The 72,089-nt window shown below is 38.2% G+C and overlaps 3 protein-coding genes and 1 long non-coding RNA gene across 4 annotated transcripts in view; 1 reads left to right on the top strand and 3 right to left on the bottom strand.

The window, feature by feature from the left end:
* LOC138872527 (uncharacterized) overlaps positions 1-9,494 on the bottom strand; it is a 26,369-nt gene extending 16,875 nt beyond the window's left edge. The window contains exon 1 of the long non-coding RNA XR_011400895.1: positions 9,156-9,494. This is a non-coding gene — a long non-coding RNA (uncharacterized lncRNA). The remainder of the gene's footprint in view (positions 1-9,155) is intronic.
* Positions 9,495-16,751: 7,257 nt separating this feature from the next.
* LOC104242553 (probable polyamine oxidase 5) lies at positions 16,752-18,696 on the bottom strand. Its single transcript, XM_009797628.2, has one exon. The coding sequence runs from the start codon at positions 18,513-18,515 to the stop codon at positions 16,905-16,907; it is 1,611 nt and encodes a 536-aa protein (XP_009795930.1). The 5' UTR covers positions 18,516-18,696; the 3' UTR covers positions 16,752-16,904.
* A 17,921-nt stretch (positions 18,697-36,617) lies between these two features.
* On the top strand, positions 36,618-42,389 carry LOC104242554 (uncharacterized). Its single transcript, XM_009797630.2, has 6 exons — positions 36,618-36,841; positions 36,944-37,133; positions 37,327-37,513; positions 40,390-40,593; positions 40,875-41,150; positions 41,242-42,389. Exons 1-6 carry the CDS (start codon positions 36,638-36,640, stop codon positions 42,233-42,235), a joined length of 2,055 nt encoding a protein of 684 aa, XP_009795932.1. The 5' UTR covers positions 36,618-36,637; the 3' UTR covers positions 42,236-42,389.
* Positions 42,390-55,761: 13,372 nt separating this feature from the next.
* On the bottom strand, positions 55,762-56,502 carry LOC138872677 (uncharacterized). The gene has a single exon (XM_070151087.1). It carries the CDS (start codon positions 56,500-56,502, stop codon positions 55,762-55,764), a length of 741 nt encoding a protein of 246 aa, XP_070007188.1.
* Between the last annotated feature and the right edge of the window lie 15,587 nt (positions 56,503-72,089).

Genomic DNA, 72,089 nt, shown 5'->3' with positions numbered 1-72,089 from the left:
CCAACACATTTACCTATGATCGTATGGTTAAAAACAAGTTGTTGGCAGAAAATAGATTTAGTTTTGACTCTTTTGACTCTTGTGTTGACTTAAGCAGTCATCGAGTGGTTCAAATCGAGCAATTTGTGATTCTCAATCTGAGCTAGGGTTGTTGTAGGCCCTCGACTTTGTTCTCTTTAGCAATCCAAAAGCGTGAGAGGTGAGATGTTTAGTTACAAGTCCAAGTACTCGTGCTAACGGTCTAGAACTTGCCCTGAATATTTTTCAATGCGAAATTCTAAGTGTAGCTTGGCTTGAGAAATGATTGTAGGTTCTCCTTGATCCAATTTAAAATTTGAAATCTTACATATCCTACAGTGTGATATCCCTAGTCAACCCCTTTGAGCCGAAGCCCTTTTTCTTTCAATAACCACGTTACAAGCCTTCATCCGTTTTGTAATGATCCTCTCTTGGCACCCGATCTTTCCTTAGCATTCTTGAGAAATAATTGGCAAAAATGTACGTTTAGGGGAGAGACGAGCAGTTTGAAAGTGATAAAAGGTACAAAAAAGAGAAAGAAATGAAGAAAAGGGAAGGCAAAGAAAAGAAAGAAAGAACAAAAAGAAAAATGCCAAAAAGAAAGTGAATAAAGTGAAGAGCTGAAGGGAATTCAAAAGAAAATAAAGAGGAAAGGCTGAAGTAAATAGAAAAGGAGAAAAATGAATCTTATGATCAAGAAAGAGTGACATTACGTCTCTCTAGTTCCCCCGAGGAAGAAGAAAATGACTCAAAGAGTCGAGAAAGTATGAGCCGAAAAGAGAAAATGGAGTGCTTAAGGAAAGATAAAACCATTCTATTCCAACAAGTCCTACCTTGATCGAAAAGTCTTCATTACATCCCGCAAAATCCCTACATGATTTCAAGTTGAGTGAGCTTACATTAGTGGTGATTTACAAAAGGGGCAAGCTTATGGTACTCAAAGCCGGACTTGTGACATTCTTTTGAGAGAGATGAGCGAACTTTTCACAATCTTTGCTTCGAGTGTTACATTGTAAAGTGAGATTTGCTAATGGAGAGTAGAGGAGGAGGAGTTTTGGATCCACAATGACCTATATGAAAGAGAGAGCTTCCTTGATGAATAGAGTCAACTCTTGATGCTCCAGTGTCATACTAGAACTATTGTACACAAAAAGTCATATCATAGCGTTGTTGACAATTCATATGTGTTGTAGGTAATTACTGGTCCCAATTGATTTGTAATTGATTCACCTTAGGCTAGCTGAAATATCTTTTTTCTTAGCGGAGGTGGGAATTGCCTTATTTACTTGAGGACAAGCAAAAGCTTAAGTTTGGGGAAGTTGATAGGTAGGGATTTTGATTGCTTATTTGCTCTCTTTTACTTGTGTTTTAGCTCAAAAAAGCTTAAAGGTATTCCCGGAAACTAACGAAATGTACTTACTTGCAGGAATATTGGGAACGAGCCAAAAAAAGTCAAAATTAACTCATAAATGAGACAAAAGTGAACAAGAACCAAAACAGGACAAAAGGGGGCAGCAGTGCGAACCGCACAATTCTAGTGCGGCCGCAGAGGGGAGATTCAGATAGTAGTGTTTGGACCAGCTAAAGGCATGCGGACCGCACCAAAATTGTGTAGCCGCAGGAGGTCAAGTTCGGCCGCAGTCATTATTATGCGGTCCGCAAGATTGAAGAATCAGAGAGCTGTTTCAAGTCCAAAAGCAGAAAATGCGGACCGCAACACTTTTGTGCGACCGCATAATCAGAAGTGCGGCCGCACCCACTTTTATGCAGACAGCAGAAGCCCTGAAGTTCCAAGCCCAAATTCCCAAGAGTGCAGACCGAACGATAATAGTGCGGCCGAAGAAGACCATTGTGCTGACCGCACCATTATTATGTGGCTGCACAAATTTCACAGGGGCATTTTTTTCAGATATTTTTAGCTTAGTATAAAAAGAATTTTTTGTCATTTTTAGGTTAAGTTCAATTTTTAGAAGTGCACCTGAGCCGTTTTCTTTACTCTTTAGAGTAATTTTGTACTAGTTTAACTTCTAAACATTAGATTTTCCTTGTCTAGTCAATTATTAATCATTCTATCTTAATTTCTTCTGGTATTTCTTTGTTTTCCATGAGTATCTAAATTTTTAGTTATGGTTGTGGCTCAACCCTAGTGTGGGTACTTAATGGGTATTTAATTTAGGGCTTGTTTGTGATTGGATATTATCCTTGTTCATGCTTGAATTATAGAATCAATGGTTAAAACATTGATTCATGCCTATTTGACTTAGTCTCTACTTGAGAAAGAGAGACTAAGTCTAGGAAAACTTCGCTAACAAGGAAGCGGAGTGAAGTCAAGAAATTGATAGCCCCAATTAAAGGGTCAAATCTAGAGATAGTAAGACTCGACTTGAACATACATCACTTGATTTGTGAAATACCCATTTGGACTTGAGAAAGCCAAATCGGGCAAAATCACTCAAACTACCGAGAGGTATAGAGTGGGTAATTGCGTGTGATTGCTATATTACGATTTCGACTAATCAAACTTGCCCTAGAGTTTACAACCTATTAGGTAACCACCTAGGTGGAAGTGACGATCTTAGATCCTTTATCATTAGAAAAATAACCAATAAAAAACATTGTCTTCTAGTTTATTATTTGCAATCAATAGCCTTAAGTAGAAATAGAAACAGCCAACAAGAATGTGGAAGTGCAAATTGTGGCACATTATACACTTACACTAAGTGTATACCTAATCCCATTTCTAACTCCCTGAGGAATCAATACCCGACTCGCATTGGGTTTTATTATTACTTCGACCGCCTCACTACCTATAATTGTGGTGTGAGTTTATGCTAGATCACACCCTTTCCGGGTTTTCACCGGCGGACCTCTCTCATTTCTCTTTTTACCATCGCCTTATAATGCTCTTTGCGAGTTTTCACTAACAAGACTCTCTTATTTTATTTTCTCTACTTACCATCGTCTTGTGGTGCCCGAGGAGGTTTTCACCAATAAGACTCACTTATTTTATTTCTCTCATTTTGGTTGCATCAGATCCAAGTAATTGTATCTTCCAATTTTGAACATTCTTGTCGATTGATCGGAAGGACTTAGAAAGGATTTGGGTAAAACGAATTCGGATTGAATTACAACTTTGGGACCTTTCAGAAAAAAACCATCGCCGAACCATTATAACATCTGCCCTAGTTTCAACATTTGGGGGAATGTGGATTTTTGTTTTGGTGTGACTGAATCCCAGAGAGAGGCTACCTACGTATCCTTTCGGAATCAAGCCGAATGTAGTTCAATGGACTTTGTTTTTTGTTTTTTTTTTTGTTTTCCTTCATTTTTATTTTTTTCTTCTTCTTTTTATTTTATTTTATTTTTATTTTTATTTTTCTTCTTTTCTTTTTGTCTTCTTTTTTTTTAACACTTCATGTTCCAAAGAAGGAAATCAAAGAAAGATAACCAGCTTAAAGGGTTGACAAAAGGGTTAATGGTGTTTGGGTAGCGAGAATAAAAGCCTTTTTCATCCCAACCAGAGAACATTAATGTTATATAGAGGATCAAGCATAGTACCTTTTGACTATACATGCATTGACAGTTATTTTAGAGACATTTCCTTCGATGTTTCCCAGGTACAATGCTATCTTTTAGCAGTACTCTCGTTACAATGTATGGACCTTTCCAATCCGGAGCTAATTTTCCTTTAGCTGTTCCGATTCTTTGTTTTATTTTCTTAAACCTATCTTCATTACATTCTGATTTTTGATTCATTATTTTGAAGTCTGACCGTGTTTTAGGATCTAGGCATGAAGTCCGCAAGCATGTCATGTTATTGAAATCTGCATTTAACATAACTGAACAAAGAACAAGCGAAGTGACAAAGTAAAAAAAAAAAGATATGGACGATGAAATATTTATTTCATTTATTTGAATTATAAAGATACAAGAGTTTACATCGGAAAGTAAGACAATAAAAGTAAAATATCCGGATTACACCCTGAAATAATCTGGACGTAGAAAGGATAGCAAGACCGGCCACCGAGACTCCCGCCTAACAGGGAACTTTCAGGTTTGATGACTGTTTTTTTGCTTTTCTTCTATCTCGTCAATGACGGCAATGGCCTTTAGTTCCGGATCAAATTCCTCATCTTCACAGATCATTCCAACTACTGGTCCACTGGTATGAGTAGTTAGAGGATTGTTCGTCATTTTAGGGGCATCTTCATCCCGAAGCACTATTACCTTGACCTCTATGAGGTCTTCCACTACTCTTTTAAGAGTCCAACAGCCTTCTGTATCATGTCTCACTGCTCCAGAGTGGTATGCACATATAGTATTAGCCCGGTGTGAGGGGGACTCGGGGTTTGGCCGATTTGGAGCCATGGGCTGCAGCAGACCTAGCCTGACTAGCTTTTGAAACAAGCTCGAGTATGATTCACCAATAGGGGTGAATTGATTCTTTCTGAGAGACTCTCTTGGGCAAGGATTTTATTGGGGATCATTTGGTTGGGATTATATGAAGCTTGGTAGGAACGAGCATTTCTGGGAGGTGGAGCTCGATTTTGTATATAATGTTATGGTCGCATGTAAGGTTGCGCATTCTTCACCGCATAGGGAGGCGGTGCCACGACATAAGCAGCATTTTGATGGTGATAATAGTGTTGCGAGACCTTAGAAAACAAATATGATTGGTTGAATGACATACGGGCCCCCTCGAGTTCGAAACCATCATGGCTCTCTCTTCTCTCTTGTATCTGTTCATCAAGCCCCCCGAACCATTCTGAACATCCTGTGATGTGGCCTTAAAGGCATCATGACTCATGATTCAGCCCATTTTAAAACCATATTCTACCATCTCCCCAATTTTGATAACCTCGGCGAACGACATACCCATAGCGAACATCATGTTCTGGAAGTAGTCCGTCTCTTGGGCCTATAGGAAGACCGTAACCATTTATGCTCCGTCCATTTGAGGCTTTACCCTGGAGGCTTGCTCGCGCCATTTGACAGCATATTCACAGAAACTTTTCGTGGTTTTTTTTCTCCAAATTGGACAAAGAGTTTCTGCCGGGAGCGATGTCCATATTATACTGGAACTGGCGGACAAAATCTCTGGCCAAATTGTACCATACATGCCAATGGGTCATTTCTTGATCCATGTATCATTCGGAAGCACTTTCGGTGAGACTTTCTCCAAAATATGCCATTAACAGCTCCTTTTTTCCACAAGCGCCCCTCGGCTGGTTACAGTATTGTTTTAGATGAGCGATCGGGTCTCCGTGCCCATCATACCTTTCAAATTTTGGCATCTTGAAGCCAGCTGACAAGTAGACATGGGGAAACATGCACAAGTCAGCGTAAGAGACTCCTTTTTGGCGACTCAAGCCTTGCATGTTCTTTAAACTCTGCTCCAAGCTTTTTATCTTTCGAGCCATTTCCTCTTACTCGGGATTCTTGACAACTTTTTCTTGCTCAACTAAGAAGTCACATTGCGTAGGTTGAGTGAATGAGTATGGGGTCACATATATTATTTTTGGTTGAAGTTGTGGACCCTGAAAGGTGAACGTTGGAGGCTCAACATACAGTCGTGGCATAGTTGGTCGTGTTGTGGCGCAGGCTGGTGCTACAAAGAACATTGTTGGCGGTGCCCTTGAAATCGGTGCCTGGGGTTGAACCATAGAATGCATGCCAGGACTGTTAAACGTCATTAGAGGGTATCCGCACCGGATAAATGAGTCGGACACAGGGACGTTGGTAGCCTTACATGATCTCAGGATCAAATCAGGAAACCCAGGGATTGCACTCGGCGGTTCCCTCCCATTAGACCATTTGTCCTACATCTCTAGCATGCCAAGATGCAACATTCTATTCTCTTTAGCATTTGCTGATTCCGGTTGTGGAATAACCGATGCCGGGCTATTCTCAGGATCAATAATTGGTAGATGACTTTCGGAGGCCATAGGGACTTTGTCTTTAGATCTTGTGAAGTAGGGATGGAAAGCCAGATTACCAACAAAACCAACCACCTGAATAGAACCGGGCTAAATTGCACGCACAACAACCTTGTTAGTTTTGAGGCATTTAACCATTAGGAAATTGCACGTTGGGATGCAATGCACCTAAACAGTTAAACACTTCTACCATGCGTTTGAACGGTTGCGTGTTTCATCTCGGCTTTCAAATGTCTGCACTCTTTTCTTCCATTTCTGGCTCTTTGTTGATTTTACCATTCTCTTTATTTTTGATCTCATCACTCTTGATTTTTCCCTCTTGTTTTTGTCACTCTTTATTTTCTTTTCTTTTTTCTTTTTTTTTGTTTGTTTTTCACTCAATTTTTCTCCTTTTTTTTCTTTTTCGTTCTTTTTTGTTATTTTTCCTCGGTTTGTTATGGCTATGATCGCTTCCTATGGGAATTGTCTAAATATCATGACGTCCCATGAATCAGATCATTACGTAGTTCAGGGATACCAGAAACAAAGTAAATGAACTAACTCTTTTTTCTAATTTATTCACCATCTTTTGTCTCTTTTTTTTTTTTGAAAATGTACCACAAAAAGCTCTTTAACAAGAAAATATTTTGGATTTTGATTGATTTTTGTTTTGGAATTTCGAAAGAAAGACTTCTAAAGAAGAAAGAAAATATTTTGGATTTTGATTTGAAATTTGTTTTTCTTTTCTTTTTTCTTTATGAATGAAAGACTTCGGAAAAGAAGAAAAATATTTTTTGATTTTTTTGATTTTCTAAGTAAAGAAATCTAAAGAGGTAATTAAGAAAAAGGAAAATACTTTTTTGGATATTTTGAAAATTGGGGTCTCAAAGAAAGACTTTTCTAAAGAAGGAAGTAAAGGAAAATATTTTTGGATTTTTTTTAAAATTATGGGCCGAATTCGATGAGGATTGCCTACGTATCTCACATTCAGTGAGAATTAAATCGCGTAGTTCGGTCAGTTTTGACACAACAGGAAAAATATGACTTTTGAAAATATTGACTTACCTTGAGATGACGTTTCTTTTTCACCTTTTTTTTCAAAATTTTGGCAGAGTTTTAGGATTTTCCAAAACTTGGGGTTTTCAGAACCGGGTAAATTTTCTGTCTCCTACCTCACTCTTGGTTTTTCCTGATTTTCTTTCACCATTCTAGAAGTCGATCAACATGTAAGCCGAAACAAACAAATGCACAAATAGCACGTAGCATGCATCATGATAGTCTCTTATTTTGGGTACATCTGTCCTATCAGGATCCAACTCCTGTGTTGAGTCTCCAAAGTTAAATGCACGTGATGCAAATAAATGTTCTTACTAGGGATCCATCATGAGGCTATGTTATTCCAACTTTAAAATCCTAGAGGGGGGAGTGTTTTAGACCTGGCTTACCCAAGCGGACAGCTCGAGCCGAGGTGGGGGCAACAAACCGGAATTACGAAAGTCTACCCGGCCTAGTTACTGATCTAGCCTTGCTCTATTTGGTATGATCTCTAACAGAAAAGTAGGTCACACGCACGTGTGCACCAATAGTTCAGAAGACTTAGAAGGAAGACTTAAGAAGACATTTTATACAATATTAAAGGGGTAAATGAGCGACAATTAACACGTTAGGCCCACAAACACAGTAATATCAACAATCAAGAAAGCCAAGTATAGATCACATTACAAGCTCGAATTCTGAACCCTGAACCAGAGATTCTGGGTTCGATCTCCAGCAGAGTCGCCAGAGCTGTCACACCTCCTTTTTCTGAAGGGATAGGGAGTTTTGACGATTAAAGTGACATTAATCAAAATGAGATTATTTATTTAATTGGAGTCTCCACTTGAAATATTTATTATGGTGTCCCAAGTCACCGATTTGTTTTAAAATCTCAAACCGAGGAAATTGACTTTGTTTAATGGTCCGCGAACATAGAAGACCAGTTAAGGAATTTTGTTAATCCGAAAGAAGGTGTAAGGCACTCCCGGATTCTATGATTTTAGCATGGTTATTTTAATCATACCTGGCTTAATTAATTATTTAATTATGTATTTTAGAACCTATGTGTATACCTTTCACCGCTTTTTATTATGGCGTTATGGATTTATCTTTGAAATGAATTACATGTGTATAAATCCGTTTTATTTGGAGGCGTTAAAATCATATCATGTGTACGTGTACACAATTAATCACGCCTTATGAATTACTAAGATTGTTCAGCCAAAGTCACGTAAACGCATACCTTGATTTATTTTGGGAATCATAATTATGTCATGCAAACGTGTACATAATCACGATAATAGATTAAAAGCGCTCCTAAAGCATTCTAGCGTATTATGAGTTATTTCCCTAAAACTAATTTGATATTATAGTAGGGCGATAAGTTATGGACATGGAATTGTTGGAGATAGTGAAGCATTTTAACTTTTGGAATTATCAAACTATTAGTATAGGAGATATTGGGTCCGCGAGCCTTTGTTTTTGAATGGGCTAGACAGATAGTAAATCGCTCAGCCTCATTCTTGGTTGAAATCAGTTTAGTCCATACGGAGGAATAACTTTTCAAACCCAATAATATTCAACATGTTATGCATTTGTGGATTCAACCTTAATAAAATAACTAGATAAATTTAAAAACAAATCCTACAACCTTCTTCTCTATTTGGTTAACAAAGATGTAAAGAGTTAACTTAGCAAATTATATAAAACAATCCAATATTCATGAAATCAAATAAAAGAGCTTAAGATTCACTGTTACCCAAACTCTAAAACACAATTCAGTTCACAACGAAGCACTCAAGGAAAAATCCAACTAACGACCCTATATAATAAGCATTTAACAGAAGTCACACAATACATATGGATAGAAATTCATGAACAAACAAATATGAAAAGAAATGATTAAGAAATCTGAGTATGAAAAAGGTAGAATGAACCTTTCCATCGCAATAACTATTTTTGCATACTGCTTATCAAACACCTTTAATCAAATAAAACACATAACTCAGTACCAACATATGAGGATTCTAAGCCATTCTTTCACAAACAAGCTAAGCATATAAAGGCTAGATCAGGAATTTACTGCCCAATTCATAAAACTCGTATAGAAGCACATCAGAAGCCGGAAATGACATGAGCAAATTTTAATTATTTCGACAACAAAAGTATAGTTTTATAGATGCATACCTAAATCTAAAAGCAGAAACTCGATTGAACCCAAATAAAGATAGGATAAGCAATGAATGGGGCTCAGCCACAGTCCTAGCAACAAACAACCCCTTAAGAACTCTATTCGACTTTGAAAACCAACCGGATTCGTCCAGCAAATTGGCAGAGATTGATATTTTTTCAAAACTCATGGCTACTCGAGAGAGAAGAAGAAGAGGAGGAGGAGGGAGGCGGCTAGGACTTTTGTTTTCAGGGGGGTCTCGTTTGTTTTTCGGAGAAAATGGGAATTAGGGGGACGACGAGGGTTTCTAAAAGGGGGGGATCCGTTCTTCGAGAATAGGGGAATAAGGGGTTTGGTCTCTTAAGGGAATTGGAAAGGGGAAAACAATGTAGTATTTGGGTGATACTACGCCGTTTAATGGTCTTAGAGTTTAATAATTTTGGACCGGGTCAGGGATTGGGCCGCTAAAACTGGCCCAAGTTGGCAGACCCCTCTTTCCTTTCTTTATTTTATTTTCAAAATTGACCACTTATCTTAACAACAACTAATTTAAAACTAATTTGCAAAATTAATTAATTTAACTATTTTTTTAACAATTAACTAACAATGCATGTAAAGTGCCTAATATATTTTTGGTTTTTATGTTTACAAATGCAATTAATTATGCAATTAAAATCTAAAAATGTAAAGATTAAAATATTTTTGTTATTTTTTAGTGTTTAAAATGCTACTAAAAATGCACCAAACACAAATACGCACAAAACAAATCAAGTAAAATATTTATTTTTTAAAAAAAAATTATAAAATAATTAGAAGCTATTTTTTGAGATTTTTAAGAGTAATTTTATATATTGGGCAAAAATTACGTGCTCACACACATTTCTTTCATCATCCCGGGCTCTGTTTTCATCTTCCTTAGTGATCAAAGCTTCATTAGAGGCTCCTTGTATACTTACAACTACTCTTTTGCCTTTATTGTATCTAGAGTTTTGGCAATGGTTCTGGCAATTTAGGAAATGCCTGAGAGTGAAGTTTTGACCCGAATTCTGACTATTCTGTGGGTAACCATATAACTTGTAACATCTCTCCTTACTATGCCCTAGCCTGTTGCATAAATCGCATATGAGTCGAGCTCAAGGAATGCCATTGTAATTGTTATTTGTCGGGATGTCTTAAATGAACTCTGTCCTGACGCATTCACATTCAGTGAGGTTGACTCAATGGACAATTGGTTGGTTGGCCTAATCTCTCTTTATTTCTCATCCTGAACTAGGAGTGAAAAGGCATGTGCTAGGATTGCCAATGGGTTCATCATAAGTATGCTGCCTCGAACTACCGTGTAAACCTCATTCATCCCATAAGGAATTGTATCAGTCTCATATCTTGCTCAGCTTTGTACATACTCTCTTTTGCACCACAATTACAAGTACAACTACATTGAATCCTCTTGTTTAGAATAGTAAGTTTCTCCCAGAGTTTCTTCAACTTAGTATAGTAGGCAGTAATATCAAGAGTTCCTTGAGAAAGGTCGTTGATTTACTTCTGAATCTGATACAGCCTTGCTCCATTGGTTTGTTCATAACTATCCTCCAATTCCTTCCAAAGCTCAACAACATCATTCGCATATTATACACTATAGTTAATTTCCTTAGAAAGTGAATTTAGGATCCAAGACGCCACCATATTATCACATCGCTCCCATTGGCAAAACTGCGGTGACAAAGGATTTGGTTGTTTGCACTCACCACTTATGAAACCTAATTTGTTCTTCATAGAACCTCCTCAATACACTTCTCCTCCAAGACCTTTACTTTATTCCGTCAAAGGCAGTTGCAACGAGTATAGCTCTAGGATTGTCAGATGGATGAAGACACAGAGGATCACTTGGATTGATCCATGTGCTTGGCGCAGTTATAGTGGCAGTAGTTTCCACTCCAGTCGAATTCTCTTGGTCGACAACATCCATGATTGAGAATGAAGGAAACCAGAGGAATTTTAATTATCACAATTTCTGACGGCAATTTACTAGCATGAAAACGAAAACCCCAAAATTAGGGCAAATTTCGAAATCTAATAGAATCGAACAACGAGATGAATCAAAATGAAGATGCGCGGAAAGATAATGTGCGGGATTAACCTCAATCTGATACCATGTCAAGATCGACACTGAGAATCAGTAGGAACGGGCTCGACCATACCTGCAATGGTGGGAAGATGAAGCTTCTAGAACTCAGCGTGAGAGGAGGGAAGAAGAGAGAGTGAAATTGGTGACTCACGGTATATATACCCACGTTGCCAGCTGTTACTAAAACTATTACGCTAATTACTAATTAACCGACCTAACCAACTATAACATGCCTAACTAAATATTAAATAATATATCTCAATAAATATTAGTAGTTGGCAACAAGGCTTATGATCCAATTATATTGATGGTGAAACTCTTCGAAACAACATGATTAAATACATGTGTTTAACTCTTGCCCTCCCTTTCATCTTCGTGATCCAAAAAGATGGATTATAAATGAAAACAAAATAGAGCAAAGGAAAATACTTCAATATGGTAAAAGAATTTTGGTCGTCTTGTGCACCTGTTTAAGCAAGCTTTCCACTTTCGACAAAAACTGCCAAAAATAGACTGCTTGCATTTACCAAGTGCAATTACTCTGGTCTAGAATGCTTTACCCAAAGATAGTCATTCTCAGCAGTTGATTTTGACAGAAAAATGTAAACAAAAAGTTTGACATATTATGATAAAGATAGGCAATTTATCGGTTGGGTTAATTAGGTGTATGTTGTTGGACACAACAGCCTAATAATACTCTTTGCATGACGTGGTATTGTCTACTTTGGAATAAATCAGCATGATTTATCTCAAAAGACCTCACACTATTAAGAAATCCATACTTATATGTACGCTCCCAATATATTCAGCTATCAATGTAAGTTTTCATTCGCACACTCAATAATCTAACTTCTTTTTTGGTTGCTCGTTTCCAAGCTCGTAAGGATAAGCAAACCGAGCCCTGCACCATCGCTCCTGCCAATCTCGTCTCACCGAATTTGGGCTCTAATATCAATTGATGGGCGCAACCAGCCTAACGATACTCTTCACATAATATGATATTATCCGTTTTTGGCCAAACCCGCATAATTTTTTTCAAAAGGTCTCACACCATTAAAAAATATTTACACCTTATATTTAGGCTCCTTATATTGTCAGCTGCTAAGTGGGATTTCATTGGCATTGTTGAGTCGGACGAGTTTGCATGTTCAGATCATAATCGTGGAGAGTACATTATAAAGTAGTACTCCCTCCGTTTCAATTTATGTGAACTCATTTGATTGGGCACGGAGTTTAAGAAAAGAGAGAAGACTTTTAATCTTGTGGTGTAAAATGAGGCACATATATTTTGTATGACAATAAATCATTGTGTAAAGGTAAATTGTTTCTAAATAAGAAAAGTGGTCATTCTTTTTGGCACGAATTAAAAAGGAAATAGGTTCACATAAATTAAAACGGAGTGAGTAATAAAAGTTCACTTTATTTTTTATTCTCGAAAGTAAAAAGTGACAAACATATTGAGTCAGATGGGTTAAAATATAATATAATGTACATTTTTTGAAGGTGGGAAATTACTTTCAAAAAGCATATTCCCCTAGGAGTTGCTTGCTAGTCCTCTAGATTCCTATATATTATTCTTGCCTTCAAAAAAATGAAGTCATATTAAAAGGGGTGTCTTCCTTTTAATTTACTTTCTATCCATTTTAAAGCAAAATTTGAGATGCAAATTTGATAATATTAAGTATTCCATATTGGTTATACTTTTATATTCTCTTTAGATTCCCATAGCCATTGGTCAAATTGGGATGGAAAAGAAGTTCCCATTCAGTAACCTTTTTGTTAAAAGAAGAATTCAATGTTCCTCTTGTATATATGCTAATAATGCTAATCTAAGATTTTGTGAATCAAATGCATGGGCCATTTTAAAAAGAATTCATATTAATATAAAAATGGTTGGCAAAAGATGGAGCTGGAATTGTTTGATGATCTCATGATGTTTTTCTATACAAACAAAAAAAGGACAAAAATTGTGTTTGGTATGATCTAACTAAAGAAAACCAACAAATGTACTTGGTTCGTATACCAATTTCACATTAATTAAAGTTATGCACCACTTTTATATTTTCTATTTGGAATTTCTTGATTATCTATCTGCTGTTCCAACTGCAGCTTAACTGCTCATGAACAGCACCAGACATATATAAATTTATTCATTTTAGAATTAGTTGCTTGTGCATATGAGCAACCAATATAAGAAAAATAGCTTATTCTTATCTCAAAAAATAATTTAAGCTTTAGCTGTTGCTTTCTAGTTCCTACTTATCATCTCTAGCAAGGACAATGATCATTTTCCCGTAATATTTACGGTCACATTTAGTGGTGACAAAATAGTTAAAAGAAAATAATTATTCATTCATATTCATTAAAAAATGGGTTGGATAATGATTTGTTTTTTTAAAAACGGGTCAAATATAAATAAAAATCGTATTATCCCCTGAGAAAATAGATAACCAATAAATTTAACTTTTACATTTGTAAAGCCTCGAAATTGGAGTTCCTAAAGTTTGGTAGATTAGGAATTCTTCCAAAAGTGATCATATTCAAGAAGTCATGGATAATATTGATATTCATATTATCTGCTGATTAATCCGTTTATTATCCATATTAAATATGGGTCGGATCGAATAATTTATCCATTTTTACATTATTATTTTTTGACTCACTCATATCTTACCTGACCCACCTGTTTGCCACCATCAGTCACATCTGAAGCAAATCTAACTGCTGCATTCAAGAAAAGGAAAGTGTTTGAATATATGTGTGAATAAATTATTAAACCATTGTAGCTTTGCCTAATTGGGTGATTGCTTGCTCATGTTTTTTAATCTTAAAAAAGAGAAATATTAGTCATCATTGCTTACTGGTAAGAAATAGAACAAATGAGTAGTTGCAGCAATACAGGCCTAGCTGTCGTTAATACATTGGTTGATTTGAGCGTGAGGGACCAACATAGTAAAACTAACAAATAGTGAAAAGGGGTGATGCTATTAATTTTTTTGTTTAACTATATGGTATTTGAAACTTACTTGCGGACTAATTTCCAATTCGTGTTGGATATCACTAAGAAGTAGGACTCAAATCTGAGACCACCTATTTAAGTGTGGAGAAATTCCCAACCATCTCACCATAAGACCTGATAAAAATGATAATGTTATTAGTTAATTGAAACTATGGCCAAGTAACAATGATTATGTAATGGCCCCTTAGAATATTGATTTGTTACACCCTCAAGTGAGTAGGGACTGGAAAATTTACCCAAGAAGAGAAGGCATTATTAAAGAAGTAAATGATGATGATTCGAGGGGTCCTAATTGATTAGCCATAAGTGTGGGGGATTATATTTTCTTGTTTGTTCATTCATGGGGTGGAGGGGGGGTGGGGTGATAGTGGTCTACGATTTGCAAAATCATCAAAGGGGTGATTGAAAACCCCATATGAAAGGGGAAAAGAGACATCAAAACTGGGCCATTTAACTTATTACAATAATAGAGTCAGCTGCTCCCTTTGATTTGACCAATCAATACCAATCCATAATCTCAAGAACTGGAAAAATATCTGTAGATTTTGATAGCATACAATAACACTTGAAAGATATTATGTGTTTGGTTGTTTGATGTGTGGGAAATGGCATCAAAAACTGTTGCAGGTGATTTTGTAAAATGATAAACACAACATAACTATAATGCAAAGAAGTTGTCTCTATGCTGAATTTTTTTGCTTTTATTAATTGGTCTGCAGTTTCAAACCACATGGCATAGCTAGAGCTAGGTGATGACATGACGGGTGTAGAGGTTGAGAACTATGGTAGAAGGTTAGTAGGTAATCGAACGTTTCCCTATGTCTTCCTTAGTTCAATAGTATTAGTGTTAGTTTGGTTTCCCTTTTATTCTTAGTTTGTTATTACCACATATTTTGTATTGTTGTTACTTACCTTCTGAACGCCCTTAGTTTGTTATTATATTTTATCTTATATTGTTATTACTGACTATTAGTGCTTCTTTCATACTCTCTTTTGCTTTCTTGGGCTTTGTTTTCTAAATACCTTGTACTGATATTACTTGTATAAGTGCTTCTTCCATCCTTTTTTTAGCCGAGACTCTATCGGAAACAGTATCTCTGTCCTTCTAGGATAGGGGTAAGGCTGCGTACATTCTACCCTTCCCAACCCCCACTTGTGGGATTACACTGAGTTGTTGCTGTTGTTATTTTATGTGTAAAGATGTTGTCAATGCACCAAAAATGAGTTGGGATTAGTAGATTTATATTTCTTGACTCTTCACAAATGCCTATCTGATATGACTACAATTAATATTTTTGAAAAGTCTAACCAACTTATATGTCTTCATATGCATGGAATGGTACCTGTCATTCTGGGGTGGGTCTGAACCTAAGAGATCGAGACCCTTCTCCACTAACCATCAGAATCCCTACTTACTGTCTCTTTGTTAAGGACATCCATCAGTTCTATTAACATCAAAACAGAAAAAGAAATCTGATACTACTATACTCCCACTTGGGTTTCCAATCTAATTTTTGCAGGGGTATATGGTACAGATTAAAAGGTTCCTGAAATGGTTTCTGCGTTCTAAATTTCATTTAAAAGATCTCATAAACTCATCCAGCTCATGGTCTTAAAAGGAATTGTTTGATCAGATATTATCCGCTTTGGTCCAACCTTTGGGGACACTATTATCCCTTAGGTTTCAACTCAAAAGACACTTGAATCCTAAACTCGTCCTTTTATGGCTCCTGGCTTTATCATTCCATTTCGATGTAGAATTGGCCTGAGACAAGCTCCACAGTGAATACTCTTTCGAGTTCAACCATCCTAGGTTGTTAAAAAAATAAACTTCTTTTAAGAAAAATAAGAATGCTTTTTACAAGAAAGAAATTGGTGAAAATAGCACATGCTAGCCTTTTCGGACCGATAATTGAACAATAGCCAATGTTTGTAAAGTTATTGAAAAATAGTCACTATTTTGCTGCAACACGAAAAGTTCCAGTATAATATACTGGAGATTGATGGACATGTACATGAACTTCCAGCATATTATGTTGGAACTCCAACACATGGAAAGTTTCAGCATAATATATTGGAAATTGGAGCACTTGTGTATGAACTTTCAGTATACTATGTTGGACCAGTATATTATGCTGGAAGTTCACATATAAAAAATTCGAACTCCATTATATTATGTTGGAATATTTTCCGAATTTTGAATATCAAATTTATTTTTACATGAAAAGCGGTTAAATTTCAATTATTTTTAAAATTCAATTGTCATATGTAAATTTGGCTATTTTTCAATTTCACCGGAGAAATTGTCCTAGCAGGATATGGCCGGTTTTACCGGATCCTGTCAACTAACCATACTAAAGGAGACTCTACAAAGATGGACCATATATAATGAGATCCAAAGCTACCTCCTTTTTCTTTACCTTTATCTTTCAAATAATAATTTATAAGCACCCAAGCATGATCAGCTAGTTTGCTTTAATAGAGCAAGAATTGTTAAATTATAGGAAAGGAAAGGAAAAAGTAATTCATCACAAACACATAGAAAAATATGAAAATAAAGAAAGCAAGAAAAAACCTGCCTAGGCTCTATTGAGTGCAATGAAAAACAAACATATTATCATATCATATATCCATAAAATGATAGTGATTAAGAAGCCTATTGGCTTCTCTTAGGCCACTAAAATAAGCACCATGAGTTGTTGAATAGTGAGTTCTATGTGTTGCTTCTCCTGCAAACAGAATTTGAAGTGGAGGAGAAGAGCAACCATTTGAATTATGAATGCTAGTCCTTTTTGGCAAGGGCTCAGCCATAATATCCAAATCATCTCCACTTGATCCAACTGCTACATAACTATATGAACCCAAGAATAATGGATCACTTCCCCATTGGCTCTTTAACACCTTTTCCACTTTAAAGTTACTTTCTGCATGCCCATTGCAGCACAAGTCATTTGATTTCTTGAAATGTTTTGAGTTTAAAAGAAAGCTAGAGATAGTTTTTGAAAAACCATCAATGATCTCTTCATTATCAAGAGATTCCAACTCAAGAGCTTCTTTACCTGCAAACCAAGATAATAAAACACTTGACTTGCTATAGATTGGACATAAATTAGCTGTTCTCCTCATCCACCAAGGAATTTTTGGGTTTGGTTTTGTTTGATGGAAAACCATCTGCAGATAAGGAAATTTTATGCCATATTCTTGATTATGGGTTGGATTTAGTTTCAAGAATAGCTTGTTTACAACACCAAAACCAAGCCTTGAGATTGCTTGAGTCTTGAAATGAGGAAGTGGAGGATTAAACATACCAGAATCTTGATTAATCCCTTGTTTTAGAACTCCAAGTGAAACTGTAACTATGACATGATCAGCATACATAATTGAACCATCCACAAAATGTAACTTCACTGCCTTATTATTAGTACCATTTTCAAATTGTAATGAACCCTCAGGCTGCCACTCAATCTTTGCGACTTTTCGGCCTAATTGGATCAAACCAGGTGGCAGAACAGATGCCAAAGATTCAATCACGGACAAGTAGCCTTTAGCAATGGTAATTTCTTCTCCAGGGAACATTCGATACTCTTTTTCAGCACTGAAATCAAGCATTTGCAAATCACCAGCTGATGTATAAGTCCTTTGAATATTCTCAAACATTGCAAAAATCCCTTCTTCAAGTGATCTTTTGCTCCATTTATCAATCCCTTGTACCTCAATATCCTCGCGATCGCCTTTCACTGATTCCCAATAAGCATCAAGTCCTTTCCTAAGGAAAGAACCAAGACTTAATCCATTGTTGGATTTAGCAATTTCATTGGATACGCCATCTTCAGTGACTAATTTCCCTTGAGCAAAATCCATGAGTTTGTTGAAAAGGTCGGAGATGGACTCAACAAGGGAAGAATTGAGTTCATGTCTACCTTCAGCAATGGTCAACGGTTCAATATCTCCATCCATACACTCCCAAGGTTGCTGAGATTGCAGTGAGTTAATTTGTTGAGCAATCTTATAAACAGGACTGCCTATAATTCCATGAATCCAAGTAGCACCCATTTCAATCCTGTCACCACAGAATTCTGATGTGTTAATTCTTCCACCAATCCTATTACCACCCTCAACTACACACACCTCTAATAATTCCTTGGATCCTGCTGTTTTATAGAGCTTATTAGCTGCTGTAAGGCCAGCCATTCCTGCCCCAATTATCACTACTTTTGGCTTCTTGCTTCCCATTATTCTCTTATAGCCAAAAAAAGAAAGAAAGGGAAATGATATAGAGAATATAAGCTAAGGAGAAAAGAGTGAAAGAATTTTGTGAGGAGTTTGTATGAAATATTACTACTGAACAAGAATCAAATATATAAGGAGTTTACTAGCTATCTCGTATTTCCCCCCTTACTTTTTTTTTACATAGTTTATTCGATCTAATAAAGACATAGATCTACTTTTCTTGGCCATTAGTGTTAATGTAGTATTCCCCTTTACCCCCCCCCCCTCTCTCTTTCCCCCACCATAATTAGCTTTTCTCTACCCTACTGCCACATGCAAGTTGCAACCCGCACATATATATATATATGCATGTATATCTCTAAGCAGGTAGCCATGCTATAAAATCTTCACACTGTGCGCAAATCCAGAGTGCGGGTTCAAAATTTTAATTTTATGAGTTCGGCATTCGGATTTCAACTACTTGAACTCATCACCTTGTATGAGTTATTGTTGGGTTTTATGTATTTAAGTATATTAAATACTTAAAAAAGGGTGAATGAAAAATGAAGAAAAATGAATTTTTTGAGTGAAATTTTAAGTTTTCCCCCTTGGCAAGGGACATTGTCCCATATTGGAAGAGGAAGAGGGTTTTTATAGGTATATAAGCAATTGCTCTTCTTCTAGCTCTTAAAGAGTTGAGAAAAAGGCAAGTCTCGCGTCGTCGTCGTCACTCGGCTTCGGATTTGATTGATTGATTAATTTTTTGGACCAAATTTATTTGTTAATAATAAAATATTAACAAAAATGTTATTAAATATTTGTTTTAATAACAGAATATTAATATTAAATCCAATCCGTTTTTTCTGTTTTGGTAACAGAAAATTAACTACCCTCTTCAATTTTCCCTTTTTATTGTTGAGTAAATAGCCATTTATGTTATGGCATTTATGTTGTGGCCGTTTTGCATAAACAACCATTCTGAAGAGTTGCACCTCTTCAGATTTCAGCTCAACTTTGGCTATAAATACAAGACTATTCTGCTCAGAATTCCCATACGACTTTCTGAGTTTCTTCTTCTTCTTCTTCTTCTTCTACATAGTTTAAACATCAAACAAAGCAACAGTAAGTGTGATTTGCTACCGAACTTTGTGTTCGCTAAAGCACTGAGGTTTGAAATACCATTACACCAGTGTGTAATTCGTTCTATCCTGGGAGGAAATAATCCATAACCTTGGGTACTAAGAGGGGATTAAATTCCTTAAGGAAACACTGTGAATTCAGTGGGCTCGAATTGGTTTTTTGTTATTTCGTTGTTCATTTCTGTTTATGTTCATTTATATTTTCCAGAATTATTTTACAACTACAGTTTACTAACAGTTATGAGTTAATAATTTAATATTATCTTCGTTTTAAATTAGATGCGGTATTTTCCTTTTTAGTCTGTTCCAAAAAAAATTACACATTTTCAAATTTGAAAATAATTCAACTTTATCTAAGATCTGATTTTAATGATACAAATAATATATTTGTTCTATGTGCAAGAACTCATGTACAACATTCAAAGGTTGAAGGAATCAATCAGAGAAGATCAAGGAATCAATGGTTAGCTACGAGATGGAAACAATCAATCAGGAAATTAAGAAAAGCAATCTGGGATTAGCAAAGATCAACAAATCAATGGACAACTACGAGATGGAAGGAATCAAGGAAGGCAATTCGGGATTAGAGAAATCAATCAAAGCCAAGACGGAATCAATCAAGCCTAGACTTAAGGAATCAAATAATTTAAGCGTATCCAAATCTGGAAGGTGCAAGATCTTGGGAAGCATACATGGAAAATCATTCAAGCCTCTCGTAAACATAGTCGTTGTTATATAACCTTATTCTTGGAAAGAATCAATTTCTCTCCAAGGATCAAATCTCTTAGGTTGACAAATCTCTCCAGAAACGAAGCCTCTCTCAAGGTATTTAAATTTGTATCTGTATCCTAGAGCGTTATACTTTGATCGAACCAAATACCCTCTCTTTATTCTACTATAAACAAACATTGTAGCTCTATTAGAACTGATGTGTAACAAGTTAGAGAAGAAAGAGAGAACAACACTGGTGAGGCATTGTATCAAAAGAAACAAGTGAAATAGGAACTAAGCGATCGGTGTAGATCATACCATTTTCTGTACTCTCGAAGAAACTTATTCACTGAAAAAGAACTCCCTTGCAACCCAAGGGAACTGGACTAAGATTCACATTGAATCCGAATCAGTATAAAAACTCTGGTGTCTTTAACTCCTGCATTTAATTTCTGCATCTTAAATTCTGTCTTTACTAGTATCAAATTCTTATATCTAGTCGACTAATCGTAAAACTAGTCAACTGATAGCTATTAAGTTTAAAAATAAACAATTCAATCCCCTCTTGTATTTTCACTTTAAATTAGGCTCTTCATTTTTACTCTTAACGAGAAATTTTTATAACCACACAAATTTATGACCCCACAAAGCTTTTACCCTTTAAGTTTTTAAGACCACAAGTTTCAATTTTTATCCTTCTTAAATTTTGTGCCGAATCAAATTAACTCATCTGGATAGAGTATTTTTACCAATTTTAATGGTTTTACATAGATAAATCTAGGTCTAGACTAAAGTTCTGGTTTCAACCTTCTTCATAACACGTGTGGGAATATTCAAAAATAGGCTTGTTACTAAAAAAGAACATTAAAGCTTGTTTTAGCTCTGTATATATATTGATGTCAAGACTAATAATAGGTTGATGATTCCTCTCTCACCAACCTCTCACATGTGAATCAGATTTAAAAAAAAAGGCCCATATAGTACTGTAAACACCTTTGAATAGTGTTGATTAGTCAATGAAAGCCATGAATTATTTCAACAATGTAATCACAACTCTCATGAACTCACCCATTGACCTTACATATTTGAAGACATAGGGTGTGTTTGATATGAAAGGAAAATATTTTTCGTTTCTAATTTTTTCATGTTTGGTTGGCTTAAATATTTTGAAAAATATTTTTCTTATGAACTCATTTTCTTCAAATTCCTTATTAAAAGAAGGGAAAATATTTTCCAATACTCCTTCTCAACCTTCCCTACTCTCACCAACCCAACTCACCCCCTCTCCAAAAAACATTTTTTTTTTCAAATTTCAATTTTTCCGTTACCACCCACCCTACTACCCTGCCACCCCATCCACACCCCCCCCCCACACCCCCGCGAAGAAAAATATTTTTTAGATATATTTTTCAGTTTTAATTTTATGATTTATCGGTTTAAAGGCTCAAAATTTTACAAGTTCCAAAATTATGAGTTCGGAGGTATATGTGTTTGGAAATTTACGAGTTTAGAAATTATAAAGTTTACGGGTTTGAAATTCCGCGGTTTTGAAAGTTTAGCGGTTCGAAAGTTTATGAAATTTGTGGATCCGGAAGGTTGTTGGTTTGAAAGTTTATGACTTCATGTTTATTATATCTAAATTATTTATGAATACTCTTGAGAAATCATTTTCCTTAATTTGCGTACCAAATAACGAAAAATGAATAAGATTACTACTTGCTTTTCAAGAAAACATTTTCTTGGAAAACATTTTCACGGAAAACATTTTCCGTTATACCAAACACACCCATAGGTTTAGAATGATTATTTTCTTGAAGGCATTCAATAATAATAAGGATTTTGACTCCCTTCATCGATTTTCAATGCCAAAAGATATATAAATGGAATATACCTTGCAAGTACAGCTGGTCGAATTTGTGGTTTAACGTATCTAATAATAACAACAATAATAAAAAATTAAAGCGAGTGTAATACTATAAGTGAGGTCTGAAAAAAATATTATAGACGCAATCTTACCTTACGTTATGAGAGTAGATAAATTATTTCTGCAATGTAGTTTATGTTTAAGCCATGACAAAAAAAGCACAAGAATTAATTAGTTGAACCAACTAAGAAGGAGAAGTTCTTGAAGTAATCTTACACGATAAGATGTTACGTTTCATCTTCCAATATATATATATTGAATTAACGTTTATAAGAAAAAAGAAGTAATTATATATATTTTTGTGGCGTTAAAGATGAAATACGAGACATCTCGACATGTAGGACACTGTTTTAATTTGGATTTTTGGTCTATAATATGGTCTTTTTTTCTTTTCTTTTTCAAGGTCTATCATGGAATGAAGACACAATGGCCAACGTCATATGTAAAGTAAGAACAATTTTCTTTCCAACCTCATATCTGTAAATTAATAGCGTTATTTTTGTTCTTCTTCCAAATTGTTTTTTTTTTTTTTTTTGTGGTTATTGTTTATTGGGTAGTTTACGATACCCGAAGCATTAATCTTTATCTAAATCTTCATTAAAGGCCGTGCAGATATGTAAGCACAGTGACTTGATTCTAAAATGATATGGTATTAAAGTTATAAAAAGCTAGATATATTCTACAAGTATTAGATGTTTTAAAGGTGACTCTAAAAAGATTAATTATGATTATTTATATTTTTGGTCGGGTTTTGGTATTTTCTCCGCAACCCTGATTGCCATATTCATCTTTTTGCTTAAAAGTGGTCAATTTTACCTTTCTAGCTGTAGCAGTAATTAACTTTTTCAAATTAATGTTTATGTTAGTTTTTAAAACCTTTTTCATTAGTGAAGCCTTTAAGTGATGACTTATGATAAGCAACTGTACCAGATTGGCCAACCTTCTAAAATTAACTTTTATTTTTAGAAGTATTTTTTTCTTCTTAAAAGTGTTTTTTCAAAAGTACTTTTAATAAGAAATAATTTGTTTTTAGCTAATTAATTTGAAAAGTACTTCTAAGTAGCAATTAGTGTTTGTCCAAACTTTTAAAAAATGCTTCTAAGTGTATTTTTCTCAAAAATACTTTTCCAAAATGTGATTTTAAGAAAAAACTATTTTTTTTCTATTTCTACTTCTACTCAAAAATCATATTTTTTTTTTCTAAAAGCGTGGCCAAACGTTTAAACTATATAAAAAAATACTTTTTATGCAAGAATAAAATAAAATAATTACTTTTGGCCTTGAAGAAACTTGGTCAAACAGGCTATAAAATGACGCTACAAGGAGAGCATAATAGTAGGGGTGGGCATCGGTCGGTTCGGTTCGGTTATAAATATTATCGGTTTTGCCTATCGATTATCGGTTTACAGATATCATAACCCGATAACTAAACCGATAAGATATTGGTTATCGGTTAATCGGTTATCGATCATTATCGGTTCGGTTATCGGTTTACCCGATAAGATAAAACAACTAAAACAGTTTTGCCATGTATAAACAGTTTCGGTATAAAACTGTTTTAGCTATTTTGCTAAAACGGTTTTATAAGATTTTAAGAACTGTTTTGCTAAAACTCTTTTCAGAATTGTTCTATTTCACAAGAATTTAAATTTACTGCAACATCCAATAAAATAACACTAACCAACGTTTCTATCTTTCATTCTTCAACCCAAAAAATATAAACAAAAATCTCAATATTAGTCAGTGACGAAAAAATAGAATATCAGTCAGTGTTCTTAAGATCTTCTTTGTTCAAAGAGTGAACTATGAATTATGAAACCCTAGTATGTATATACTTAAGGGTAAACTAGTAAATTAGTTAATCCTTATTGGGTTATTGGTTTTACCCAATAACAGAATTGCCAAATCGAGCTCGAACCGATAACCCAATAAAAAAAATTAATCCATTACCGAACCGTTAACCCAATAACCCAATATCGATAACTCAATAAATAATTAACGATTCGGATTAACGATTTTACTCGATATATGCCCATCCCTACATAATAGTCGTTTAAATCCAATAAAGTATCATTTGGTCCAGTTAATTTTATGGGAGTGAGGTGATGCATCGTTATCCAATGCTTAACAGAGAATTAAGTGTTAGAGTTTTGCCCTGAATTTTAAATTTATTAGGGTTCTCTTTCTTGAAGGGAGGGAAAAAAAACTCCTAAAAGGATTAAATCTTTTTCATATGCTTTATCCTTTTTTTGGAAGAGAAGTTATGCTCTTCTTTAAATTGAGGCTTGTGTCTCACACAACAACAACAACAATATTCACAATATAGTTTTTTTAGAGAGTTTTGTTTAGGGGTGATTATTCTCTTAAAAAATTATTATATTTTTTATTAGTGATAAATCATATGTAAATCGATTGACTAATATTTACAAATTATTATGCCTAAAAGTTTATCTTGTTAGCTTCCGCATACACCGTGTTATTTCAATCCCAACATTTAGTCAAACTAATTCTTGAGCTCCAAATGTAACTCCACATCGTCTCTCGTAACCTAAGTTTCCCTCGAGTAGCAAACCATTCACCTCTACCCCACCCTCACCAAATTTCTCTGAATAATATTTGGCAACATATTATAACTAAGTTAAATTACATTTAAACAGCTCTCTAGCATGGATAAATTAACCAGTTAGAGCTACGTAAGCAAGGAAGAGCAAATATAATACGAATCAATAACAACAAGGATTTTTTTAAGTCTGCGGATGGTATAATTAAGCACAATCGAATAATTAAAGCAGATTTGGATCCTTTTACCATAAATAAAAGAGGAAAATACAGGAAGATAATCACACAATAGAAGGTTACTTGCGTGTTCAAATTAAACTCTATTTCTAAAAAAGATGTAGAGAAAATTTACTATAGGAAAGTAGGAAACTGATGTGGATAGTTCAGATTACGAGTTTAACCCGTAAGTTTCAATTTATCAATACGTTGATTTAGGTTGGGACCATATTCAATATTTTGTTTTCTCCAATATTGATGGCTATTGCTCATGAAAGATCTAGTTTACTTGCATTTCATAAACACACAAATCATGGGAGGATCCACCTCCCGACTTACGGGTTCACGTGAACTCAACAGATTTTGTCCAAACAGTATAAATGAGTTTGAAAAATTTATTAAATATCTATAAATACTTGAATATGAACTCAATTATTATTGAAAATTTAATCGTATTCGTTGTAGGAACTCATAAGCATTAAATATTGAATCTGCCCAGCATACAAGACATGTAAGATAAACCAATCCATAAAAAAGATGCTATAACGTCCTAAAAAGAACAATTTCAAAACTTTCTATTTTCACGTTGAATCTTTCTAATCATGACTTCTTAATCTTGAAGAACATAAGATATTCTGATCCATAATATATACAGTAAGATATAATAAGCCACCATAACATAAAGCTAGTTGAGAGATCCATTTTTCTAAAATAAAATACCAAAGGTTCGTTGTGATCGAAATAACTGACCCCTTATTATTTGTAATAATGGTACAACTTTATCTAATGGTCCATCTAATGATGCTTAGTTTCATTTTATCAAGTTATAGATATCTTAAAGAAGTGATGGTGGGGCTATCAACCTCACTACATGAACTACATATGTATAAACTATATATATAAACAAAAAGGTTTAGTCAGGAAAAAAGAAATTAAAGCATGTGTAAATTAATTTTGGTTTGATGTATGAGAAATTAATCATTGATCTACTATTGTCTTTATTCATTTTGTGGTCCTTTTTTTTATATATAAATATTTTTATATTGTCGCGGTGCTTTTACTTTTCCGTACTTTTTTTTTCTTTTTTTGTTGAGAAGAAAATCCAAAACAGTTTTATGACAAACAAACAAATTAAGCATCATATACATCAGCAACCCATTAATTGATGGTCTTTTAATTTTCTAGGGTAGGGAGGGGATTAAGACTCTCGAGCCACTAACTGTCCCCCCATATTTTTCTCTTTGATGGTGATTTGAAGTAATATACACTAACTATTTTTCAAAAAAGAAATTTTCGAGAAGGACGTGAGTCGTGAGACCAGGAATAGGAGGAATCGAGGAGAGAAGAAAAAGAGAGGGTAGGTTCGATATATTCTGATATTGGCACATACTAGCGGAGCCAAGATTTAAAGTTTATAGGTTCTAAAATTATCATCGAACTCATAACTAGTTTTAGTTATTGGGTTCATAATTAAATATTTATACATATTTTGTGAACTTTCTAATACAAATTCAAAAATCTAAGCAAAAGCTACTGAGTTCGTCCGAAACCGCATCTACTTCTCTAGCTCCGCCACCCGACTACAAAATACTTTAATTTTACAGTATCACAACAATAAATTAACTGGAGGTTATTACTCTATTTTCTTGTTGCTGTAAGCTAACTTATTCTGATAGCTAAAGGTTCTTTATATCGATAATGCATAAACTCCACAATTATCTTCACTCACTTGATCAACGGGAGGTAAAATCTAGGCTAGAGGCAGAACCAGAGCCAAGATTTGAGTTTATGAGTTTTGAAATTGCATGTCATCACATTCGTAGCTCGACACTAGATTCTACAATTAAATATTTATATGCATTTAATAAATTTTTAATACAAATATAAAGTTTTAGTAAAAGTTATTGGGTTCATCCGATCGTGTATATAATACTGTAGCTCTGCCCTTGGCCGGAGGAGGAGGAGGACAAGAAAGATGCAACTAACCACAGTTGCCAGACTGTTTGTAGTGCATAAAAACCTATGTATGAAGTATTATGTCGAGGAAGAGGCAAATCCGAAAATAAAGAAGATAAAGAACACCAAATTTTAACGTGGAAAACTCTTCAAATCGAAGGTAAAAACCAAGGGATCACAGAGATCCAAAAAGCTCCACTATAACAATAAGAAGGTTACAAAAGTTTTCCAAATTGACTACACAACAAAATCCAAACACGGAGCAACAATAGCAACAAGAGCAACAACTAATCAATTGAAGAAAGAGTATAATCCACAAAAACGAAGCTATTGTTCGAGGCTCGAAATCAGATGCTACGAGCCTCCAAATTCGATCTTCACCGTTCAAATTCAAGATCATGATGTTACAAAGACTTAGTCAAAATTTGAGACCGATCAAACGGTTAACGAATCGAAAAATATGATTTGAATGTTGGCTAGTCAGAATAAAAATCTGCAACAAAACAAATATTTTTCTTCTCTCTTCTCTCTTGACGAAAGCTCTCTCAAAAACCACTCTTATGTGCTTAAGTATTTCAAAGACTTGTATCAATGAGCATAAAATAATTCTCCAAGGTTGTCCTATTTATAGATCATGAGTGATGCTTTCTCTTAAAGCCAAAACTCACTCAAAATAGGAATAAACCGAATCCAATTCCAAATAGGAAGAAACCAAAAGAGAATAGAATTAGGTCATTGGGACTTTGGCTGGACAACATGGGCATGTGCCCAACAAACTCCCCCTCCAGCCAAGGGGCCAAATGTGTCTTCAAGTAGAGGAATTATTGACAGGCTTCATGCCTGCCAATTTTCTACAAAATTCATGTTTATCTGCAACCACCGCCTTTGTCAGCATATCCGAAGGATTTTCATCGGTGTGTATCTTCTCAACTTCAAATAATTTCTCTTCCACGACCATTCTAATCCAATTATATTTTCTATTTATATGTTTGGTCTTAGAATGAAAAGTGGAGTGCTTGGTGAGACAGATAGCACTCTGAATATCACAAAATAAGATGTAACTTGGCTGCTCAAAGCCAAGATCATTAATAAAATCCTTCATCCGTAATAGTTCTTTGGCACCTTCTGTGACAGCAATATATTCAGCTTCTGTGGTGGATAGAGCTATGCACTTCTGTAGTCTAGATTGCCAAGAAACAGCTCCCCCTACAAAAATGATCAAATAACTGGAAGTGGATCTTGAATTATCAAGATTGCCTCCTAAATCAGAGTCTGTGTAACAAACAAGTTCAGGCTTGCCATTGCCAAAGCACAGCTTCAAAGCTGCAGTATCTTTCAAATACCTTAATATCCATTTTACTACATCTCAATGTTTTTTTCCAGGATTAGAAAGGAATCTACTAACAGTACCGATGGCATGTGCAATATCTGGTCTAGTGCAAACCATAGCATACATCAAGCTACCAACATCAGAAAAGTAAGGAATAGAGACATCTCTTTTTTCTCTTCATCAGTAGATTAACTCTGACTAATACTCTATTTGAAGTGTTTAGCAAGAGGGTACTAACCGCTTTTGCATCTGTCATATTGAACCTATTGAGTACTTTCTCAATGTATTGCTTTTGGGACAGAAATAACTCCTTTCTATCTCTGTGTCGGTGGATTTGAATGCCCAAGATTTTCTTTGCTGGCCCCAAGTCCTTCATCGCAAACGATTTGCTCAACTGCTTCTTAAGGACTACAATTCTAGATTTATTCTTGCCAACAATAAGCATGTCATCCACATAAAGCAATAAAATAATAAAATCATCATCTGAGAACTTCTGGAAGAATACACAGTGGTCTGAAGAAGTTTTCTTGTACCTTGTTCTTCTATGACGGATTCAAACTTCAAATACCATTGCCTTGGAGCTTGTTTCAATCCATACAGGCTCTTTTTCAATTTGCAGACATAATTTTCTTTTTCCTTAGTTACAAAACCCTCAGGTTGCTCCATATAAATCTCCTCATCTAAATCACCATGAGGAAAAGCAGTCTTGACATCCATCTGCTCAACTTCTAAATCTAGACTTGCAGCTAAGCCTAGAACCACACGAATAGAAGGCATCTTCACAATTGGGGAGAAAATTTCATCAAAGTCAACTCCCTTCTTCTGGCCAAAACCTTTAACAACTAACCTCGCCTTGTATCTAGGTGCAGAGGTATGGTTATCTTGCTTTATTCTGAATATCCATTTGTTAGATAAAGCTCTCTTACCTTTCGGCAATTTCACTAAGTCATATATGCCATTCTCATGGAGTGACTTCATCTCATCTTCCATCACTTCGATCCACTGATCTTTGTGAGTATCTTGCATGGCTTCATCATAATTCCCAGGTTCTCCCATGTCAGTCAAAAGTACATACTCTTCAGGAGGATAGCGTATGGATTTTTGCTTCTCCCTTGTAGATCTTCTAAGAGAGGTTTCAGGAGCATTCGAAGTAGTTACCCGTGCAGGAATTGGTTGCTAATCAACCACAACTTTATCAACTGGAGCATCCATAACATCTACACCATGATGATCATTTTGATCTTGATCACCATCTCTATCATTTTCTTGGATTCCTTTATATGCAATAGGTGCCTTAGCAATTGAAACTAGATCAATATCAACTAAGCTCTCATTACTCTGAGAATATATTTTCTCAGCTTTGTCAATATCTTCAATAGTTTGGTCTTCAAAGAATATTGCATCATGACTTCTAATAATTTTATTGTCAACTGGATCATAAAAACGATACCCAAACTCATCTTGACCATAACCGATAAAGATGCACTGCTTAGTTTTGACATCCAGTTTTGATCTCTCATCTTTAGGAACATGCACACAAGCTTTACACCTAAAAACTCTCAGGTGATCATAAGAAACATCTTTGGCAAACCAAACTCTACCTGGGACATCACCATCCAAAGCAACTGCATGAGACAAATTGATAACATAGGCAACAATGTTAAGTGTTTCCGCCCAAAATGTATTTGGAAGTTTAGCCTCTGAAAGTAAGCATCTAACTCTCTCAACTAGAGTTCTATTCATCCTCTCTGCCAAACCATTCAGTTGAGGTGTCTTGGGCAGAGTTTTCTGATGACGAATTCCTTTTTTCTTGCAATAGCTATCAAAGGGACCACAATATTCACCACCATTGTAAGTGCGAATACATTTTAATTTTCTCCCCATCTGTCTCTCAGCTAAGGCCTGAAATTCCTTAAACACACTAAGTGCTTGATCTTTAGATTTCAAAGGATTCACCCAGAGCTTACGAGAATGATCATCAATGAAGGTCACAAAGTAAAGTGCACCGCCTTTTGACTTTACTTTAAAAGGACCACACAAATCAGAGTGTACTAGCTCCAATAAATCGGGCTTTCTTGAGGGAGGATGACTATGAAAGGAAACTCTTTTCTGTTTGCTAGCTAAACAATGGATACACCTTTTCAGCTTTGCTTGTTTCACTCCAGAAAGCAAACTTTTCTTAGCCAAACACGTAATCCCCCTCTCGCTCATATGACTCAGTCTTCAGTGTCACAATTCTGATAAAGTATCACTTTCCACCAGATTTATGGAGTCATTAAGAATAGATCTTTGTGTCACATATAATAATTGACCAGACTTGACTCCTCGAGCCACTACTAACGAGCCCTCAGTGAGCTTCTACTGGCCATTAAAGAGGGCATTATGGTAACCTTCATCGTCTAATCTTCCTGCAGAGATCAAATTGAAAGGAAAGTATGGAGCATGCTTGACATATTGAAGAACTAACGTTGAACCATTATTAGTTTTCAAACAAATTGTTCCAACACTAAACACCTTAACTTCAATAGCATTGTCCATCTTTAACACTCCAGAATCAACATGAGTATAAGATGAGAAAAAATCTTTTCTTGGTGTGACATGTGAGGTAGCTCCAGAATCTACTATCCATCTCATCTCATGGGATACCAAATTGATGACATTTTTATCATAAGCAAAAAGAAGGTTATCTTGAACAATAGCAGCAACATTGTTCTCGTTATTTTCAGCTTTCTTTCCTTCTCTAGTGTCTTGATTCAACTTGAAGCAAAACCTTTTGATGTGACCTTTGTTGCCACAGTGGTTGCATGTAATATTATAGTATTTGGACCTTGACTTACTTCTACTTTTACCTCTATTACTTGAGCCTTTTGTTCTATCTCTCCCCGGTCTTCTGTAACCAAGATATCTGCTTGTGAGGACGAACCTGATGTTTAGCTTAAAGTATATATATTTCTATGTATATCGCCTCATATTTTACTTTTGTTTCATGAATTTGGGATGTTAAATGCTAAGATTTATATTAATTTGAAGTGTTTTTATGTGTAGGAATGATTCGGGAGCAATTGGGGGCGAAACGCGTAAGATTTGAGCCAAAAGGAACAAAATCGGACGAATTGAGCATTTGGGCGCCACATGCAGCGCCTGGAGCCACCTGTGGTGCTGGAGGCAGAATGGAAATATTGGAGCACCATGGAGGGCGCCTGGCGCTAGCCAGGGCGCAGTGACGTCAATTTTCTCCAATTTCGTCCGGGATAAGGTTATTTCAGCCCTAGACCTACCCAATACGTATAAAAGCAAGACTAAACCTATTTTTGAAGGGAGAGACACCACTTTGGAGAGCAAACACACACGGGATCGTGAGGAAGCGGAAAATTCTCAGTTTTCTTCATCTTTTTTCTAGTATTTCCAATTGATTCAACACTTATGCAGTTATTTTATTACATCATTAGTGGCTAAACACCCAGTGTTCTGAGGTTGTGATTTAGCCATGAATATTGTTGTTTGATATTAGCTTGACCTTAATTATAATTCACCAATATATGGTTGTTTCTTCAATTCTGTGTTTAATTGCTTAATTGTCTGGCCAACAGTTAGGTTCTATTTACTATCTATGTTTGGGAAAGTCATGTTTAGATTAGAGAAGAATTGAAGAGAGCATGATCTTAAACCTTAGGGAGAGCGAATTTGTGGTTAGGATAGGAATATACCCAATCACCGTGCTTAATTAAATATTGTGATCTTAATGTGTTCTTAATAGATTGATTTCATAGGAATATATTCGTTAATCTATTGAGAATAGGTGAGTAGTACTTCGGGAGAAAGCTATGAGATAATTTATCGATTAATTAGCAACCATGAGTGAATTATGTGAAAGGGGAAGTTAATTAGAACACAATACAAATGGTGAATCGATCACAACCCTGGAATACTTGTCTCTACTGAATACACAACAATCAATTCGTTACTTGATAATTTTGTTATTATTTAGAATAGTAGTATAGTATAATCATATTATTGGACTTTGATTTAGCTGGATTAAATAACAATTTTAATGAGTTAGTGAGTAGTTTATACAAGTCTCTGTGGGTTCGACACTCAACTTATCATTATATTACTTGTCGACCACGTATACTTGCATTTGCGTTTGGGAGCAACAGAATCTTGAGATTTTCTCCTTACTTCATCGTTCAACACACCACTCTTAACATATTCCATGGTCACCTTACTTCCAGGAGCTGAATTTGTCAAAAAAACACGAAGAATTTCCCAAGAGTCTGGAAGAGTATTAAAAAGCCAAAGTCCTTGTATCTCATCATTAGAATTAACTCACATTCCAGATGGCTGATCAAAGACGCCCTGAAAATCATTTATGTGATCAAGGATAGGAATGCCTTCCTTGTATTTAAAGGTCATCAGTTGCTTTAGCAGAAACAATTTGTTGTTCCTGATTTTTGAAGCATAAAGAGTCTCTAGCTTTTCCCACAATGATCTCGCATGTATTTCGTTCACAATATGGTTGCGAACATTATCTTCAACCCATTATCGTATATATCCACATACTTGTTGGTGCTCGAAATCCCAATCTTCAACGGATATACTCTCGGGTTTATGAGTTGAAAAAATGGGTAGATGCATCTTCTTCACGAACAACAAGTCTTTCATTTTGCTTCTCCAAACATTATAATTTCTCCCATTTAAATATACCATCTTACGCATATTCGCCTCCATTCTGTAACAATCCGGATAAATAGCCAAGGCTCTGATACCACTGTTATGTCGAGGAAGAGGCAAACCTGAAAATAAAGAAGATAAAGAACACCAAATTTTAACGTGGAAAACCCTTCAAATCGAAGGTAAAAACCACGGGATCACAAAGATCCAAAAAGCTTCACTATAAAGGGTTACAAAAGTTCTCCAAATTGGCTACACAGCAAGTGCCAAACACGGAGCAACAATAGCAACAAGAGCAACAACTAATCAATTGAAGAAAGAGTATAATCTACAAAAATGAAGCTGTTGTTCGAGGCTCGACATCAGATGCTACGTGCCTCTAAATCTGATCTCTACCGTTCAAATTCAAGATCAAGATGTTACGAATAATCAATCAAAATTTTAGCCCGATCCAACGGTTAACGAATCAGAAAATGTGATTTGAATATTGGCTAGTCGGAATAAAAATTTACAGCAAAACAAATATTTTTCTTCTCTCCTCTCTTGACGAAAGCTCTCTCAAAAACCACTCTTATGTGCTTAAGTCTTTCAAATACTTGTATCAATGAGCATAAAATAATTCTCCAAGGTTATCCTATTTATAGATCGTGAATGATGCTTTCTCTTAAAGCCAAAACTCACTCAAAATAGGAATAAACCGAATCCAATTCCAAATAGGAATGGAAACCAAAAGAGAATAAGATTAGGCCATTGGGCCTTTGGCTGGACAACATGAGCATGTGCCCAACATGAAGGGCTTGCTATATTATGGTAAGAAAGTTCTGATGTCGTTGGATTTGTCACATCTCATTGACTCAAATTCTACCTTCCACAACTAATTGGATAGCCTGTGTTTTTCTTGCTTTTCATTTCTCATTCACAATAATTGAAGACACAACATACGTAGAAATGTTTCATGCTTTAAAGCATGGACTTCAATTACTATATGTTTAAACTTACCGTGATATTTGCTTCTAAAGTGTCGAGATATCATAAATCATAGTTAAGTGATTTTACTGTTACACAAGAAAGATGGTTATAGTAGGTAATTTCGGATAATTGAGTGACAATTTAAGTAATGGACTCTCCCATTACACCAAAATATAGATGGCAATTTAGTTGGTTAAATTTTTACACAAATAAACGGTCATATTTATTGTTTATATTTTCTAGCCATATGTGTAGATTATACACAATTATACATATATAATATATAAATTATACATATATTATATATTTATCGGCCATTTTTAATTTAAATGATAAGGCTATTTGGGTTAATACTTCAAAAAATACTACAGTAACAAATTAACGATTGTAATAAAGAAAGGGGAAGTGCTCAAATAATTTGTATTTTCCAACTCGGTCTGCCTATAGAGCTTTACAAACATTTGTATTCTGTGATAAAAAGCCCACCAGCAATATGGCCCGTCAAGATGGAGTTTGAAGTAAAAAAGTTAAGGGTGTGAGCAGTTTTCACCCTGCTATTTATATATTCCAATTTTTCAAAATATGCTTAGGATTTGGCAAGCCAAATTTTAGACTCATATTTCTGAAACTTTCAAAACTTTAAATTCGTAAGCTTGAAGTTAATACTAAAACGGCTAAACGTAAAAAAAAAATTATAAACTTCAATTACATCTTAAATAGGGTCTTAAAAACAACTATTTTGCACTTAGCTAAGTTTAAAACTAGTGATGGGCTATCCAAAGAATGGCCTGGCCAAGTTCTCCCTCTATTTTTTGTCAGAGAAATTTTCATAAAGCACTATCTTTTAGTAGTAATTAGCCATCTATAGATACCATTTACTATATTACGGATTATAGATACATTTTATGTGGTTATAAGAAGTATTTGATGTATTTAAGCTATTGTATTCATGAATACAGTAGCAAAAATAGGCGTGAATCAGTGAAGTTCAGCTAATCAGTTGTTGTATTCGAGTGTATTCGACTGTATTCATGGAGTTAAACATGAGATTACAGTTGAACAGATTATTGTATTCGACTGTATTCACGACGTGAAATAAGGGATTACACTGGTTTAAAATGGAAAGTGAATCAATTAACATAATAGACTCCTAATATAATCAACAAACTCAATTATAACACACAAATTTTGTATTTTCATATATAAAAAAGATTCTCAACCGAAAAATACCCCAAAAACATAGCAATCTTCAGAGAAATTATATAATACATTTGAATACATAAATTATATTAATTGAAAAACTTATGAATACATTCATGGCATATAGCGAGACAGTGAATACAATGAAATACATAGAATACAGCGGGATACATTCAAATACAATGAGAAAAAAAGACAGTGAATACAATGAAATACATGGAATACAGTGAGATACATTGAATTACAATGAAAAAAGACAATGAACATAATGAAATACATAAAAATACATTGAAATATATTAACAGAACATCAAGTTGCTCAGCCCCAAACTCTATCGTCTCTGTTCAAGAACATACCCTAATTTTCGGCGAATCCGCCGTTCACCGGAAGCCGGTAGTGAGAAACCAATCGGATTAAAAGAGCTAAGGATTTTGAAAGAATCAAAATAGGGCCATTAGGATTTTGAAAGAATCAATATGTCATGGTAATTCTGCTGCTAACACAAACACACCAACTTTATTTCCAGAATAAAGTGATTGGTTTGGTGATTTTAGTGACTTGTTCCCCGCGGAGAACGAGCATTGCTTTGGGTTAGATGAAGTTTGCTGCCTTTCCAAGAATGCGAATATCAATTCTACAATTGAACCCCACAACCTAGAAAATAAAACTGAAACTATTCCAAACACTTCACTTGTTGTAGAACACGAGGAGAAGAAGAACAAGAAGGCAAGAGGTTCAATGCAATTATCAAGAATTGAAGAAGGCAAGGCGTTTTCTTATCGTGGAAAGAGTACGGAAAGATATGAAATATTGACTGAGAAATTGAGTAAGGTGGATCAATGGAGATGGAGAAAGTGAACCTGCTCTGAAGTGGGCTTTGCACAAATTCGGTGGAGGGAAGAGGAGATCGGAAATTTTAATGAAAAGGGGGAAGAGAATGTGATGTATCAAAGTAGAGAGAGAAAGAAAAAAGTGTAACTGATTAGTGTATTTAGTTGCTTAGGGCTAGGAGGTAATCAAAATTAAATATTTTGCTATAAACCTTAAAAAATATCTATAGAATACAATTTTTTTAAATGGTATTTATTTAAAATAAATAAGGTGTTAACCTTTGCTATTAGAGGTAAAAATTCTTTTTTTGTTTAGTGCACGAAAAAGTATATTTGAGGCTATTATTTATATTTTGTCCTTGTTTAAGAGAGTTCGAAAAATTATTTTTTAGCACTACACAACCAAAAGGATAGAACTTGATACTATTGCATTGGTTACAAATTTGATTTTTTTTTTGAAAAAATAGCATTGTATAGCTGAAATAAAAATAATAGCCGAAAAAATGTATATAAATTTTTGGCTACCAGATGTAAATTTTGGGAGCCTTGCAAAAATTGAATTAAATACCATTTTCATTCTACTTATAAAAGAGGACACGGTCGATTTATTTGGCGGGAAGTTGCGCTCTTCTTCACTCTCAATGTCAAAGGCTTCAGAAATAAGGTCACTCTTCCTAGCACTAGCGTCGGAACTGCAGTCCACAAATCCGACGACCGGAAATGAAGCTCCAAATCTGGACCTCACTATCACAAATCTCAACCGTTCGCTTAACCTCTCCGAAACAACTCCACGAGTTAGGGTTATGGACACTGCCCTTTCTCTTATGTGCTTCACATCGTCCCAGGTTACATCTATTCACAAAACAGATAGAAAAAGGAAGATAATTGAACTTTTTTTCTATTTGAATACCTAATCTGAGATATTTTTTGCAATTTTGTGATTGTAGGTCTACGATTGTACGATTGAGTACTTGGTGAAGACAATTGCTACAGTGCTATCTACTTCAATTGAATGCAAGGTTCTCAGGACTGCTCAAGATGAGGTTTTGCAAGTTGGTGGATTGATTTCGGCTCAGGATTGTACCAGAGTAATTGAATCATGTGCTGATATTGTGCAGAAATTGGAAGGATTTCGACGTAATTGTCACTTTCATCTAAGTACTTTTTTTGGGTATCTGGTGATATTATATTATGTTAAAGCTGATAACTTTGTCTATGGATCTCAGAGTCTGTAGGATTTACATATCTGATTTGCAATTGATCATAGTCTTTGCTAATTTTAGTTGAAGTTAGATATTGAAGTGTTCTGGCGTGCTTTTTGTGATTACAGAAGATCTTTCTACAATGATTTTGTATGCTGTTGTGAGGGTGGCGGTACTAGCATCACGAGTTCACTATTCGCTGAAATTGCCTCCTGTTCTTGACCTGAGATCTATTGATGGAGGACAGTCTGCTGTGCTGAAACAGTTACATTCTCGAAAGGAGTTTAACATTGAGAGTGGAAAAATACCGCTAAGGTTGGTTAAAGTTGCTTTTCTATCATTCATGGATTTGCTATTGCTGGAACCTCTATTTCTGAACCTACTGGGTGGTAGGCCTATTTTTATTTCTAATATTGGAGTAACAACAACAAACCCAGTATGATCCCAACAGGTGAGGTCTGGGGAGGGTAGTCTGTACATACACCTTACCCCTATCTAATGCAGGTAGGCTGTTTCCAATAGAACCTCGACTCAAGAAGGGCAAGAATAAGAAGAGGAAAGCAAGAAAGGAGGAAAGAAGGAAGAGAAAAGAAAAAAGGAGAGATAAAAGATAAGTAATACCAAATAATAGCAACAGGTAATACAATACCTGAGGCGAACAAAATCACATAACGTAATAAAAATCTAAGAATATGAAGGGACATGCATGCTACTAAGACTATCGGTGAACAATTAAAAACTACCCACTAACCTTCTACCTTAATTCTCGACCACCACACCCTTCTATCAAGGGTCATGTCCTCAGTGAGCTGAAGCAACACCATGTCCTGTCTAATCACCTCTCCCCAGTACTTCTTAGGCCTACCTTGACCTCTTCTCAAACTCTCCATGGCCAACCTCTCACACCTCTTGACATGAGCATCAATGCTTTTCTCTTAACATGTCCGAACCATCTCAGCCTCGACTCCCGCATCTTGTCCTCCACGGAGGCTACTCCCACTCTGTCCCGGATAGCTTCATTCTTAATCCTATCTCTCTTGGTAGACCCACACATCCATCTCAATATCCTCATCTCTGCTACTTTCATCTTCTGCACGTGAGAGTTCTTGACTGGCCAACACTCAGCCCCATATAGCATAGCTGGTCGAACCACCACTCGATAAAACTTACCTTTAAGTCTTGGCGGCACATTCTTATCACATAAAACACCAGAAGCGAGCCTCCACTTCATCCATCCCGCTTCGATGCGATGTGCGACATCTTCGTCAATCTCTCCGTTACCCTGGATAATAGACCCGAGATACTTAAAACTCGCTCTCTTGGGGATAACTTGAGCATCAAGCTTTACCTCTACGTTTGCATCATGGGTCCCTTCTCTGAATTTGCACTCCAAGTATTCTGTCTTGGTTCTACTCAGTTTGAAACCTTTAGACTCTAAGGTCTATCTCCAAACCTCCAACCTCGCGTTAACTCCGCTTCGCGTTTCTTCAATCAACACTATATCATCGGCAAATAGCATGCACCAAGGCACCTTCGCTTGGATGTGTCGCGACAGTACATCCATCGCCAAGACAAATAAAAATGGGCTAAGAGCCGATCCCTGGTGCAACCCCATCACCACAGGGAAATGCTCCGAGTCACCACCCACAGTCCTCACCCGAGTCTTAGCATCATCATACATATCCTTAATCACCCTAATGTACGCTACCGGAACGCCGCTAACCTCCAAATACCTCCACAGTACCTCTTCGGGGTTTTATCATACGCTTTCTCAAGGTCCATAAATACCATATGCAAATCCTTCTTCCTCTCCCTGTACTGCTTCACTAATCTCCTTACCAGATGAATCGCTTTCGTAGTCGAATGCCCCGGCATAAATCCAAATTGATTCTCGGAAATAGACACGCACCTCCTCACCCTGGCCTCCACCATCCTCTCCCAAACCTTCGTAGTGTGACTCAACAACTTGATACCCCTATAATTGTTACGATTTTGGATATCACCCTTGTTCTTGTAAAGCGGAACCATTGTACTCCACCTCCATTCTTCGGGCATCTTCTTCGTCTTAAAAATAATATTAAACAGCCCAGTGAGCCACTCCAAACCTGCCCGCCCCGCTCTCTTCCAGAATTCCACCGGGATTTCATCTGGCCCCGTCGCTCTGCCCCTACACATCTTATGCATCGCCCCTTCCACCTCCTCTATCGTAATCCGCCTATAGTACCAAAATCCCCCCGACTCTAGGAGTGCTCCAACTCACCCAGCACAATGCATCTATCCCCCTCCTCGTTCAACAGTTTATGGAAGTATGTCTGCCATCTTCTCCTAATAAGTGCCTCGTCCATCAACACTTTGCCATCCTCGTCCTTGATGCACTTGACTTGGTCTAAGTCGCGGGCTTTCCTCTCCCTCACCTTGGCCAACCGGTACAACTTCTTGTCCCCGCCTCTGCCGTCGAGCTCCTCATATTCGATGTCATCTAATTACAATGATTTTTCTTGAAGTTTTGATTGAATTGCTCAATGTTGTATTAAGTTCTTAGAAATCATCGGAGACAAATTACCTAAGCGGTTTCTTCCCATCCGCCTAAGCCTTGGTGGGGAAAGTTATGCGTTACCTGTGCTAGTGGAAGGTATCAGGTACTTGGTGGAATAGTCAAGGTGCGCGTAAGTTGACCGAACACCATGTTATTAAGAAAAGAAGTCATCATGAGAGATCATATCAACTCAACCATGCGGCTTAGAATGAGTAATTTAGCTTGGACTAAAGTTAGAAAAAGAACAGTACTCCTGATGGTCTTTGTTTTGTTACCTGGATTGACATGCCTTGGTTGAGTTGGTAATTCATGCATATCTTTTTATTTATAAAAATGGAGAGAAAAGATTATGTTTGGCATTGAGGCAATGTAGTGTAATGTTACCAGAGAAATGATAGTGTTGATTTCCTGTTCTCAGTAAATAGGAAATGCTACTTTTAAGAGCTGGGTGTCCTTCAAGATAAATATACTACTATGATACGTTGCAGAAACTATGTTCATTACATGAATTTGAATCTTGTCAATATGTGCACCCAGTTCTCATCAATAACCTATAATAAGACTGTCCGGAAGGAAAATGAATTGCTTTTTTTGTTGTTGGTGTAACCCATATAATGATATTGCTTTTTCCATTATCATTTCGTTTGCTCCGCAGGTTGCTCTCATGGCAACTAGATCACATGCTTCTGAAGTACGATGTATCTCAAATTCTACAAGAGGTCATTAAGAGACCTTTCCTTTGTCTAGATATGGAATTTCATCAGAGGAAAGAATGGCATTCAATTGTTATATCTTTGGTACTTTCTCCTGTCATGTTTACTGAAACAAGGTCCCTGTTGCATAACTGGTTTCTACTGTCGTAAGTCCCACACCTGTTTTTTTTTTTCTTTCCTACCAACAGTAAGGTTACTGTAGTGATAGCTACAATAAATTCTAAAACATTTTAATTCGATATGTCTGCATGGATATTTTGAACTGCATTATCATTTTTTATCTTGTTCATTTTATTCACATCTCTAAAGGATAACCTACCGGTCTCCATGACGCTGATATGCTACTTGAAAACTCTAAGGAATTTGAAAGATTCCCATGTTCTAAGAACTTAAGGGTTCCTCATATTTTTTCACTACTACTTTGCAGGGGTTTGGCTTCTATCCTAGAGCTTCACGTTAAGCTGGTCTCCCTGGTGCTAGATATTATTTCCAGACCAATGTGGTGGGGCATCTCAATGGATCTTGGTTCAAAACTTCCATTTTCTCATGCATACTTTCCATGCAAGAACCAGATTTTGAAGATTTTGACTGGACCTTTGTCCTTCAAATCTTTGGAGTATCTAGTTCATGAAGTTTACAAGCCAGTTAATACATTTTCAAACAAAATTGTGAATATTGACAGAATAAATCACAGTTCTATTTGGTAAGTTTCAGTTTTGTGGCATTTCATACAACTAGTTTCAACTGGCTTAGTTTATGGCTAATAGCTTACTGTTTCTGCTGCTTACTGTCAGGGAAACAACAATAACCTTTCCTTCTTGGTTCATTTTTGCCTCTATTTTGCTCTTCTCTAAAAAGAGTTTGTGGGGCAAGTACAGCTCAACATGCATATATGGAGCAGGTAATATTAACCATTCAGAGGACGTTAAATCTCCTTTTCTTGCTACTGCTGCAAAGTTTATAGCATGGAGTTTGAACCCTGCTGGTGGATCCTACTTAGAACATTTAGTCGATTATCTGTCAAAATTTTCAAAATCATGGAATCTTAAGTTTGGCTTTGATGAAGGCAATGAGACAACTCTTTGTCACAAAAAGGAATTCAGAAGATCCCTGTCCTTTAAGAAGGAAATGGTGAATATCCCGGATTCCAATTCCCAAACACTTGCGTTCTGGCTTAAAGAATTTCAGGACATGTACATTGGGCACTCAGATAAAGTAAATGAAAATTTTGCTCCAGATGAAGAACGGACACCAGAAGTTAGCGCACAGAAGAACATGTTATTTAGGAGGATATCGATAGGCATCTTGTTCGGATGCTTGAATCATATAACTGATGCTGAATGTGAACTGCTTTTGCATTATAGTGCAGCTGGTACTCTTGGGCAATTCACCGGAGGACAACTTGGAAGGAAGAATAGGAAGTCTAACCATGAAAGGCGAAAAGACTCGATTGCATGGGTTGAGACGTACACGGTAAAAGAGGCTACAGCAGGAGCGCTCATTGTTTTTGACATAACTGATGTAATTGAAAGTATGACAGCTTCTATGTTTGAAACTGAGGAGTGTGGACTCGATTTTGTGTGCGACGTGAAACTAAAGATTGGGAGATATCTATTCAAGTGTGTGAAAAGGCTACTCCAACTCACTCTGGAAAAGAACAACATACAGCTGAATGTACATGATCTCCATGACAGAATGCTCCGGTGGAAGCATCAAGGGCGAGATGTTTTTCAAACAAGTAGGGATTTAGATGAAATATTTGATGCCTGTGCTTCAGCATCCTTTTGAAGACCCCGTACAACAATCTGAGATGCAAAACTGAAATGGCACGGGCCTTAAGAAATTTTGTCTTGGTGCGCATAGTGTAGCTTTATATAAAGTATTATCCTCATGTACGCATTGTTCTCACTTCAAATTTATGTTGATAATCTTACAGTATATAGATCTTTTGTGCTACTGTCCAATTTATTTATTTATTTTTATTTTTATTTTTATTGATATAGTGCAAGTCTGTGCACCCCTGCTACGACCATTGCTGTCTAAGACTATCCCCAGAATTTGGTGTCACAAGTAGATGGGCCACTTGTAATACTAAATACAAGTCTGCACCGGAAAGTACAATACTGTATGTTACAATAAACAGTAAATAATGATATGAAGGGGACTTTAGGGCCCGCGAACGCCAAGCAACACTACCTCAAGTCTCCTAGGAATGTGTCCGAGCAAATCATCTCTGAATTTTGCTGGGACCGACATCGGGATCTGCACAAGAACTGCAGAAGTGTAGTATGAGTACAACCGTTCCCATGTACTCAGTAAGTATCGAACCTAACCTCGACGAGGCAGTGATGAGGCTATGATAAGACATTCACCGAGTAATAAGTAGAAAAACAATAACAATTTAGAGAAACGCGTAACTACCCTGATGGGTCCATAAAATTTTAGGCGATTCGAAGCCCGTTACCCGAATTCATGAAGATGTGGACATTAGCACATGAAAAATTGAAAAGCATCGTGAATTCTTGTTTTATGCCTCTAAAACACTAAAAAACGAGGAACGGTCATAGCGAAGCGATGACTATTATTCATTAGATTGTTTTTGACGAGCCCACAAAATTTTAGACGATTCGGAACTTGTCGCCCGAATTCATAAAGATGGCGTGGACGTTAACACACGAAAAATTGGAAATTATTATAACTTCCTCTTTTATGACCCTAAAATGCCAAAAAAATGAGGAACAATCATGAAGAATTAATGACTATTGTTCATTAGATCGTTTCTGATGGGCCCGAAAATTTTTAGGTGATACAGAGCCCCACCCAAATTCATGATGGCATGGACATTAGCACACGAAAAATTGAAAGTCATTGAATTCCTGTTTTATGGCTCTAAAAAGCCAAAAAAAAGGAACGGTCATAGAGAAACGATGATTATTGTTTATTAGGTCACTTTGGATGGACCACAAAATTTTAGGCAATTCAGAGCATGTTGTTCAAATTCATGAAGATTGCATAGACATTAGCACACGAAAAATTATAAATCATCGTGAATTCCTGATTTGTGACTCTAAAATGCCAAAAACGAGGAACGGTCGTGGCGAAGCGATGACTATTGTTCATTAGGTCGTTTCGGATGATCCCATAAAATTTTAAGCGATTCGTAGTCCATCGCCCGAATTCATGAAAATGGCGTGGACATTAGCACACGAATTGGAAATCATTGTCAATTCCTATTTTATGGCCCTAAAATACCAAAAAACTAAGCAACGGTAATGGCGAAGCGATAGACAATTGTTCATTAGGCCATTTCTAATACACCCACGAAATTTTAGGCGATTCAGAGCCCGTTACCGGAATTTATGAAGATGGCGTGAACATTGGCACATGAAAAATAGGAAATCGTCATGAATTCCTATTTTATGGCCCTAAAAAGCCAAAAAATGAGGAACGATCATGGCGAAGTGATGACTATTGTTCATTAGATCGTTTCTAATGGGCCCATAAAATTTTAGGCAATTCGGAGCCCGTCGCTGGAATTCTTTAAGATGGCGTGGACATTAACGTACGAAAAATTAGAAATTGTCCTGAATTCCTATTTTATGGACCTAAAACTCCAAAAAATAAGGAACGGTAATAGCGAAGCGATAACCATTATTTTTTAGGTCGTTTCTAATGTGCCCACAAAATTTTAGGCTTCGTAGCTCGTCGCCCGAATTCATGAAGATAGCGTGGGCCGGAATTCATGTAATTGTAAATCGTTATCAATTCCTGTTTTATGGCTCTAAAATGCCAAAAAATGATGAAAAGTCATGGCGAATCGATGACTATTGTTCATTAGGTCATTTCTGATGGGCACACAAAATTTTAGGTGATTCGAAGCCCATTGCCCGAATTCATGAAGATCGTGTGGACATTAGTACACGAAAAGTTGGAAATCGTCATGAGTTCCTGTTTTAGGTCATTATTTATTAGGTCATTTATGATGGGCTCATAAAAGTTAGGCGATTCGGAGCCCGTCGCCCGAATTCATGAAGATGACGTAGACATTAGCACACGAAAAATAGGAAATCATTCTGTATTCCTATTTTATGGTCCTAAAACATGATTCGATCCTAGATAGCCCGGGAAAAGCGGAGAATATTGAAGATGACCCCGAATTATCTAGTGGACCTTTGACTCGCTCCAAGTCCAAGAACGCCCGAGGGATGCACGCGGAGGAGTTGCATGGTCTTCAACAATTGACTAGAAGGTGTTTGGAGAGTCACTTGGAGGATTCATGCAAAGGATACTATGTTTGGATTCTTGAGAATTGAAGAATCAAGACCCCAAGTCAAACAGTGTGACACGGTTTCACCAACCATGTGACACGGTTTCAAGAGGGGCCAGAAGAGTTGAAGAAAATAAGCTTATGAAATCCGTCACGGTTGGGGTTACGTTTGAGGCTATAGTTTGGCCTGACGAGTTTTTTTTAGGACATTAACTTTGAATCTTTTCCTATTTTACCCATTGGGTATTTATAACAGCCTAGGGTTATTTTATTAGGAACATAGCATATTTTGACATTAGAAAACTCTTGAGAGTAGGGGTAGGCATAAAATCCGAAAATCGAATTTCGAACCGAACCGAATTAATTTGGTATTTCAGTATCGATTTTTTTGGTATTTCGGTATACTTCGGTGCAGAAATTACGATATTTTGGTACGATATATGGTATTGAGTTTTTGATATTTTGGTATTTCGGTATACCGAAATATTTATGTCCAAGCTCAACTCTATTTCTATTTTCTAGCCTAATACGCCTAAGCCAACACCCCAAGCCCCCTAATTCCCCAATCCCTTAGCGCTCCTAGCGGCCTCTTTAGGATAAGAGACAGAAGACTTATGGGTAGTAGCTTCTTCTCCTTACCCTCTTTCCCTTTTCTATTTTCTAAAAGACTGCAACATTGCTTGGCTGCTACTGATTCACAACTACAATAGTAGAGGGCAATAGCGACTTCACGACCTCAATAGTAGGTGTATGCCATCTCTGTTTTTGTTGCATCTGATTATTGTTTAATTCTGATTTCTGCTGATGCTTGTTAGATGACAGATGTTGTTGATGTGTTGCATTCTGCTGCTCGTTTAAAGAAGTGCTTGAATGGACAATTGTGTTTATTGTTTAATGTACTTTCTGATGCTGGTTTCTATGTTTATTGTTTAATGTACTTTAATTCTGCTGATGCTTGTTGTTGTTAGCCTCGTTAGTTGGCTAGTTGCTTGGTATACTTGAATTCTGCTAAAGTTGCTTTGTAAACTTTAGCAGGGTGCTAGCTTATTCAAATGATGCTTCTTCACGTATTGTCTAGCAGCTAGCTTAGCACATCGTGTCCAGTCCACTGTCCACTCCATTTATATCATCTATTCCATTAATATATCAAACCGAAATCGTATCGAACCAAAATAAGGAATACCGAACCGTACCCAACTACTTTGGTACGGTATTTTATACAATTGATAAACCGAATAACGAAATACCGAACCGAAGTCCTTAAATACCGTACCGAAGTACCGAATGCCCACCCCTACTTGAGAGAGAATTGGAACCTCTTGGTTCGAGTTCGACTTTGGATTACCTATTTTCAAGATTTGGGTTCTTGAGGGTAATCTAATCTTCTTCTCTTTTCTTTATCTCTAGGGTTCTAATTTGTCGTTCATGGGAGGCGATCAGATAGTTTTTCGATTGTTGCTTGAGACGTTTACTTAGGGTTCTAGATTTTCTTCTAAATTTTATTATTCAGACTACTTTTGATTATCTTAATCACACCTATCATCAGTTTTGCTTCAATTATTGTTATTATTATTTTCATATTCCAATGTTTTATTATCTCGGATCGTATCAGTTGGTATCAGAGCGAAGACTCGGGTATTGTTATAACAAACCCATTCCAGTCTTGAAATCAAGATTCGAATGAGTAAAGAAAAGTATAGTTTTATTTCCAACTAAACCCTAGTCGAGTTTCTTACAAAAACAAAAACAAAAGCAAAAAAATAAAAATAAATTGTTCTTGAGTTTCAAAAAAAAATTTAATTTTTTTTATTGTTGAAGTGTTCTTGTTGATTGTTAGGGAAAGATTAATTTTGGGTAAGAAAGATTTATTGGGGATTCTTGTTAAGAACGAACTAGTTCTAGTTCATATTAAATCATTCTTAATATTTGAAATTAACTATTTCTTTTGTGCCAATTCGTTCGTGCTTTCTCGTTATTTTCGTAGAAATTTCTTAGTTCCCGTCCTTAGTATTAAAAGCCTGTTCTTGATTACATAAACTCCACTCTTAAATTACATTCAAGAAGACTCATTCTTAGATAAGTGATTTGTGAGTTGAGCTCGAACTTTGAGGATTTCCAAGGAGTGAGACAGAGGATATATACGAGTAAAACGTGAGAATTCATAATTGTGAGAGAATGTCTGGCATTGAGGATAGTACCACTGGCACTAAAGCACCAGCTCATGCTGAAGAAACTAATGAGACGTTGCAACTATGATGCAACAAATACAACATCTGACTTTGTAGGTAGAAAACTTGCAGAGGGCTAATCAGACACTACCAGTAGCTCCAACACCCCCAGTACATAAAGGTCCACCTCAAAATGAAGAATTTGAAGATAAAAATTTTGATGACCATATTAATTATAGTCATCAAGGCTTGAGATGGTGTAGGAGAGGAGCTAGGCATGGTAGAGGATTTGGGACGCGATAATGGAATCAACACAACCGAGATGAAAGAGTTGATAAAAACTTGGGTAGCATTAAGACGAAGATTCATTCCTTTGAAGGAACAACAGATGTGGATGCATACTTGGAGTGAGAAGCAAAGGTGCAAAGGATTTATAGAGTTCATAACTACTCTGAGGAGAAAAGAGTTCAAATGGCGGTAACTGAATTCGAGGGATATGCCTCTGCATGGATTGAAAGAACTGAGCTTGACAGTAGAAGGCTTGGTGACATACCAATTGAGACTTGGGAAGACTTAAAAGAGCAATGCGGGGTAGATTTGTACCTTCACATTACCATAGAGAGATCATTAAGAAGTTGCACAGCTTGGTACAAGGCTACAAAAGTGTTGAAGAGTATTACAATAACATGGAGGTGCTTAGAATAAATGCCAACCTAGATGAGGCTGAGAAAATCATTATGACTCGATTCCACACTAGGTTGAATAAGGACATTGCTAATTAGATTGATCTTTCTAGGGATTGTCATTCTGTAGTAGAGATGTTGCACTTGGCTACTAAGGTAGATAGGATACTTAAAGATCAAAATAAGTCGTCCTCTGCTAGTTGGAACAGAGATAAAACTAATTGGAGATCTTTTTCAAGAAAGAGTAAAGAGGTAGAAACTGAAGTCAAGCCATCTCAATCAGCTGAAAAGAGTACAAATAAGGTAGATTTTAAAGAGGGAGGGAACTCTACTCAACCTAAACCTTATAGAAATTCGAGTTCTATTATTTGTTATAAATGTCAGGGGAGAGGACATATACAATATGAATGTCCTAATCGATGAGCTATTTTGATTAAGGAGAATGGAGAATACGAATCTGATGATGGTGTGGAAGAATCTAATAGAGAGGGATCCATAGATGGTATCATTAGTGGTGAGGTAGAAGAGCCCATGAACACACAATTAGTTGTTAGGAAGTTAATGAGGGTTCAAGCGAAAGAGGGTGATTCTAATCAAAGGAAAAATTTATTCCATGCTAGATGTAACATTGGTGGAAGAATTTGTTCCGTGATTGTGGATAGTAGAAATTGCACTAATATAGCTAGTGTGTCTCTTGTCGAGCAGTTGGGTCTTAGGATCATGAGGCATCCTCGTCTCTACAAACTTCAATAGTTGAATGATAGTAAGGAATTAAAAGTGAAAGAGCAGGTTTTTCTTTGCTTCAAAATTGGGAAGTATATGGATGAAATTTTATGTGATGTTGTACCTATGCAGGCTTGTCATCTATTACTTGGGAGACCATGACAATATTATAGTAATTCTCTACATGAAGGGAGGAGTAATAACTATACTCTTGAGCTGAAGGGTAAAAAGTATCTCTTGAAGCTCTTGACTCCACTTCAAGTGTATGAAGAGTTAAACAATTGGGTGGGGAGAAGGTGAGAGAAGAAAAAAGAGAGAATGAGTATAGAGATAAAATTTCACTTGTTGAGATTAAGGAAAGTGAGGAAGCAAAAAAATCAGAGGGTAGCCGAAAGAGGAAGAGTGAAAAGAAACCGAGTGATGGTGAGAGGAAATAGGCAAAAGGAAGAGAACCTTTTTGTAAAAGCCAAAGATTGTGAAAAAACCCTTAGTGAAGGAATACCACTTTTACTATGTGTGTATAAAGGAGCTTATTTGAATACTAACGAACTCTCTAACACTTTGTCTAGTGATTTTATCTTTTATTGCAGGAATATAATAATGTCTTTCCGGGGGAGCTACCTAAAGGATTGCCACCACTTGGGGGGATTGAACACCAGATTGACTTTGTACCAGGATCTCAGATTCCTAATAAACCGGCTTATAAAATCAACCCAGAGGAGGCTAAGAAACTTCAAAGGAAAGTAGAGGAGTTGCTAAATAAGAGGTTCGCGAGGGAGAGCATGAGTCCTTGTGTTGTACTAGAAATTTTGGTACCAAAGAAGGATGTGTATTGGCGTATGTTTGTTGACTGTAGAGCTATCAACAAAATCACAGTAAAGTATCGCTATCCTATTCCTAGATTGGGAGATATGTTGGATGAGTTTCATGGTGCAAAGGTATTTTCAAAAATTGATTTGCGAAGTAGATATCATCAGTTTAGGATGAATCTTGGTGATGAATGGAAATTAACTTTTAAAACTAAAAATGGTTTGTATCAATGGTTAGTTATGTCTTTTGGATTAACTAATGCACCTAGTACATTTATGCACTTGATGGATCATGTTTTAAAGCTATTTGGAGGTAAATTTGTTGTTGTCTATTTTGATGATATACTTATTTAAAGTCATTCTTTGGATGATCATCTTTTACATGTTAAAAGTGTGCTTGATGTACTTAATAAAGAGAAACTCATTGCAAATCCTAAGAAGTGTGATTTTTGTCTTGATAGGGTAATTTTCTTGGGGATTGTTGTGAGTGAAAAGGGCATAGACGTTGATGAGACGAAAGTAAAAGTCATTAGAGAGTGGCCCGTTTCCGAAGAGTGTGTCAGAGGTTAGGAGTTTTCATGGTCTCGCTAGTTTTTATAGGAGATTTGTTAAGGGTTCTAGTACCATAGCTGCTCCTTTGACTGTAGTGATTATTGAAGAAGATTCTTAGTTCATCCCCTTTGCTACAACTACCCGATTTTAGTAAAACTTTTGAGGTTGAGTGTGATGCTTATGGGGTATGTATAGGTGCAGTTCTTATGCAAGACCAAAAACCTAATAGGTGCAGTTTTTATGCAAGACCAAAAACCTATAGCTTACTTTAATGAAACATTGAGTGGAGCAACCTTAAATTATTCTACCTATGATAAAGAGTTGAATGCCTTTATGAGAGCTTTATCTAATTGGCAGCATTATTTGTGGCCTAAGGAATTTGTGATTAGGATTAACCATGAGAGTCTTAGATTTCTAAAGAGTCAGTCTAATTTAAACAGAAGACTTGATAAGTGGGTAGAGTTTATAGAGACCTTTTCATATGTTATCTACTATGAGCAAAGCAATGATAATGTTGTGTCTGATGCACTTTCTACCCGATATGTTCTGATCAAGGTATTGACTGCTAATTTGATAGGGCTCGAGCATATTAAAAATTTATATGATAGTGACCCAGATTTTAGTAGTAAGTACAAGGAGTGTAAGTTGGGTGTGTTTGAGGGATTCCATATGGATGATGGTTATTTGTTTAGGAATTCAAAATTGTGTGTCACGACCCAATTCCATTATAGGCCGTGATGGCGCCCAACACCGTTGTTAGGCAAGCCAACACTGATCAAACTAGTGATTTCCCATTTTTAAATAAATTAGTAAGTAGTGATTTTTCCTTGTTTGTTAAAAGATCTAGAAGTTTGCAATTGTAACATAAATAAGTGGAAGCAACGAATACAAATCGAAGTCATGTAAGCAAAACCAAAGTCATAAGTCTACTAGTGTGTGTGCCAAGACCTGATGTCACAAGTATGTGGGAAATCTAGTAGAATATACAAAAGAATTCTAGCCTACTGTCTGAAAGGAAATAGATAGAAAATAAAGCATAAGAGCGGCTCCAGCTGCTGTAGAACGGCTCAAAAGTGCAACTCACCGGAAAGTCTTGAGCTGGGGAATCAAATCTACGCGCCGGGCTGGTGACAAGATGCACCTGCTTCAAATCCTGTACAATCAAGTATAGAAGTGTAGCGTGAGTACATAAAATATGTACCCAGTAAGTATCTAGTCTTACCTCGAAAAAGTAGTGAAGAGGGGTCGACTCCAACACTTACTAAGACCAACAATATAATAACATAAGATTCTAATTAAGCATGATAAGTAGAGTTAACAATAAAACTCAGAACAAGAAATAACTGAACAATTCTTTCATCATATTTAAAACCCAAAACACTTCCTTTAATTACAATAAATGATCTCTCAACGATGAATTTATACAAGTTATAAAAAGGACTGCCAGTTCTATTATCACACACAAATTCCACCGAGGACGTTCAGCCCGATCAAACATAAATGTAAATTGTACATTGCTAAGGGTCGAACAGCGCAAACCATAGATGCATCTATTCACCCTGCTTGCGAATCATACATTCGACGCGATCAAATATAAATTTAAGGAATTACCCTATTCGTGGATCATACGTGCGATGTGGTCATATATAATTTTATCATTTAAATCATAACCCTTTCTTGATTCTTTTAAAAATAAAGACAATTCAACTTGAAGTCTTTTAAATCCTTAGAAATCCTCAACTTAATTCCATTTGTTACAATTAGCACGTGTAATCAAATAACAATGTCTACAAAGCATGGTGTAAACCTAAAACTACCCAGACATAATAGGAATAGTAGCGACGTACGGACTCTCATCACTTCGTGCGTACGTAGCCCCCACAAATAATCACATATTAATTAAGTTCACCAATGGGGAAATTTTCCTCTTACAAGGTGAGAAAAGAGACTTACCTCGTCCCAAGGCCTACTTCCAAACTCAAGAATGTGCTCAAACCCTCAAATCGGAGCCGAATGATCCAAAACTATTCAAATAGTGTAAAAACTAATCAATATATGCTCAAGAGTTCATATTCTAACTATTAAAGTAATTTTCCAACTCTAAATGCAAGATTCGTAAAATTCACCCCGGGCCCACATGCCCGGATTCCGATTTTTTTTGAAGAAAGTTGTAACCCATAACCTTAGGAACATAATATATGATTTTCACTAAGTTTCATAATTATTTTCGTGGTAGAATCTCATTTTTATCAAAACTCTAGGTTTTTATCTAAACCCATAATTTCCACCAACTTACATGTTATAATCTACCCACAAACTATGTATTTAACTCACATTAGGTAGAAATTACTTACCTCCAAAAGCTAGGTGAAAATCTCTCTCAAGAAGCTCCAAAATAGCCCAAGGAGTGAGTGAAATGTGTAAAAATTGGTCTAAGTTTTGTATTAAATGAAACTCACTGCCTCCAGCTTTCCCGCACCTGCGGTCAAAGGGTCGCATCTGTGGACAGGAGTCCGCTTCTGAGGAAATTCCTGGGCCGGCTGGGGCCACTTCTGCGGAGGAGGGGCCGCACCTGCGGAATTTGGGCTGCCCTTCCTTGGCCGCATCTACGAGACTTAGCCCGCACCTGCGAGCTCGCACTTGCGGCTAACCAACCGCAGGTGCGGTTATGACAGGTCTGGTGCACTCAACTGTGGTTTCAAATTCTCAACTTGGTCCGAGCGTCGTCAGATTGGCACTCGTAGCCCCCGGGGCCCTGCCCGAACGTACCAACAATTTGGAATCATAAAACAGACTCGCTCGAACTCTCAAAACTCCCAAAGCAACATTGAAACTAAGAATCACACCCTAAAACCAATTGAATCAAACTTTAGAAACTCGAAGTTCTTCAATTTACTTCCAATGCACTGAAACGTACTTATGCTACTCGGAATGACTCCAAATTTTGCGTGCAAGTCTTAAAAGACATTAGGGAACTATTCCTGATCTCGAAATTCCGTTTGGACCTCAATATCACCAAAACCCGCTCCAAACCAAATTTAAAGAACTTTCAAAACCTTCAACAACCAATTTTCACTATTAGGCGCCAAAACGCTCCAGGATCATCCAAAACTCGATCCGAACATACGCCCAAGTCCGAAATCATCGTACGAACCTATTGGAACTGTCAAATCCCAATTCTAAGTCCGTTTACTCAAATTGTTGACCGAAGTCAAACTTGGCCTTTTAAGCCAACCTTAAGGAACCAAGTGTTCTAATTTCAACCCAAGCTCTTTCAAATTCCAAACTAACCATCCCCGCAAGTCATATATCAGTAAAAGCAAGTACAGAAAGTATTATTTAGGGAAACAGGATTCTGGAAAGAAAAATGACCGGTCAGGTCATTACATTCTCTACCTCTTAAATAAACATTCGTCCTCGAACGAGTTTAGATTCATACCTGTAGTGATGAATAAATGTGGATATCTGCTCCGCATGTACTCCTCGGACTCCTAGGTCACCTTCTCGACTAGTTAGCACCTCCACTGAACATGTACCACAGAAATCCTCTTGGACCTCAGCTGGCGATCCTTTCTAGGAACAATAGCAACTAGCTTTTCCTTATAACCCAAGCTCTCATCTAGCTGAATAGTGCTGAAGTCTAACACATGTGACAAGTCGACGTGGTATCTCCTAAGCATAGACACGTGAAAAACTGGATGAACCCCTGATATGCTGGGAGGTAAAGCAAGCTCATAAGCAACCTCCCAAACTCACCTCAACACCTCAAATGCGCCTATAAACTTGGGCTCAACTTGCCATTCTTTCCGAATCTCATGATACCCTTAATCGGCGAGACTTTCTAGAGAACCTTCTCGCCGACCATAAATGATACATCACATGCTTTATAATTCACATTAACTCTTCTGTCTAGACTGTGCTGTGCGAAGTCATTCCTAGATCAACTTTACCTTTTCCAAGGCATCCTTTACCAAATCAGTACCATATAACTTAGCCTCGCCGAGCTCAGACTATCCGATTAGAGAACGATATTGCCGACCATATAAAGCCTCAAATGGAGCCATCTCAATGCTGGACTGATTGCTGTTGTTGTAAGCAAACTTGGCCAAAGGCAAGAAATGATCCCACTGCCCTCTAAAGTCAATCACACATGCTCTAAGCATGTCCTCCAGTATCTGAACTGTCCGCTCCAACTGCCCGTCGGTCTGTGGATGAAATGCTGTGCTGAGCTTTACACGGGTCCCCAACTCACTTTGTATGGCTCTCTAGAAATATGAAGTGAACTGAGGGCCTCTATTTGATATGATGGAAACAGGCACACCATGAAACTAAACTATCTCCTGAATATAAATCCGGGACAACTTCTCTGAAGTATATGTAGTCACAATCGGAATGAAGTGTGCCGACTTGGTCAACCTGTCGACAATGATCCAAACTGCATCAAACTTCCGCAAGGTCCGCGACAACCCCACTACAAAGTCCATGGTAATGCGTTCCCATTTCTACTCTAATATAGTCATTTGCTGGAGTAGGCCACCTGGCCTCTGGTGCTCATACTTAACCTGCTGGCAATTTAAGCACCTAGCCACATACTCAACTATGTCTTTCTTCATCCGCTGCCACCAATAATGTTGTCTCAGGTCATGATACATCTTCGTAGTACCTGGATCAATAGAATACCGAGAACTCTGTACCTCATCTAGAATCCTCTCTCTCAAGCAATCGACGTTAGGAACACATAGAAGACCCTGGAGTCGCAGAACACCATCCTCGCCAATAGAAACCTCCTTGGTACTGCCCTATAATACCGTCTCTCTAAGAACTGCCAAGTGCGGATCATCAAACTGCCGAGCCTTGATCTACCCCAATAGTGAAGACTGGGCAATGACACATACAAGAACTCAGCTGGACTCTGAAATATACAACCTTACAAGTCTGTTAGCCAAGGAATGAATGTCCAAAGCTAGTGGCCTCTCCTCTGCTAAAATGAATGCCAAGCTACCCATACTCTCTGCCTTTTTGCTTAAGGCATCTGCGAACACATTTCCTTGCCCGGATGATAAAGATTGGTGATGTCATAATCCTTCAGTAACTCAAGCCATCTACGCTGCCTCAAATTAAAATCCCTTTGCTTGAACAAATGCTGTAAGCTGTGATGATCAGTGTAAACCTCACATGACACCCCATACAGGTAATGCCTCTAGATATTAAGAGCATGAACAATCGCGGCTAACTCTAAATCGTGCACATGGTAATTCTTCTAATGAATTTTCAGCTGACACGAAGCATATGCAATAACTCGCCCCTCCTACATCAATATACAACCCAAGCCAATGCGTGAAGCATCACAATACACTGTATACATCCCGAACCGGAAGGCAACACTAGAACTGGTGCTGTAGTCAAAGCTGTCTTGAGCTTCTAAAAGCTCGCCTCACAATCATTGGACCAACAAAACGGAGCACCCTTTTGGGTCAATCTAGTCAAAGGATCCGCAAGGGATGAAAAGCCCTGTACAAACCGGCGATAATATCCTGCTAACCCCAAGAAACCCCTTATCTCAGTCACCGAAGTCGGACGTGGCCAAATCTGAACTGCCTCAATCTTTTTGGAATCCACCTTAATACCCTCCCCTGATACAATATGCCCCAAGAATGCCACAGTCTCTAGCCAAAACTCACACTTGGAGAACTTAGCATATAGCTTCTGTTCTCGCAATGTCTGTAGCACCACTCTCAAATGCTGCTCATGCTCCCCCAGGCTACATGAGTAAATCAAGATGTCATTAATAAAGATAATAACAAAGGAATCAATATAAGTCCTAAACACCCGGTTCATCACATCCATAAATGCCGCTGGTGCATTAGTCAAGCCGAAGGACATCACTAGAAACTCATAATGGCCATATCTAGTACGAAAGGCAGTCTTCAGAACATCTGAGTCCCAAATCTTCAACTAATGGTACCCCGATCTCAAGTCGATCTTATAACCCTAGCACCCTACAACTGGTCAAATAAATCATCAATGCGCGACAACAGATACTTGTTCTTGATGGTAACTTTGTTCAATTGGCAGTAATCAATGCACATCTGCATAGTCCCATCTTTCTTCTTCACAAATAACACTGGTGCCCCCAAGGTGATACACTTAGTCTGACAAAACCCTTTGCTAACAACTCCTCAAGCTGCTCCTTCAACTCCTTCAACTCTTTCAGAGCCATACAGTATGATGGGATAGATATAGGTTGGGTACCTGGAGCCAAATCAATGCAGCAATCAATGTCACAATCTGGTGGCATGCTTGGAAGGTCAAAAGGAAACACACCAGCGAACTCCCGGACTACTGGCACTGAATCAATCATCGAAGACTCTACGGTGGTGTCCTGAACATAAGCTAGATAAGCCAAACAACCCTTCTCGACCATATGTCGAGCCTTTAGAAAAGCGATAACCCAACTCGCTGCATTAACGGAGGAACCCTTCCACTCCCATCTCGGTAACTCTAGCATTACCAAGGTAACAGTCTTGGCATGACAATCAAGGATGATATGATATGGGGATAACCAGTCCATGCTCTGGATGACCTCAAAGTTGATCATATCAAGTAACAGAAGGTCTGTAGTCTCATAGCCACAGAATGTGACCACACACGACCGATAGATTCGATCCACAACCACAAAATCGCCCACAAGAATGGACACATAAATAGGAGTACCCAAGAACTCATGAGGAATATATAGGAAATGAGCAAATAGAGATGATACATATGAATAGGTAGATCCTAGATCAAATAACACCGAAGCATCCCTACCGCAGATAGAAATAATACGTGTGATCATGGCATCTGAGGCCATTACATCTGGTCTGGCCGCAAAAGCATAGAATCTAGCTGGAGCGCCGGCTGGCTAGCCATCACCTGACTGAACAATAGCTGGCTGACCTCCCCCTGCCTGGCCTCCACCTCTAGGACGACCCTTACCAGCCTGTCCCCTACCTCTGGGCGACCGGGCGGCTTGTGCTGCAATCATGGGCTAATGACCCTGTTGTACTACCTTGCCCCAAAGTTTGGGACATGTTTTCTTCATGTGACCCGGATCTCCACACTCGTAAAAACCTCTCGATACCATAGACTGCTTCCTCGAAGTCTGATCCTGATGGATTGAATACCCACTAGAAGGACCCTGAATGGCTGGTGGACGGTATGAACTCTCTGGAATGACACTGAAATAGGCACCGAAAGAACCCTAATGAACTGGTGGGTGATAAAAACTCTCTAGCATAACACTGAAATAAGGTCGCGCTGGAGCACCCCGAGGGGGTGGTGGTGCTGGATATGAGGGCTTGCTAGGCTGAAACCTCCCAAACTGACCTCTGCCCCTAGCCGGGGTACCTTTAAACTCTCCAGAGAATCGGGTCCTCTTGTCCTGCTGCATCTGCTATCTACCCCTCTAACGGTAGTCCTCAATCCTCCGAGCAATCTCCACTACCAGCTAATAATTAATACCCATCTCAACCTCCCGGGCCGTACTAGCCCGAATACCGAGGTGCAACCCCGCAAAAAATCTCCGCACTCTCTCTACATCCATTGGAAGTATCATAAGTACATGGCGAGACAACTCAGAAAATCTCGCCTCATAATTGGTCACGGACATATGACCCTGCTCGAGCTGCTCAAAATGACACCGCAACTCTTCCCTCTAAGAGGGTGGAATATACCTATCCAAAAAAAGTTGTGTAAACCGGTCCCAAGTTATGGGAGCAAAACCCACTGGTCTGCCGAGAAGATAAGACTGCCACCATCTGCGGGCCTTGCCCTCCAACTAAAAAGTAGTAAAATCTACCCCATGCGACTCTAGTATCCTCATATTGTGCAGTCTGTCCCTGCACCTATCAATGAAGTCCCGGGGGGTCCTCATGTCGCTCACCTCCAAAGACAAGAGGGTGTAGCTTAGTCCATTTGTCCAAGAGCTTATGTTTTTTGGGGGGTCCTCATGTCCTTGCACCTACAGAACATTATTCACCGTCTCACCAAGATCATTCCCCATTTTCTGGCATTTTAAGGCCATTGAACTGGAATTATGCCCGATTCCCAAATTAGAGTGTGTTATAACCCATTCCTTCTGCATGTCCTAAGCCATCGAACCTGAATCGCCTAAAATTTTGTCGGACCATCAAAAACAACCTAAGGAAAGTCACCGCCTTGCCATGACCGTTCCTTATTTTTGGCATTTTAGGGCCATAAAACTAGAATTTCGCCTGATTCTCAGATTTTCGTATGCTATAGCCCATGCCTTTTATATGGGTCCGGGCCACTGGACCTGTATTGCCTAAAATTTAGCCGGACCATAAGATGACCTAAGGAACAATAGTCACCGCATCGCCATGACCGTTACTCATTTTATAGTGTATTAGGGACATAAAACTAAAATTCTGCCCTATTCCCATATTTTCCTGTGCTATAGCCCACACCTTTTTAATGGGCTCGGGCAACCGTTCCTGATCGCCAAAAATTTTGTCGGACCATAAAAAATAACCTAAGGAACAATAGTCACTGCCTCGCCATGACTGTTACTCGGTTTTAGCATTTTAGGGCCATAAAATTGGAATGACGCCTGATTCCTAGATTTTTGTGTCCTACAGTCCACGTCTTCTGCATGGCCCCGACCACGGACCCGGACCGCCTAAAATTTTTGCTGGACTACAAAAATAACCTAAAAAATAATTGTTACCGCCTCGCCATGACCGTTACTCATTTTTCGACGTTTTAGGGTTCCAAAATTTTTGTTTGCTATAGCCCACACCTTTTATATGGGCCCAGACCACAGGACCCAAATCACCTAAAATATTAGCGGACTATCATAAACAACCTAAAGAATAATAGTCACCACTTCGACATGACCGCTAGTCTTTTTTTTTGGCATTTTAGGGCCATAAAACTAGAATTCCACCCGATTCTCTTATTTTCGTGTGCCACGCCTTCGGCATGGCCCCCGACCATCTGACCCAGATAGCACAAAATTTTGTCGGACCATAAAAAATATCTTATGGAACAATAATCATCACCTCTCTTTTACCGTTACTCGTTTATTGGCTTTTTTAGGCCATAAAATTGGAATTCCGTTCGATTACTAGATTTTCATGTGCTATACCCACGCCTTCTACATGGGCCGGACCACCGGATATGGATTACCTAAAATTTTATCGGACCATTAGAAACGACCTAAGAAATAATATTCACCGCTTCGCCATGACCGTTACTCATTTTTTTGGCGTTTTAGGGCAATAAAACTGGAATTCCGCCCGATTCCCAGATTTTTCATGGGCTATAGCCCACTCTTCTGCATGGGCCCGGGCCACCAGATTCGGATCACCTAAAATTTTGTTGGACAATCAAAAAAGACTTAAGGAACAATAGTCACTGTCTCGCCATGACCGTAACTCCTTTTTTTGGCATTTTAGGGCCATAAAACTAGAATTCTGCCTTATTCCCAAATTTTCGTGTGTTATAGCACTTGCCTTCTGCATGGGCCTAAGCCACTTGACCTGGATCGCCTAATATTTTTTCTGACCATAAAAAATGACCTAAGGAACAATAGTCACCACTTTTCCATGAGTGTTACTCGTTTTTTGTTTTTGCATTTTGGACCATAATAGTGGAATTCCGCGCGATTCCTAGTTTTTCACGTGCTAACCCACGCCTTCTGCATGGTCCCGGGCCACTAGACCCGAATTGCCTAAAATTTTGCCGTACCATAAAAAACGACCTAAGGAACAATAATCAATGCCTCACCATGATTGTTACTCTTTTCTTTTTGGCGTTTTAGAGCCATAAAACTAGAATTCCGCTCGATTCTCCAATTTACGTATGCTATAGCTCACGCCTTCTGCACGAGCTCGGACAACCGGATTTGGATAGCCTAAAATTTTTCAAGACCATAAAAAATGACCTAAGGAGAAATAATCGCCGCATCGAAATGACCATTACTCGTTTTTTGGCATTTTTGCTCCATAAAACTAGAATTTCGCTCGATTTCCAAATTTTCGTTGTCTTCTACATGGGCCCGTGCCACGAACTTGGGTCGCCTAAAATTTTCCGGACCATCAAAAAACCTAAGGTACAATAGTCACCGTCTCTCCTTGAACGTTGCTTATTTTTGGGCATTTTAGGGCCATAAAACTAGTAATCCGCCCTATTCCAAAATTTTTGTATGCTATAGCCCACACCTTGCATAGGCCCGGGCCATGGAACCAGATAGCCTAAAATTTTACCAGACCATAAAAAATAACCTAAGGAACAATACTCACTACCTCTATGACGACCCGACCGGTCATCTTAAGAATTAATGCCCCGATCCCCTATTAACTGCTTTCCCCAAGTTTAATTCTGCTATTCTAATTTGCTGGGATGTTCGGTGTCGAGTTTCAGAGAGTTTTGGGATACTTAGTCCCTAAATGAGAGCTTACGTGTTGGAAAGTTGACCATAGTCAGAACAGTGTGAAGATGACCTCGAAATGGAAATTCGATGGTTCCGTTAGCTCTGTTGGGTAATTTCGGGCTTAGGGGCATGATCGAATTGTGTTTTGGAGGTCCGTAGCTAATTTAGGCTAGAAATGCCGAAAGTTGAATTTTTGGAGTTTTCGGTCCGATAGTGAGATTTTGCGGACGAGGTTTGATAGACATTTTGATCGAAAACGTATTTCTAGAGTTTTGTAGTTCTTAGGCTTGAATCCGAGAAATTGGTGTTTTGGTGTTATTTTGAGCGTTCCAAAGGTTGGAACAAGTTTGAATGATGTTTTAGGATTGGTTGGCATGTTTGGTTGAGGTCCCGGGGGCCTCGGGTGAGTTTTGGGTGCTTAACGGAAGTTGAATTTGGACATAGGAATATTTTTGCATTGCTAGTATCTGTTATAAATGCACCTGCAGTTTGGGTCCAGCAGGTGCGGAGCTGCAGAAGCGACATTTCAACTGTAGAAGCGGAATTGGGGAAGTTCAGCAGCAGGCGCAAGTGCGAGAAGGATACCACACCTGCGATGCTGCAGGTGTGGAAAATGTATCGCAGGAGCGGATTTTTGGGACGTTAGTGATTTTTGCAGATGCGGTCAATTCTTCGCAGAAGCGGGACCGCAAATGCGGAAACAGCTGTGCAACAATATGAAATTTCGAGCGTTTAGTTTCAAAAGTTGGAAATTCGATTTGGAGCTCGGGAGAGGGAGATTTTGAGAGGAAATTGAAGAGGAGATCATTGGGTAGCGATTCTTTAACCCTTTCTAGTTATATTCCATCAATCTATAGTTAGTTTCATCATTTAATTTCGGATTGGAGATGAAAATTGGGGAAAAGTTGGAAGAAAGTTCTTAGACCTAGAATTTGACTTTTGATTGGGAATTTGACCTTAGATTTGGATAATTTTGGTATGAATGAACTTGTGAGAGCGTGAGGATCCAGAAAATATAAATTTTACCCGATTCGGAGACGTGGGCCCGAGGAGCATTTTGGTCATTTTACATAATTTCGTGTATTAGCTTAGAATTTAATTGTAGAATCAGTTACTTGAAGTGTTATTTATATTATAAAATTGAATTGAATAGATTTGGGCCATTTGGAGTCGAGTACTCGTGGTAAGAGCGTGGTTTCAGATTGATTTTGAGTCGGTTCGAGGTAAGTGGCTTGTCTAACCTTATGTGGGGGACCTCCCCCCTTAGGATATGACATATTTGATAATTGAAATGCCTTGTACGTGAGGTGACGAGTGTGTACTTGAGCTAATTGTTGAAAATTCGGGTTTTCCTTAAGTATTTCAATTGAGTTCTTTTACCTGTTTTATTCTACTTGCGAATTTAGCCTGTTGCTAGTTTAGAAAAGCATGTTTAGTTGACTTAATTGCCTATTTGCTTAAACTACCTTAATTGCGTTAGGTGAAGCATGTTAGGCTAGAATTAACTGTTTACTTGGTATGACATTTAGCTTAATTGGGTATTCTTATGTTGTTGCTGTGTGTTTTTACTTTGGGACTACGGGACGGCATTCCGGGAGATCCCTTGTACATATTTATGATCTGAACTGAGGTGGGGATACCAAGAGATCCCTGGCACGTATATTGAGGATACCAAGAGATCCTTGGGATACCGAGATATCCCTAGTATATATTGATGATACCAAGATATCCCTAGCATATATTGAGGATACCAAGAGATCCTCGGGATACCAAGAGATCCTCGGCTATCATCCTTGTTATGGGTGGTACTTCCTAGTGTTTGCCTTTATATCTGTTTCCCTTATTGTACTTCTTATTATCCTGTGTAGATTCTTACTGTAGGTTCTCAATTGTACTATTTATCTTATCCTATCATCTTATTATTTATTTAACCTCAGTAGGGCCCTGACCTTCCTCGTCACTATCCAACCGAGGTTAGGCTTGACACTTACTGAGTACCATTGTGGTGTACTCATGCCCCTTTTACGCATGTTTTTCATGTGCAGATCCAGGTACCGCTACTCAGGCCTACCATCCTTGAGGAGGCGATTGCTCTAGAGACTTCGAGGTACATCTACCGCATCAGCATACCGAGAAGTCCTTTTCTATTACTGCTTTTAAGTATTTAGCCCTTATGTATTTTCCTATTCTATTTAGACATTCCGGAGTTAGAGCTATCTAGTACTTCTTAGCTTGTGATTCGTGGGTTTCCGATCTTGGATTTATGTTTTGGTATTGAGAGTTGAATATGGTGTATGCTGAGTGGCACATTTGAACACTGTTATTACTTTATTACTGTTTAAAGTTGTTTTACTTTCCGCAAAATTTTTGTTTTCTTCCGCAATTTAGGTTTACCTAGTCGTAGAGACTACGTGCCGTCACGATAGTTCACGGAGGGTGAACCGGGGCTGTGACAAGTTGGTATCAGAGCTCTAGGTTCATAGGAGTCATGGATCGCAAGCCAGTTTATTAAAGTCTCGCTGATCGGTACGGAGACGTCTGTACTTATCTACGAGAGGTTATGTAACTGTTAGGAAAATTTCAACTTCATTTGATTTCCTTGTCGTGCGATATTTTGACATCACAATTCTAAACTTCTGTCTTTTATTCTCTCACAGACGGTGAGGACACGTGCTACCCGAGATGATCAGGCACCCGCGCCCCCTACTGCAGCCGTCAGAGGCCGGGGCAGGGGTAGAGGCCGAAAACGCGCAAGTGGTACAGCTAGAGCACCTGCGCGAGCTACCGCCGAGGTACCACCAGTAGTTCCAGCCGGAGTCCAAGCGCCTGAGACACCTACTACTACCACTACTCCAGCCCTTTAGGAGACTTTGGCACAGTTCATGAGCATATACACCACTCTGGCTCAGACAGGGTTGCTTCCCCTTGCTGCAGCCACATCTCAGGCCGGGGGAGGAGCAAAGACTCCCGCCGCCCGCACTCCTGAGCAGTGAGTGCATGTTGAGCAAGTCCCTAAGATTATTCCTGTACCGCATGCAGTGCCAGTTCAGCCCAAGGATAGGGCAGCGACTTCCAAGGAGGAGCAACTGAGGCTTGAGAGGTTCAAGAAGTATAAGCCTCCTGTATTCAGCGATCTAGCATCGGAGGATGCTTTGGGATTTCTAGATGAGAGTTACCGCATTCTACGTACCATGGGTATATCAGGATCGAGCGGGGTTTCCTTCACTACTTTCCAGCTTCGAGGAGCCGCTTTTGAGTGGTGGCGCACCTATGAGTTAGACAGTCCGGATGAGGCTGCTTCATTGACTTGGACTCAGTTTTTAGATCTGTTCCTGAGAGAGTATGTTCTTTAGAGCCTCAGGGATGCATGGCACACAGAGTTTGAGCATTTGCGCTAGGGTGCTATGACTGTCTCACAGTATGCTGTTTGTTACACTAGTTTGGCGAGGCATGCACCAGCCCTGGTTTCTACTATTCGCGAGAGAGTTCACCGGTTTATTGAGGGCCTTATTCTCAGCATCAGGTATAGTATGGATCGTGAGTTGGAGATGGATATTTCTTATCAGTAGGTGGTAAGCATTGCTAGGAGGATTGAGGGTATGCATGCTAGGGAGAGAGAGGAGAGGGAGGCCAAGAGGTCTTGAGAGTCGGGCCATTATTCTGGTGCCCCTACCCCAGCTGTAGGTCGTCATGGTAGGGGTTATATGAGTCACCCTGTTCATTTAGCTCTTCTAGTAGCTAGTGGTATTCCAACTCCTCCCAGGCCTCAAGAGCCTTATTATGCACCTCCGGTTTCTAGCGCGCCTCCTGCGCGAGGTGCTTTTTGAGGTCAGTCTAGCAGACCTGGTCCGAGCCAGTCACAGCTGCCACGCCCTTCAAGAGCTTGTTTTGAGTATGGTGACACATGCCACGTGGTGAAGGATTGCCCTAAACTTGGGAGGAGTGCACCTCCACAGACTTCTCAGCCACAGCATGCCCCACAGAGTTCCCAGGCTATGATTACTGCTCCAGTTGCTATCCCACCTGCTTAGCCAGCTAGAGGTGGAGGTTGGGGAGGTAGAGGTCGCCCTAGAGGGGGAGGCCAGGCCAGGCACTATGCCCTTCCTGCCCGTACCGAGGCCGTTGCCTCTGATTCTATCATCACAGGTATTATATTGGTTTTCCACAGAGATGCATCGGTTCTATTCAATCCAGGCTCTACTTATTCTTATGTGTCTTCTTATTTTGCTCCACATTTGGGTGTATCTCGGGATTCTTTGAGTTCCTCTGTTTATGTTTCTACTCCTGTGGGAGATTCTCTTGTTGTGGATCGCATCTATCGGTCGTGTTTGGTTGCTCTTAGTGGTTTTGAGACCAGAGCCAATTTATTGTTACTCAGCATGGTTGACTTTGATATTATCTTGGGCATGGACTAGTTGTTGCCCCATTATGCTATTCTTGATTGTCCCGCCAAAATTGTGATGCTAGCTATGCTAGGTGTACCGCGTGTTGAGTGGAAGGGTACTTTAAATCACACTCCCAGTAGAGTCATTTCTTTTCTTAAAGCTTATCGTATGGTTGAGAAGGGGTGTGACGCGTATTTAGCTTATGTGAGAGATGTCAGTATTTATACCCCTTCAGTTGATTCAGTCTCAGTAGTATGGGATTTTCCCGATGTGTTTCCAGCTGATCTTCCAAGCATGCTGCCTGATAGAGATATTGATTTTGGCATTGATTTGTTGTCAGGCACTCAGCCCATTTCTATTCCTCCATATCGTATGGCTCCTCCTGAGTTGAAGGAGTTGAAAGATCAGTTACAGGAATTGCTTGATAAGGGTTTTATTCGACCCAGTGTATCGTCTTGGGGTGCTCCTATCTTGTTTGTGAAGAAAAAGGATGTTTCTATGCATATGTGTATTGATTATAACCAGTTGAACAAAGTGACAATTAAGAACAATTATCCTTTGTCTCGTATTAATGATCTGTTTGACCAGCTTCAGGGCGCACGGGTGTTTTCTAAGATTAATTTGCGCTCAAGTTACCATCAGTTGAAGATTCGGGAGCCAGATATCCTGAAGACTGCTTTTAAGACTCGTTATGGTCATTACGAGTTCCTTGTTATGTCATTTGGGCTGACCAATGCCCCAGCAACCTTTATGCATCTGATGTACAGTGTGTTCCGGCCGTATCTTGACTCGTTCGTCATTGTCTTTATTGATGATATTCTGGTGTATTCCCGGAGTCGGGAAAATCATAAGCAACACCTGAAGACTGTGTTTCAGACTTTGAGAGAGAAGAAGTTATATGCTAAGTTCTCGAAATGTGAGTTTTGGTTGGATTCAATGGCATTCTTAGGCCACTGGTATCGAGTGAGGGTATTCAGGTGGATCCGAAGAAGATAGAGGCCGTGCAGAGTTGGCCCAGACCATCCTCAGCTACCGCGATCCATAGTTTCTTTGGTTTGGCGGGCTACTACCATCGTTTTGTGGAGGGATTTTCATCGATTGCGGCCCCTATGACCAGGTTGACCCAGAAGGGTGCTCCGTTCCAGTGGACTGAGGAGTGTGAGGCGAGCTTTCAGAACCTCAAGACAGCTTTCACCACAACCCCAGTTTTGATATTGCCTACAGGCTCGGGGTCTTATACGGTCTATTGTGATGCCTCGAGGGTTGGCCTCAGAGCGGTGTTGATGTAGGACAATAGGGTAATTGCCTATGCGTCCAGACAGTTGAAGATACACGAGAAGAACTGCCCTGTTCACGACTTTGAGTTAGCTGCCATTGTTCACGCCCTGAAGATTTGGCGCCATTATTTATACGGGGTTCCCTGTGAGATTTATACTGACCATCAGAGCTTGCAGCACCTGTTCAAGCAAAAGGATCTAAATTTGCACCAGCGGAGGTGGTTAGAGTTGTTGAAGGACTATGATATCACTATTCTGTATCACCCGGGCAAGTCCAATGTGGTGGACGATGCTTTGAGTTGCCGGGCGGAGAGTTTGGGGAGTTTGTCTTATTTACCCTCATCGGAGAGGCCTATGGCGATGGATATTCAGGCCTTAGCCAGCCAGTTTGTGAGATTGGATCTTTCGGAGCCCAGTCGGGTTCTAGATTGCGTGGTTTCTCGATCTTCCTTATTTGATCGTATCAGGGAGCGACAGTATGATGACCCTCATTTTCTTGTCCTCAAGGACAAGGTTCAGTATGGTAATGCCAGAGATGTGACTATTGGTGATGATGGGGTATTGAGGATGCAAGGTCAGATTTGTGTACCCAACATTGATGGTCTTCGAGAGTCGATTCTAGAAGAGGCCCATAGCTCGCGGTATTCCATTCATCCTGGTGCCACGAAGATGTATCAGTATTTGTGGCAGCACTACTAGTGGAGGCAGATGAAGAAGGATATAGTTAGATTTGTAGCTCGGTGCCTCAACTGTCAGCAGGTGAAGTATGAGCACCAGAGACCAGGTGGGTTGCTTTAACAGATAGAGATTCCGGAGTGGAAGTGAGAGCGGATCACCATGGACTTTGTAGTTGGGCTCCCACGGACTTTGAGAAAGTTCGATGCTATTTGGGTGATTGTGGATCGGCTGACTAAGTCCGCTCATTTCATTCCTGTGTGTACTACTTATTCTTCGGAGCGGTTGGCGGAGATTTATATCCGGGAGATTGTTTGACTGCATGGTATTCCAGTGTCCATCATTTCAGATAAAGGTACTCAATTCACATCACGGTTCTGGAGGGTCGTTCAGCATGAGTTGGGTACTCGGGTAGAGTTGAGTACAACATTTCACCCTCAGATGGACGGACAGTCCGAGCACACTATTCAAATTCTTGAGGATATGCTCCGTGCGTATGTGATTGAGTTTTGAGGGTCTTGGGATCAGTTCTTGCCATTGGCGGAGTTTGCTTATAACAACAACTATCAGTCCAGCATTCAGATGGCACCGTATAAGGCTTTATATGGGAGATGGTGTAGATTCCTTATGGGTTAGTTTGAGCCGGATGAGGCTAGATTATTGGGCACAGACTTAGTTTAGGATACGTTGGAGAAGGTTAAGGTGATTCAAGATAGACTTCGCACAACCCAGTCTAGAGAGAAGAGATACGCGGACCGGAAGGTTTGTGATGTTTCTTATATGATTGGAGAGTGGGTTCTGCTTCGGGTTTCGCCTATGAAGGGAATTATGAGATTCGGGAAGAGAGGAAAGTTGAGTCCGAGATTTATTGGCCCTTTTGAGATATTGAGGCATGTTGGGGAGGTTGCTTATAAACTTGCCTTACCTCCCAGCTTGGAAGGAGTTCATTCGGTATTTCATGTTTCGATGATCCGGAGGTATCACGATGACCCGTCACACGTATTGGATTTCAGTTCAGTCCAATTGGACAAGGATCTAACCTATGCTGAGGAGCCAGTGGAAATATTGGACATGCAGGTTAGAAAGCTGAGGTCAAAGAACATTGCATCCGTGAAGGTTCAGTGGCGGGGTCAGCCGATCGAAAAGGCGACTTGGGAGACCGAGCAGGATATGCGCAGCTGTTACCTTCATCTTTTCACTACTTCAGGTATGTCTTTATGCTCGTTCGAGGACGAACGAATATTTAAGTATAGAAGGATGTGACGACCCGGCCGATCGCTTTAAGAATTAATGCCCCAATCCCCTATTAACTTTTTTTCCCAAGTTTAATTCTGCTATTTTGATTTGCCGGGATGTTCGGTGTTGAGTTTCGGAGAGTTTTGGGACACTTAGTCCCTAAATAAGAGCTTAAGTGTTGAAAAGTTGACCGTAGTTGGAACAGTGTGAAGACGGCTTCAGAATGGAAATCCGATGGTTCTGTTAGCTCCGTTGGATGATTTCGGACTTAGGGACATGATCGAATTGTGTTTTGGAGGTCCGTAGCTAATTTAGCCTTGAAATGCCGAAAGTAGAATTTTTGGAGTTTCCGGTCCGATAGTGAGATTTTGATTCGAGGGTCGGAATGAAATTCCGAAAGTTGGAGTAGCTCCGTAGTGTTGAATGTGATGTTTTTACAAAATTTTAGGTCATTCGGACGAGGTTTTATAGACTTTTTGATCGAAAGCGTATTTCAAGAGTTTTGGAGTCTTTAGGCTTGAATCCGAGGTTAAATTGGTGTTTTGGTATTGTTTTGAGCATTCCAAAGGTTGGAACAAGTTTGAATGATGTTTTAGGATTGGTTGGCATGTTTGGTTGAGGTCTCGGAGGCCTCAGGTGAGTTTCGGGTGCTTATCGGGTTGAATTTGGACTTAGGAAGATTTTTGCATTGCTGGTATCTGTCATAACCGCACCTGCGGTTTGGGTCCCGCAGGTGCTGAGCCGCAGAAACGACATTTTAATCGCAGAAGCAGAATTGGGGAAGTCCAGCAGGAGCCGCATGTGCGAGAAGGATACCTTAATTACGATGCCACAAGTGCGAAAAATGCATCGCAGGAGCGGATTTTTGGGATGTTAGTGATTTTCGTAGATGCGATCGATTCTCCACAGAAGGGGGACCGCAGATGCGGAAACAACTGGGCAGAAATATGAAATTTCGAGGGTTTAGTTTCAAAAGTTGGAAATTCGATTTGGAGCTCGGGAGAGGGCGATTTTGAGAGGAAATTGAAGAGGAGATCATTGGGTAACGATTCTTTAACCCTTTCTAGTTATATTCCATCAATCTATAGTTAGTTTCATCATTTAATTTCGGATTGGAGATGTAAATTGGGGAAAAGTTGGAAGAAAGCTCTTAGACCTAGAATTCGACTTTTGATTGGGAATTTGATATTAGATTTAGATAATTTTGCTATGCATGAACTCGTGAGAGTGTGATGATCCTGAAAATATAAATTTTACCCGATTCTGAGACGTGGACCCGAGGGGCATTTTGGTCATTTCACATAATTTCACGTATTAGCTTAGAATTTAATTATAGAATCAGTTACTTGAAGTGTTATTTACATTATGAAATTGAATTGAATAGATTTGGGCCATTTAGAGTCAAGTACTCATGGCAAGAGCGTGGTTTCAGATTGATTTTGAGCCGGTTCGAGGTAAGTGACTTGTCTAACCTTGTGTGGGGGACCTCCCCCATAGGATATGACATATTTGATAATTGAAATGCCTTGTACGTGAGGTGACAAACTAATTGTTGAAAATCCGGGTTTCCTTAAGTATTTCAATTGAGTTCTTTTACCTGTTTTATTCTACTTGCGAATTTAGCCTGTTGCTAGTTTAGAAAAGCATGTTTAATTGACTTAATTACCTATTTGCTTAAACTGCTTTAATTGCATTACATGAATCATGTTAGGCTAGAATTAACTGTTTACTTGGTACGACATTTATCTTAATTGGGTATTCTTGTATTGCTGCTGTGTGTTTTTACTTTGGGACTACGAGACGACATCCCGGGAGATCCCCTGTACGTATTTATGATCTGAACTGAGGTGCGGGATACCAAGAGATACCTGGCATGTATATTGAGGATTCTAAGAGATCCCTAGTATATATTGAGGATACCAAGAGATCCTCGGGATACCGAGAGATCCCTAGCATATATTGAGGATACCAAGAGATCCCTAACATATATTGAGGATACCAAGAGATCCCCGGCTATCATCCTTGTTATGAGTGATACTTCCTGGTGTTTGACTTTATTTCTGTTTCCGTTATTGTACTCTTTATTATCCTGTGTAGATTCTTACTATAGGTTCTCAATTGTACTGTTTATCTTATCCTGTCATCTTATTATTTATTTAACCTTAGCAGGGCTCTGACCTTCCTCGTCACTACCCAATCGAGGTTAGGCTTGGCACTTACTGAGTACCGCTGTGGTGTACTCATGCCCCTTATGCGCATGTTTTTCATGTGCAGATCCAGGTACCACTACTCAGGCCTACCATCCTTGAGGAGGCGACTGCTCTAGAGACTTCGAGGTACATCTACCGCGTCCGTAGACCAAGAAGTCCCTTTCTATTCCTGCTTTTTAGTATTTAGCCCTAATGTATTTTCCTGTTCTATTTAGACATTCTGGAGTTAGAGCTTTGTAGTACTTCTTAGCTTGTGATTTGTGGGTTTTCGGGTCTTGGATTTATGTTTGGTATTGAGAGTTGAATATGGTGTATGCCGAGTGGCACATTTGAACACTGTTATTACTTTATTACTGTTTAAAGTTGTTTTACTTTCCTCAAAATTTTGGTTTTCTTCCGCAATTTAGGCTTACCTAGCCGTAGAGACTAGGTGCCTTCACGATGGTTCACGGAGGGTGAACCGGGGTCGTGACAACCTTGCCATGACCGTTACTCATTTTTTGGCATTTTAAGGCAATAAAACTGGAATTTTGCCCGATTCCCAATTTTCGTATGCTATAGCCCATGCCTTCATCATGGGCCCAGGCAACCATCCCTGATCGCCAAATTTTTTTCAAACTATAAAAAATTTCCTAAGGAATAATAGTAACAACCTCACCATGACCGTACCCCATTTTTTGGCATTTTGAGCCATAAAACTGGCATTACTAGAAACACATGGTTTTCCCACGGTGAAATCTATGGAAAAATTGAGTTTTCACATTGCATTCCCACTAGAAAGGATCACTAGGAAAAAGTCTGGTTGGAAAAAACTTCCTAGAGAAGTAGTGGGAAATTTCCCACGATTTTCCCAGCGAAGATTTAATAGGAAAAATGATGAAGTTTCCCACCAAGAATCTATGGAAAGTATTTTTTTTGGTAACAAAACAATTTTATTTACCAATTAATATTTACCTATTTGATCTTCTTTATAGCTTGATCTGGACAATAGTCCCAGATTCAGCTATCCTTTCCTTTCCCGCTACTCCGACCTATCATAGCTACCTTTTTACATATCTATATGAACAGTAGGGTAGTAGTTTAAATCTAGTAGCCTTCCTTTCAATCGTTTCTTCAAGTTCCCTCGATAATGTATTTCCTACGTTAATAGACGAGTGATTATTAGCATCATTCCTCTGTGTTGCGTGAAAGATTCATGCATTCCTCTCTTGCAATATTGTCACAACCCGAAACCAACTATCGTGATGGCGCCTAACCCAACCCACTAGGTGAGCCAACTATTAACAATCCAATTCCAATAATATTAATAAGACAATTAAATGAAAGAAAAATATCTGAAACTGGTAGATTCCCCCAAGGACTGGTAGTACAAATCATGAGCTTATAAGATTAGAATATAAAAAGTTGGTATGAAATAAATACATCTATTCAAAATGTACATAAACAGAGTTTTATGAATCTAAGGCTACCATGAACATGAGGCAACTACAACCGAAATGCAGGTACGTCTTCAATTCCAGCTCCCGTTGATCACAGCAATATCAACAACCAACATCTGCACGCAAGGTGCAGAAGTGTAGATGAGTACAACCGACCCCATGTACTTAATAAGTAACAAACCTAACCTTAGGTTGAGAGTAGTGACGAGCTGGAATAAAGGTCGGGTCCACCACCAATAGCCAACAACAGTTCATAACAACGTAAAGCAAGTAATAAAAGAAGTAACTCAGAGATAAAATGCTCAGTTTTCTCATATTTTCCCAAAAATAGTTTCGCTTTTCAAGTATATCAGTGAAAACTCAAATCCTTTACCAAAAACGTCGAAAATACAAGTAAGTTTGAAAACTCTAACTTTTCCCAAAAATCCTTTCAACAATAAATAAGTTGTTTCATTTTATTTCCAAATAACAAGTGTAAAATACCTCTCTATGCCCATATGTCAATATGTTTGAGAAGTAATGACTGATGTGATACCGTGCAACATGAGAAAAATGTATCTCTATGCCGGTATGTCATGTGTGCATGTCAATGAAATGTATCTCAGAGATGAACTCATGTACTCACACTCTTAGAGTACTCAGTCTCACTTTCTCACACATTCCACTCATCATGCTCAATCACTCAGTATGGTATATGTCCAATCCTGCCCAGGGAAGATCCATCCCGGAATATATATATTAACTGACCATCAGTCACTCAGTACTGAGTAGGGCTAAATCCAA

This window comes from Nicotiana sylvestris, chromosome 7 (assembly GCF_000393655.2).
Source record: "Nicotiana sylvestris chromosome 7, ASM39365v2, whole genome shotgun sequence".
Taxonomy (NCBI): domain Eukaryota; kingdom Viridiplantae; phylum Streptophyta; class Magnoliopsida; order Solanales; family Solanaceae; genus Nicotiana; species Nicotiana sylvestris.
Note: the sequence above shows the minus strand (reverse complement) of the source record. Positions and strands in the feature narration are given on the sequence as shown.

Bases quoted from the DNA above. Each gene is read 5' to 3' on its own strand.
- LOC104242553 (XM_009797628.2), bottom strand. From the start codon at position 18,515: ATGGGAAGCAAGAAGCCAAAAGTAGTGATAATTGGGGCAGGAATGGCT.
- LOC104242554 (XM_009797630.2), top strand. From the start codon at position 36,638: ATGTCAAAGGCTTCAGAAATAAGGTCACTCTTCCTAGCACTAGCGTCG. The intron at 36,842-36,943 runs GTTACATCTATT...TTGTGATTGTAG, and splicing joins TGTGCTTCACATCGTCCCAG to GTCTACGATTGTACGATTGA. The intron at 41,151-41,241 runs GTAAGTTTCAGT...GCTTACTGTCAG, and splicing joins ATAAATCACAGTTCTATTTG to GGAAACAACAATAACCTTTC.
- LOC138872677 (XM_070151087.1), bottom strand. From the start codon at position 56,502: ATGGCCTCAGATGCCATGATCACACGTATTATTTCTATCTGCGGTAGG.